General features: G+C 36.6%; 5 protein-coding genes and 2 pseudogenes across 5 annotated transcripts; 4 read left to right on the forward strand and 3 right to left on the reverse strand.

Moving 5' to 3' along the window:
* Positions 1-8,188: 8,188 nt before the first annotated feature.
* LOC113350163 (uncharacterized protein At4g15545-like) lies at positions 8,189-10,451 on the forward strand. Its single transcript, XM_026594254.1, has 8 exons — positions 8,189-8,603; positions 8,699-8,767; positions 9,034-9,084; positions 9,215-9,290; positions 9,369-9,479; positions 9,624-9,887; positions 9,967-10,088; positions 10,187-10,451. Exons 1-8 carry the CDS (start codon positions 8,325-8,327, stop codon positions 10,277-10,279), a joined length of 1,065 nt encoding a protein of 354 aa, XP_026450039.1. The 5' UTR covers positions 8,189-8,324; the 3' UTR covers positions 10,280-10,451.
* Positions 10,452-12,127: 1,676 nt separating this feature from the next.
* Positions 12,128-14,365, reverse strand: LOC113350162 (putative U-box domain-containing protein 42). The gene is made up of 2 exons (XM_026594253.1): positions 14,029-14,365; positions 12,128-13,853 (listed from the first exon to the last, which is right to left on the reverse strand). The coding sequence occupies exons 1-2, from the start codon at positions 14,333-14,335 to the stop codon at positions 12,259-12,261; spliced, it is 1,902 nt and encodes a 633-aa protein (XP_026450038.1). The 5' UTR covers positions 14,336-14,365; the 3' UTR covers positions 12,128-12,258.
* A 271-nt stretch (positions 14,366-14,636) lies between these two features.
* On the forward strand, positions 14,637-16,895 carry LOC113350164 (uncharacterized protein At4g15545-like). The gene is made up of 8 exons (XM_026594256.1): positions 14,637-15,050; positions 15,146-15,214; positions 15,479-15,529; positions 15,660-15,735; positions 15,814-15,924; positions 16,068-16,331; positions 16,411-16,532; positions 16,631-16,895. Exons 1-8 carry the CDS (start codon positions 14,775-14,777, stop codon positions 16,721-16,723), a joined length of 1,062 nt encoding a protein of 353 aa, XP_026450041.1. The 5' UTR covers positions 14,637-14,774; the 3' UTR covers positions 16,724-16,895.
* A 1,674-nt stretch (positions 16,896-18,569) lies between these two features.
* LOC113350165 lies at positions 18,570-20,801 on the reverse strand (annotated as a pseudogene).
* Positions 20,802-20,927: 126 nt separating this feature from the next.
* On the forward strand, positions 20,928-23,314 carry LOC113352564 (uncharacterized protein At4g15545-like). The gene is made up of 9 exons (XM_026596375.1): positions 20,928-20,974; positions 21,208-21,475; positions 21,570-21,638; positions 21,904-21,954; positions 22,085-22,160; positions 22,239-22,349; positions 22,492-22,755; positions 22,832-22,953; positions 23,052-23,314. Exons 1-9 carry the CDS (start codon positions 20,928-20,930, stop codon positions 23,142-23,144), a joined length of 1,101 nt encoding a protein of 366 aa, XP_026452160.1. The 3' UTR covers positions 23,145-23,314.
* Positions 23,315-25,072: 1,758 nt separating this feature from the next.
* On the reverse strand, positions 25,073-29,226 carry LOC113352565 (annotated as a pseudogene).
* Positions 29,227-46,502: 17,276 nt separating this feature from the next.
* On the forward strand, positions 46,503-46,946 carry LOC113352566. The gene has a single exon (XM_026596376.1). It carries the CDS (start codon positions 46,503-46,505, stop codon positions 46,944-46,946), a length of 444 nt encoding a protein of 147 aa, XP_026452161.1.
* The last annotated feature ends 25,143 nt before the right edge of the window (positions 46,947-72,089 follow it).

Genomic DNA, 72,089 nt, shown 5'->3' on the forward strand with positions numbered 1-72,089 from the left:
GCTTCAAGTTTTTCCCACCCAAGACAGTTTTTCGCCAAGAAAAAAAGATCTTCAAAAGAAAGAGAATCATTGAAACCCTCGAACATAACTTTTCCTTCCAAAGCCAGACCGGCATTTGCTTTGCATCATCCATAGTCATAGTCATCTCGCCGAACGGGAGTAGAAAAGTCATGGTTTCGGGCCAGAATTTTTCTCTAAAACCACAAACAGTCACAACATCATAGGTCTTCTGCAAAGCCTCGATTCCAGACCATAACCCCGAAGCTTTTACCGAATATACCACATCTGGATGCTCTCTATTCAGTGAACCTCCTTCTTGTATCTGTTTCGACCTCAATTGCTTTGCAAAGTAATTCTTATTCCTTCCTATACACATGTCAAACAACATAGTTTGCTACTTTTACGCCCATTATTGGTATGGAAAAGTGGCAAACTTATGTGGCTATGTGTTAGAAATACCACTTAGGCATATACTCCATAGAATCTCTAGCGACCGAAAAGGACTCCATCATTAGATGATCTGGACAGTGCCAAAGCCAGTCTTTCTATCATTCATTGGTTTGATCATCGATCATCAGTTCCTCATCCAACTTACAAAAATTCCCCCTATAAATACTCAACTTCAAAATCATTTCAACCCACACTAGAATTTCTCAATATTCTTCTAATCTAGAACAAGATAAACTAATCACACCTTCTCTACACTTCTTAATTTCTTGTAATATGGATTTTTAATCTCAATCTCAATTTCAATGAAAAGATAAAGGTAAAAAGAGCAACAAAATTTGGGGTCCAAACTTCACTCACTCTGAAGATGGATTTATTAGTCCTAATTATATTTTGTTTAACTAAGATTGTATCAATGGTGCACAACAACATGGTAACACCATGTGGGATATCATATTTATGGAATATCAAGAACAAACCATGAGCATCAATGATCGTGATGCGACTGGGTTTTCACAATGCTTCATTACGATCAATAAGGAAGTCGCCTCTTATGCTGCTACGATAATGCAAGCCAAAATGGGATAGAAGAGTGGTGTTGTGGATATTGATGTGGAAAAACAGTGTCGTACATATTGGCAACGCAGAAATGGAAAAGATTTCCAATTCGAAAGTGGTTATCATATTTTAAAGGTGTTGAACAAATATAATTCTGACGTATTAACAACTAATCAACAAGTACCTAAAAAGTCACCATACGGATCTTCTCCCTTAACACCAAGTCCATCAAATTATTCACCAGATACCACAAGAAACCCAAATGTCAATTTAATTCTCAATGATGATGCTAATAAAAAACTTTTGGGAAGAAACAAAACAATATTGGTTAAAAAATTAGCTCAAGAATGGAGGAGATTCGGTAATTTTAACATGGAAAAGTTTATGGAACATCAGAAGAACATTGAGAAGCAAAGAGCGGTTGACAGGAAATTTCAAAACAGGGAGACGAAAAAAAGTTGGCTTTCTCAAGAAAAATTTGTCAATGACTATGACAAGCATAACATTCTTCAAGCGGACACTTCAGTTGTGAATACCCAACAAAAACATGTGTGGAAACTCGAAATTGACAATCTACAAGCACATATTGAACAACAAGCTGGATTTTATAATAACCCAACTAGTGATGATGATGAGGATAATGAGTTCGATGTAGTAGTACCTCTAGATAATTGATGTAGTAATTTTAATTTTAATTTGATATTGATAGGCTCGAAAACCCAATAGATATGCTGCAAGTGCACAACGTCCAACTAGTAGACAATGACAAGTACAGGTCGTTCCCACGAGGAGTGTGAAATACTACTACCAACTAATATCTCTAATTTCTAACCAAAAAGATGATGTTGTAAAGAGCTTTCAGGAATTCAAACAAAATGAAATAATAATAATTCTAATAATAAACACAATGGAAGTGGGTTATTAGGGTTTTCGATTTCCACCAATTCAATCTATAAAAATCTCTGTGAATCTCTATTTATTACTCAAGACAAATTTCGAAATCAATCTCATGTCTCGGAAGATGGAATATTAAATCCTAAAACATAGTTTCTCCGTTGTAACTTCCTTCGCTTCATTGGTAGTGATTCTAAAGCATTACCTATCAATCCTAAAGCATATCACGTCAAGTAATTTAACCAAAGAACGAAATATTGAAAAGCATAAATAATCAAGAAAATCATGTAAACGGTTAAACACCAAGCTATATGAAAAGAAATTACTAGTCAATGAATCATTATTAGAAATATCATTGTAGAGTTCATATAACAAAATTAGCTTCTATCTAAACCCAAACAAACAATTTAGCAAATCATGAAAAAAATAAAATCAAAACTGCAAACCCTTCTTTTCTCTTGTTCACGGCTCTGCAGCCGCCTCCCCTCATTTTTGTATGTTCTTCCTTCTTTATACTCTGCTGCCGAGAGTCTAATCTAACCCTAGCTGATTCGCAAGGCCCAGTCCACTACGGTCCATTACTAGGTTCAGTTTCCAAACTCCAACTCCATCTTCTGTTAGCGCCAAACAGCACCAAGGACCCACAATAACAACCATGTCCAAATCCTGACCATCTCAATCTGGTCACAGCATCAGTTTCCATTTTCTGAACCTCCAAATCTCGGTTATCACTTGCCTACTTGTTCAGTAACCCAACTGAGCATCACTTTCCTAACTCGGATCGACCCAACAGTCCCATAAAAAGCCATCCAACATATTTCTTCCCTTGGTGCTGCAAATCACCAGTTTTTACTTGAAACAAACAAGTTTCAGTCCCATTAAAAACCCCACAGACAACCAGTAAAGTCAACAGCATTGCTTCAATCAATATCAGCCATCACAGCCACCACCGCTGAATTCTGAACTCCTCCTTATAGATTTCTTCACCTTTATATCTCCATTCTCCTTCCGGCCACACACCAATTTATTCCCTGAACTAAGTTTGCCTCTTCAGTTCACATCCGAGCTTCCCTTGTAAACAGGTCCATCTAGTTTGTTGATGTCGCTAGGAAATAGAAACCCCAAGCTCAAATCCTTTCGATCACCATCTCCGACTGCAACCGGCTCAATCCACAGCCATATAACGGCAGCAACAGTAGTCGTCTTCTTTACAGCTTCAGTGTTGCTGGTCCGTCTCGGCTTCAAATCTCCAGCCACGGAAGCTGTAGCTTGATCCAACAACACCTCCAAGTTCCATTAATCAAGTCTCCATCTGAACAACTGGTGCTAAGAGTAACAGCAGCTTCAACAAACCGATCTATATAAACCAAACATTTAACCACAGACCCCGATTTCAGTCCATTCAAATCTTAAAACCCTACAGACTCCATCGTTGTTCTTCCGTCAGTAGAAGTTCGATGCCATCTCCATTTTGTCCGATTAAGTCTCAGCTTTATCCTCTTCTCAATCCAGCTCATACGACTTCACCTCCATTAATCTCTCACAGCATGTACAATGGATGGAGCCATGTCTTCACTCAGCCCTAACCAACACCACGAATACCCATCGGTCAGCAGCAAAACTCAACTTCGCTGAGTCCATCTTCACTTACATCTCAAGACTGCTCGACTGCAAACTAGCAGCATTGACAGCAGCTTCTTTTATCTCCTCTACCAACGCCAAATAAGACCCATAACCTATTCAAGTCATCCACAGCAGCGAACTCTTTTTGTAGCCTTGACAGTCCGAACCAAAGCTCGCCTTCATTGCTCATTCCAGTCTCCATCGGCAAAGTAGTAGAGAAGAAGCTGGCAGCCAAAAATGTATCTCTTTCTAACTCCCTTAAAATCGATCTCGTCTTCATTCCCATATGCAAGATTCTCCACACAGCCACCAAAATACCATTTCACTTCATCTCGGTTCTCCATTCCTCGTCATAGAAAATGGTTGCAGCTGTTCTCTTTAGCTGCTGATGACTCACGTGCCTTGTTGCACAGAATTGATGTCCCTGGTCGTGATACGTATGTGTGGTGCACTAGCTTAAATGGTTAACTAGGCAGCCCACAGTTCATTAAGCTCCGTGCCTTCTTGGCACAGTGAATTGCAACATTGATGCCTTTTCTCCCAAATGCCACTGTAACTCCCAGTTTTAGCTAGTTATTTTTCCCGCGATCGAGTTCACTTGTACTTTCTATAAAAGCACTAAAAACAATATTATCAGCCAATTAACGAGTTCTAACTAGTATAAATATGGATATAATTATGTCGCACATACGTGCTTATCAGATATGTTGTTGCATTCTACATAATATTAATTTGAAATGAAAAGTTGCTTAGTTTGAAATGTTGTTGCATCCTACTTAATAAGTTTAACTTAACTGCAACACCACATTAACATCATTACTCGTGTTAAAATCCCATACAGGTTATGAGATACTCCTTGAGGATGTGAAAATGAGATTCGTATTCAAAATTCTTTCTTTTCCATCTTCTCCATTCTTATCGAGATCGCACAACAATTTCATCATAGGCTTCGGCCCTAAGTCTATATCGAATTAGAATCCGAACTAAATCTATAAAATATTATACTTGTTTTTTTATGTAAATAAATCGACAAAATAGTTGTTTACGATCCCAATTGTGTGGGTTACCCGTGTCATTGCAGAAGGTCTCATGAAGTTTATCCCAATAACTCTGACTGACTAAATCATCTTAGTGTCGTTCTTCACCCCTCTTCGGATAGTATCTTACATAGTTTCTGCAAAGAAATAAATTTTCGTCTAGAGTAAAGTAAAATTAGGAATATTGATTGAGATTAGATAATGAGAGTAGCATGTGTGGTTTTGAAATAGGATGTATTGGAAGCCGTTGGGGAAAAATAGCCGTTGGGATAGAGCGTTTATCGCTCGACCAAATGAAAAAGCGTTAAGTGTTTAAGTAACAAACTACAAATAAATTAACAATTGAATGTTTAAACTAATAGATGAAATAAAAGTTAATAATTACGCCTACTGCCTCGTACATACTCTTCCGAAAGATTCACTCTCAAATTTTCAATTAAACTATCATATAAATTCTGGTCCTGAGTGTAATTAGTCGTTTGCCCATAAAGTCTTGCCGGCAAGCCTCTTTCTGGTTGAATCTCATGCCTTCAATCTTCATCTTCATAGTTAGTCCACTCCTTATCATGACGGGTTTCCGGAATTACGATCTTATGTTATGCAAATGAGGATAGCCTTGTGAATTTCACGAGGACTTGATGACCCACAAATGATAGCAAACTTCCTTTTTAAAATTCCAAAAGCCCATTACATATCATTCCTCAATACCATTTTGCGTTCGTTAAAAAGGCCAGTATGAACGACCCATTTCGTCAGTAGGGGATGACGGTAACATTGAACCAATGTTGACCATTTTGGATAGATCTCATCCATTAGATAATTACCATGAGTGTATTGATGGACGTTGATTATGAAATGAACTTGTAAAAAAATTCCATACTTTAGATCTTCAAACAAAGATGATTTCTTCAAAACATTGATATCATTTTGTGAACTCAAAAGACCAAAAAAAAGCGTGTCATATCTAACAATCATAAAAAAAAACAAAAAATTCAAGGATAACTATTGGTTTTGGATAATGACCCTTATATTGACCGGCCCAATAAGTAGGGTATCCCTACCATACCCAATGCATACATTCAACATTACCTAGCATTCCTGGGAATCCCCTATCCTTATTCTCCCTTAATATTTCTTTTAACAACTTCCTCGGTTGGTTTTTCGTAAATACGTTGGACCAAAATTATTAATTATTACTTCGCAAAACAATGAAATATAAGTGAATGAATTTTTTTTTATATGAAGGTACTCATCGCTCGCATCCGTTGGTTTGCCATAACCTAGAATCGTTAGAGCCGAATTAACTTTTTGCTCATGGCTATAACCTTTAATATTTAGTGCATCAAGATGATAATTAAATTTAGGTTCTACTGGACTAAACTCATAATAATCTTTATCACCGGGTACTAGGGCGATGCAGAATCGACATTGAAAATCTTGATCGAGTACACACAATTGGGAAGAAAATAATCGTGCATCAGCTTCTGGTGGAACCATTCCCTACCTCAATACGTATATCTGCTTGTGAACTCTAGGTATTTGGTTCAGATATACGAGCATCAGAGTGTTGATTTCTTCATCTTCAGCTTCCTCATGATCAAGTTGTTGTAACCTCCGTTAATGCATTTCTTGCTGCAATTTAAACCTGTTGATATGAATACCCATCTCTCCATCTTTTACCCGACATTGATGATTATTGAATTTAAAATTGAGAATACAGATAAAAAATATAGGTAAAATATATGTAAAAGTAGATGTGAGCAATTTGATGAGGTAAAGGGGCATACCATTATGAATGACATAGAGGGAGATAGTCGTCACAAAAGAGCCATTGAACAATATAATGTCCACCGAACGATGAGAATTACAACGCCAACGACATTCATTAGCCAACACTATAGTGAATATCTGTCGATAGAAACACTGTCGCTCAGTTGTTTACTTGTTTTCCCATAATGACACAACTGCTTTGCCATGCAGCTTGTATGCCAATTTTGACATGGTGCATAAGAATAGGCATATGTTCCATGGAATAGCAAAAAAAAAAAAGTAATTGTAGAAAGCATTTAAAAAAACGGGCAGCTAGCTCAGCTGGTCATCCCCGTTCCTCAAAAGTTGATTGATTCTAGGAGGTTTCAGGTTCAAGTCCCCTATGGCGCAATATTACAGAATTTGACATGGAAGGTAGAGTTAGCTTGTCCCCTTTGCGATATAATCAACCCCTATCTGCTTCGGCTCCTTGGATGGTTCCTCATGAGGCTCGCCGGTAGACCAGCACGACAATCTGTTCACCTAATATAGTAGTACGTTGTTGGAGTTTAGATTGTTAGGCTTCCAAGTTATTATAAGAATATTCTTTATCTAATAATTAAAAAAAAACACGATGCAACTAATTTTCTAACGGTAGTATGACGTGGTAATTTAGTCCATTTTTGTGCCACGACTCCTTGGAATAATTTGGTGGGATATATTTCTTTCATTTTAGCATTGAGTAATGTTTGGTGTACATGGGTGTTTACTTTGATGTTCTCGAGAAGAATACCTGAGTCGAGTAGGTTCGGTAGGATTGCGACTGATTCTTTCTTAGAATTCAGTCTTCCGTTATCAATTTTTCGTGTAAACATCTCTTCAATCATGATTGGGACAATACCTGCTTCTACAAGTGTATTACTGTTTCGTTGGTAGGATGAGATTTTTGCAAGACCGTTGAATGCTACTTTTCTTGTGAGAGATTTTTCACTCTGCACCATTTTGATAAGAGTTGAGGAAGCTCTTTCAGCAACATAAGTTTCAGAGTCATGCCCGAGAACAATTACCCCAAGGTATGCCCCCATCTGCATCTGCATGTCCTCGGATCCTGTTTCACTTATTCGTTTTAGAACATCTCACGGTTATTCATGCTACTATTCTGATAACTTGCAAACGGTAGTTTGGTTATTTTAGTGTATGCATTATGGTGGACATGAGACCAAGTAAGAAAATTAATTGATAGTGAACATTTTGCAGGACTGAGGAAGTTACCAAGGACATACCGTCACTTTATGTTCCAGGAGACCATTTTCGGCCATGCACTTTATGTTCTTCGGAGATTTCTCTAAGTTCCTTAGAATTTTGTTTGCGCTCTCTGCAGTAAAAGCATCTAAGGACTGGTTAAATTTAATAGTGATCAGCATCAGAATCGCGCGGGCTATAGAACCAATTTTCTCGCAAAGTAGTTCAGAGGTGGAAAGTTCTAGCAGCAATGACAGGGATGCATGCCTCTCTGGAAGGTGATTGCTTGACAACATCGTTATTATAATCGTTATAGTTTTTTTCTTTGCAATCATATCCTGCACACATGCACCCACAACACAAGAATATTTCGTTATTTGGTGTACCGCAGCAATGCACCGTGATGTGCACCGTGATGTTTGGTATGAGAGAAAAAATAGGTGGTGGACCCCACCTTAAACCCCACCCCCTGCAAATCTCTCTCAGGACTGCTCTAATGGTCCTTGGATCTGATCACGGTGCACATCAGGGTGCACTGCTTCGGTACGTGTATCATTTCTGTTTTAGCATTATGATTCTTGTCTCTAGTCATTTCCCAGCCAATTAGGTAACAGATATAATGATCTATCAAACTCTTTCCAGACCACAAAACTATTCTCTCTATCTCCTCCTTCCCTCCCTTCTTACTACACAAAACAAAATCCTTATTCCTTCATCACTTTGTTTTTCTTCCTCTGCTTCACGAAAGAAAAAAGCATCTTAGAAAATCCAAAAATGTTAGCAAGAGAATCACCTTCGAGTTGTTTTGATATTCCAGAAGAAATTCTATCGTTATTACCATCAGATCCATTTGAACAGCTCGATATTGCGCGTAAAATCACATCGATTGCCTTGTCGGCACGTGTAGCGAAACTTGAATCGGAATCGAACCGTCTTAAAGCAAAAGTTGAAGAGAAAGATGATTTAATATCTGAATTACAGTCTCAGATTGAAACCCTTGATTCTGCTCTTTCTGAAACTGCTGATAGACTAACTCAAATTGACCAAGAAAAGGCATGATGTTTTAATTTTTTTGTATTATTCAGTTCTACTGGTTCTGGTGTTTATCCCGTTTGTTTTGAATCCGATTTTTTTGGTTGTTGATGTAGGAGAGTTTACTGAAGGAGAATGAATCTTTGTCAAACACAGTAAAAAAGCTCAATCGAGATGTTTCCAAGGTAATTACTGATCGTCATAAATTTTACCATTTGGTTATTTTCATTTTATATAGTGTTTCGTCAGTTAACCGTTAATATGAGAATGAGACAAAAAGGGTTGTTCTTGGCTAGTTGACTTCCACTCTTAGTCCGGTTGAAAAGGGTTATTTTCATTTTAAAAACAAAATTTTCGTTTTTTTTTTTTTTTTGGATAGTCTAATCAGTCTCATCTTAAATGAGAAAAAAAGTCATGCCGAGTTACTTGCTACTGTTTTGCAAACTTGCAGTTAGAGGTATTCAAGAAAACACTCATGCAGTCACTACAAGAGGAGGAGGCTGTAAGTTATCTATCACTCACTGTTATACTGATAGAAAAATTCTGCCTGCTTGTTCGAAACATTAGTGACATTTTTCGAGTGTGGCTTGTACTGCTAACAAGAACTTTACTTTTATTCCCTTTCTCTCTAGCCAAAAGGATCTTCCCAAGTAGCTAAACAGACACAAGGAAGTCCAAATAGTATTTCTTCGGGATCAAACCATGGAGGTATATTCAAACTCGTCTTATGTCAATTTCCATCACTTAGGGAGACATTTTAAATTTGTTTCTTGTGTACCATTACAGAAGATGATGCTGCGGTATTGCCGCCATCGGTATCATCTTCAATTAGCAAGAGTCAGTTTTCGGAAACTGAAAATTCACAAGAGGACAGTGGTAATTCAGTAGAGACAGAGGGTATGTTGCATTATCTTTCTCTAATTAAGTTCGAAATTCAAGATCATCTGTCTATATTAAGACCTCCCAAATTTTTTTCGTTAGTTCGTTATTTTGGTTTTGACCAATAAATGTGTCTCATCATCCTTCTGTTTTTCATATTAGTTGTGGCAGCACCAAGATATGGTTCACAAGGTCCTCTACTAGCTTCTTACAGTAACACACCAAAGCTTACTCCCCCGGGTTCCCCTCCAAGTTATCCTCCACGAAGAACACTGTCTAAACCTACATCACCAAGGCGACATTCTATTTCATTTTCCTCCACAGGGTCAGGAATGTTTGATCGATCTTCAATTTACTCTTCTATGCCAGCCAGCTATCAGAGTTCAGTATCAAGTTCTCCTGCTCCTGAAATGGCATCTCAATCTGGTTAGCTTAATTTAATAAAAACTTCTAACTCGCCTAGTTTTGTTGTTGTTGTTCTAACAGTTTTTTGTCATTGCTGAAGGTCGAACTCGTGTTGACGGAAAGGAGTTTTTCCGCCAAGTTAGGAGCCGTTTGTCTTACGAACAGTTTGGTGCATTCTTAGCCAATGTGAAGGAGTTGAACTCACACAAGCAAACCAGAGAGGTATACATAAAAAAACTTAAAGACAAGTCGCGACCAATTTCCTTTTCATTGTCATAGGTTTCGTTTAGTTTAATTGAGGACTTAATTTTGTTTTGCAGGAAACTTTAAGAAAGGCGGATGAAATATTTGGCGTGGAAAATAAAGACTTGTATACCATTTTTGAAGGATTGATAACACGAAATCTTCATTGAAGCGCAGATGTGATCCTGTAATATTGCGATATGTTTAAAGTGAATGTAGGAGCAGTTCTTAGTATATTTTACATTCTGACTCATGAATTTATCCATGTGAGAAGTTGTCGACATTGTAAAATGTCACCATGGTACATTCTGATTTGCAAGTTCATCTTCATTTGCCCACCAAGACGACCGTGTCAAAACTCAACCATATGGTCCAATTTCACTACTTTAAGCTAACACAACGGAGTAGCAAATCAAGTAATACCATCGTAGGAAGAGACAGCTGATGAAGAAACTTGGGCCTGTAAATCATATACTCACAAGTTAACGGAGCTGACTACACTGGCTTCCTAAGTTTAGTAAATGAAATGAATAAATAACACGACAGGTCTGGTCTTCTCTTTGCCGATTTTGACAGAAAAAAGAAGAAGATAATTATCCCACAGTGGGATTTTCATTTTTGGTTATTCATGTGGCACGTCAAATTTGCATTTCTGGTTATCCTCGTTGGATTTGCCCTTAGCTTCCAAATCCAAAGCATCCACTTCTCAGAAACTGGAAGCATCAACGGTGCAAGAACCCCAAAGTTTATCCAACTCTTCAAAAGCATGTTTAACTCTCATGATCACACCATCACATTACTTCGACTGAAAATTTATGATTTTTTTTCTTCTTAGTCACATAGTTTCATTGCACAAAAGAAATTTAAAGATTGCTCCAAAGGTGTTTGATGAAATCTCCATAAGTACTGTCTTAACTTTCAATACCATGATATGTGATTAGGGGGAAAGCTTAAAAAATTTCTTGATTTTGTTAGTCTAATCCGAGGATTAAAAGGTATGCACTGGGTGGTAGATCTCGCGAAGCTTTTGAGTTTTTTCAATAAACAATAGACGAGAGAAATGCTGTTGCATGGAAGAAGGCGTATATTTAAAGTGACCGACCCAAAGAGTCATTGAAGTTTTAGAGAAGGTAGAGCTTTCAACTTACCATAGCAGTTCAATAGATGGACGGTAAGCATTACTCTTTCTATTCTAAATTCTTATTTACCTGCTACGAATTAAGATTATCTATCAAATTTTGGTATGATATGGGAAGTACCTTGTGATAGAAACTTTTTAATACAAAATACAAATTTTATCTCTAAACTGATATATCATGTATGCCACAGTTGTGAATTTCTTATGCTTCAACTTATAGTTTCTTGCCTACTAGAAATCTCAGTGAGTCAACAAAGTTAGCTACCAAATACTCAAATCTATGCAGCTAAATAAAATTTGGTCTTCTTTTAAGTTATAATCAGAAGTAAAAAGAAATTGGCTTCTGTTCAACGTCACTCTTGTCCCAGTTGAAAATTATCGTGGTTCATCATTTATAACGGTTGACGATTAAACGAGTCAATTGATTAGACTAGTTTGATGGGTATATCTGCCTCTAACGATGCATTCTAGCCCCCAAAGATTCAGCCAGCAAGTCTTGTACTTTTATTTGACTTACCAATACCATGTTTGAACCCCAATTACCTTGCTACACTTGATGCACAGATTTATATGAATGTGACCAATTTTTTTCATGAACCTTTCTAGCAAATACAATCTAACCTAGAAAGGTATCTTCCAGATCAGATGTGCTTTAATTTACCTTCAAATTCTTAGAGAAGGCAAGGAATGAAATTTATGTGAAGACAGAAACCACAAACTAGTATATATTGTGTTGGATCCTTTTGAGTCAGGTGTCCCTTTGACAGTGGTAGTAGGGGGCGTAAAGCACAACTTGGTCGCAACTTTGGGATTTTGTGATGATTGATGGGTAGATATATCCATTAAGTTCTTTGTCCATACGGATATGAGTTTTGAAGAGTGTCAAGAACTAACATGCAATCACACGAAAAATGACTATTATTTTTACCAAATATAAATAGACAAATTCTTTACTTACTACCTTAAAGCTTAATCTGTGATTACATGGATCTAAAAGAGAGATTTAGAGAATTATACGAACTCGGAAGAATAATATGGAATCTTCTTCATATGTCTCAGTATCTTTTCTGCCATCTGCTTTGTTAGCTCATCTCCATGGTGAAATGCATTCACAAGCGTAGAAGGCAAAAACCTATCCTGTGATATGTCAGAATTTGACCTGTTCCCACCTTTCATTAAGAACTTCTCAATTATCAAAAATGATTTCTGCCACAACCCTTCTTGTTGTTTTTGTTCTTTCAATACACTCAGCACATGTTTTACAATATTCATCTCATTTAACATGTTTACACTCATTTCCACATCGACTTTATCATCTAACAACGTAGTAATGGCTGAAAGAGCAGCTTCAACCACCTCATCGTTTTCATGGTATAAACAAGCTAATAACCTCTCTACTGCATTCGCGTCAACCAAGCAAAAGGTGGTTTCTGAAGAACATACCCCTTTGTGAACTGAACACACCTGTATCTTTTTCTGCTTCTGCTTTGTAAGAAATAGAAGAAGCCTTGGTATGTAGAACAACTTCATGAACTTGGTTCTCTTGATTTGTGGTGGTTTTGATAGAGTTATTGATTGTACTGACAGCTTCTCTAATCCAATTGCTGATAACCTCTGAACTTCATCACTTGTTCCTCTCGTTAGTAGTCGTCTCAGTACTAATGTGAAGTTGCAACTACTTGCAAGCTGTAATATCTGTCTTTCATATAACATAGTTGTAAATCTGACAAGAATACCCACTAATCCTTCTAGGTAAAGATTTGTAAACCTGCTTGTTCTTGTTCCACTTATTTGGATTTCATTGATTATCTGTATAACTGCAGGTATTCTTCCAGTGTACAAAAGGGCTAGATTGAGTGGTAAGTTATGGTGGGGCAACAATGCTAGGAATTTTGCAGCTATCACAATCTTTTCAGTTAATTGGGCGGTTTCAGGTGGTATTTTAATCAGGTTTTCTGGTTGGCCTTTAGTGTTACATAGTCTGTCTGCAAGTGTATGGCCCATGTAGGTTGTGAGTGTGAGTAAGAGCTTAAGGGTTTCAATTCCAAGTTCCTCAGATGGAGAATCAAGAAATTCAATTAGGGTGTAGCTTGCATCTGTTTCTTTAATCGCAGATACCACAGTGGATGTTGATTTTGGATATTTGATCAAACAGTGAAAAATCTTGATGAGGTTAATGCACACTTCATCTGAGGTCGAATTTCTTAGCAATTCAATGAGATTATACACAAAATAATGTGATGTCATTGTGTGTCCATTGGTGTTTACTTTGATGTTCTCGAGAAGAATACCTGAGTCGAGTAGGTTCGGTAGGATTGCGACTGATTCTTTCTTGGAATTCAGTCTTCCGTTATCAATTTTTCGTGTAAACATCTCTTCCATCATGATTGGGACAATACCTGCTTCTACAAGTGTATTACTGTTTCGTTGGTAGGATGAGATTTTTGCAAGACCGTTGAATGCTACTTTTCTTGTGAGAGATTTTTCTCTCTGCACCATTTTGATAAGAGTTGAGGAAGCTCTTTCAGCAACATAAGTTTCAGAGTCATGCCCGAGAACAATTACCCCAAGGTATGCCCCCATCTGCATCTGCATGTCCTCGGATCCTGTTTCACTTATTCGTTTTAGAACATCTCACGGTTATTCATGCTACTATTCTGATAACTTGCAAACGGTAGTTTGGTTATTTTAGTGTATGCATTATGGTGGACATGAGACCAAGTAAGAAAATTAATTGATAGTGAACATTTTGCAGGACTGAGGAAGTTACAAAGGACATACCGTCAATAAGATGGTTTAGAAGGGGTTCCAGGAGACCATTTTCGGCCATGCACTTTATGTTCTTCGGAGATTTCTCTAAGTTCCTTAGAATTTTGTTTGCGCTCTCTGCAGTAAAAGCATCTAAGGACTGGTTAAATTTAATAGTGATCAGCATCAGAATCGCGCGGGCTATAGAACCAATTTTCTCGCAAAGTAGTTCAGAGGTGGAAAGTTCTAGCAGCAATGACTGGGATGCATGCCTCTCTGGAAGGTGATTGCTTGACAACATCGTTATTATAATCGTTATAGTTTTTTTCTTTGCAATCATATCCTGCACACATGCACCCACAACACAAGAATATTTCGTTATTTGGTGTACCGCAGCAATGCACCGTGATGTGCACCGTGATGTTTGGTATGAGAGAAAAAATAGGTGGTGGACCCCACCTTAAACCCCACCCCCTGCAAATCTCTCTCAGGACTGCTCTAATGGTCCTTGGATCTGATCACGGTGCACATCAGGGTGCACTGCTTCGGTACGTGTATCATTTCTGTTTTAGCATTATGATTCTTGTCTCTAGTCATTTCCCAGCCAATTAGGTAACAGATATAATGATCTATCAAACTCTTTCCAGACCACAAAACTATTCTCTCTATCTCCTCCTTCCCTCCCTTCTTACTACACAAAACAAAATCCTTATTCCTTCATCACTTTGTTTTTCTTCCTCTGCTTCACGAAAGAAAAAAGCATCTTAGAAAATCCAAAAATGTTAGCAAGAGAATCACCTTCGAGTTGTTTTGATATTCCAGAAGAAATTCTATCGTTATTACCATCAGATCCATTTGAACAGCTCGATATTGCGCGTAAAATCACATCGATTGCCTTGTCGGCACGTGTAGCGAAACTTGAATCGGAATCGAACCGTCTTAAAGCAAAAGTTGAAGAGAAAGATGATTTAATATCTGAATTACAGTCTCAGATTGAAACCCTTGATTCTGCTCTTTCTGAAACTGATAGACTAACTCAAATTGACCAAGAAAAGGCATGATGTTTTAATTTTTTTGTATTATTCAGTTCTACTGGTTCTGGTGTTTATCCCGTTTGTTTTGAATCCGATTTTTTTGGTTGTTGATGTAGGAGAGTTTACTGAAGGAGAATGAATCTTTGTCAAACACAGTAAAAAAGCTCAATCGAGATGTTTCCAAGGTAATTACTGATCGTCATAAATTTTACCATTTGGTTATTTTCATTTTATAGTGTTTCGTCAGTTAACCGTTAATATGAGAATGAGACAAAAAGGGTTGTTCTTGGCTAGTTGACTTCCACTCTTAGTCCGGTTGAAAAGGGTTATTTTCATTTTAAAAACAAAATTTTCGTTTTTTTTTTTTTTTTGGATAGTCTAATCAGTCTCATCTTAAATGAGAAAAAAAGTCATGCCGAGTTACTTGCTACTGTTTTGCAAACTTGCAGTTAGAGGTATTCAAGAAAACACTCATGCAGTCACTACAAGAGGAGGAGGCTGTAAGTTATCTATCACTCACTGTTATACTGATAGAAAAATTCTGCCTGCTTGTTCGAAACATTAGTGACATTTTTCGAGTGTGGCTTGTACTGCTAACAAGAACTTTACTTTTATTCCCTTTCTCTCTAGCCAAAAGGATCTTCCCAAGTAGCTAAACAGACACAAGGAAGTCCAAATAGTATTTCTTCGGGATCAAACCATGGAGGTATATTCAAACTCGTCTTATGTCAATTTCCATCACTTAGGGAGACATTTTAAATTTGTTTCTTGTGTACCATTACAGAAGATGATGCTGCGGTATTGCCGCCATCGGTATCATCTTCAATTAGCAAGAGTCAGTTTTCGGAAACTGAAAATTCACAAGAGGACAGTGGTAATTCAGTAGAGACAGAGGGTATGTTGCATTATCTTCTCTAATTAAGTTCGAAATTCAAGATCATCTGTCTATATTAAGACCTCCCAAATTTTTTTCGTTAGTTCGTTATTTTGGTTTTGACCAATAAATGTGTCTCATCATCCTTCTGTTTTTCATATTAGTTGTGGCAGCACCAAGATATGGTTCACAAGGTCCTCTACTAGCTTCTTACAGTAACACACCAAAGCTTACTCCCCCGGGTTCCCCTCCAAGTTATCCTCCACGAAGAACACTGTCTAAACCTACATCACCAAGGCGACATTCTATTTCATTTTCCTCCACAGGGTCAGGAATGTTTGATCGATCTTCAATTTACTCTTCTATGCCAGCCAGCTATCAGAGTTCAGTATCAAGTTCTCCTGCTCCTGAAATGGCATCTCAATCTGGTTAGCTTAATTTAATAAAAACTTCTAACTCGCCTAGTTTTGTTGTTGTTGTTCTAACAGTTTTTTGTCATTGCTGAAGGTCGAACTCGTGTTGACGGAAAGGAGTTTTTCCGCCAAGTTAGGAGCCGTTTGTCTTACGAACAGTTTGGTGCATTCTTAGCCAATGTGAAGGAGTTGAACTCACACAAGCAAACCAGAGAGGTATACATAAAAAAACTTAAAGACAAGTCGCGACCAATTTCCTTTTCATTGTCATAGGTTTCGTTTAGTTTAATTGAGGACTTAATTTTGTTTTGCAGGAAACTTTAAGAAAGGCGGATGAAATATTTGGCGTGGAAAATAAAGACTTGTATACCATTTTTGAAGGATTGATAACACGAAATCTTCATTGAAGCGCAGATGTGATCCTGTAATATTGCGATATGTTTAAAGTGAATGTAGGAGCAGTTCTTAGTATATTTTACATTCTGACTCATGAATTTATCCATGTGAGAAGTTGTCGACATTGTAAAATGTCACCATGGTACATTCTGATTTGCAAGTTCATCTTCATTTGCCCACCAAGACGACCGTGTCAAAACTCAACCATATGGTCCAATTTCACTACTTTAAGCTAACACAACGGAGTAGCAAATCAAGTAATACCATCGTAGGAAGAGACAGCTGATGAAGAAACTTGGGCCTGTAAATCATATACTCACAAGTTAACGGAGCTGACTACACTGGCTTCCTAAGTTTAGTAAATGAAATGAATAAATAACACGACAGGTCTGGTCTTCTCTTTGCCGATTTTGACAGAAAAAGAAGAAGATAATTATCCCACAGTGGGATTTTCATTTTTGGTTATTCATGTGGCACGTCAAATTTGCATTTCTGGTTATCCTCGTTGGATTTGCCCTTAGCTTCCAAATCCAAAGCATCCACTTCTCAGAAACTGGAAGCATCAACGGTGCAAGAACCCCAAAGTTTATCCAACTCTTCAAAAGCATGTTTAACTCTCATGATCACACCACACATTACTTCGACTGAAAATTTATGATTTTTTTTCTTCTTAGTCACATAGTTTCATTGCACAAAAGAAATTTAAAGATTGCTCCAAAGGTGTTTGATGAAATCTCCATAAGTACTGTCTTAACTTTCAATACCATGATATGTGATTAGGGGGAAAGCTTAAAAAATTTCTTGATTTTGTTAGTCTAATCCGAGGATTAAAAGGTATGCACTGGGTGGTAGATCTCGCGAAGCTTTTGAGTTTTTTCAATAAACAATAGACGAGAGAAATGCTGTTGCATGGAAGAAGGCGTATATTTAAAGTGACCGACCCAAAGAGTCATTGAAGTTTTAGAGAAGGTAGAGCTTTCAACTTACCATAGCAGTTCAATAGATGGACGGTAAGCATTACTCTTTCTATTCTAAATTCTTATTTACCTGCTACGAATTAAGATTATCTATCAAATTTTGGTATGATATGGGAAGTACCTTGTGATAGAAACTTTTTAATACAAAATACAAATTTTATCTCTAAACTGATATATCATGTATGCCACAGTTGTGAATTTCTTATGCTTCAACTTATAGTTTCTTGCCTACTAGAAATCTCAGTGAGTCAACAAAGTTAGCTACCAAATACTCAAATCTATGCAGCTAAATAAAATTTGGTCTTCTTTTAAGTTATAATCAGAAGTAAAAAGAAATTGGCTTCTGTTCAACGTCACTCTTGTCCCAGTTGAAAATTATCGTGGTTCATCATTTATAACGGTTGACGATTAAACGAGTCAATTGATTAGACTAGTTTGATGGGTATATCTGCCTCTAACGATGCATTCTAGCCCCCAAAGATTCAGCCAGCAAGTCTTGTACTTTTATTTGACTTACCAATACCATGTTTGAACCCCAATTACCTTGCTACACTTGATGCACAGATTTATATGAATGTGACCAATTTTTTTCATGAACCTTTCTAGCAAATACAATCTAACCTAGAAAGGTATCTTCCAGATCAGATGTGCTTTAATTTACCTTCAAATTCTTAGAGAAGGCAAGGAATGAAATTTATGTGAAGACAGAAACCACAAACTAGTATATATTGTGTTGGATCCTTTTGAGTCAGGTGTCCCTTTGACAGTGGTAGTAGGGGGCGTAAAGCACAACTTGGTCGCAACTTTGGGATTTTGTGATGATTGATGGGTAGATATATCCATTAAGTTCTTTGTCCATACGGATATGAGTTTTGAAGAGTGTCAAGAACTAACATGCAATCACACGAAAAATGACTATTATTTTTACCAAATATAAATAGACAAATTCTTTACTTACTACCTTAAAGCTTAATCTGTGATTACATGGATCTAAAAGAGAGATTTAGAGAATTATACGAACTCGGAAGAATAATATGGAATCTTCTTCATATGTCTCAGTATCTTTTCTGCCATCTGCTTTGTTAGCTCATCTCCATGGTGAAATGCATTCACAAGCGTAGAAGGCAAAAACCTATCCTGTGATATGTCAGAATTTGACCTGTTCCCACCTTTCATTAAGAACTTCTCAATTATCAAAAATGATTTCTGCCACAACCCCTTGTTGTTTTTGTTCTTTCAATACACTCAGCACATGTTTTACAATATTCATCTCATTTAACATGTTTACACTCATTTCCACATCGACTTTATCATCTAACAACGTAGTAATGGCTGATGAAGAGCAGCTTCAACCACCTCATCGTTTTCATGGTATAAACAAGCTAATAACCTCTCTACTGCATTCGCGTCAACCAAGCAAAAGGTGGTTTCTGAAGAACATACCCCTTTGTGAACTGAACACACCTGTATCTTTTTCTGCTTCTGCTTTGTAAGAAATAGAAGAAGCCTTGGTATGTAGAACAACTTCATGAACTTGGTTCTCTTGATTTGTGGTGGTTTTGATAGAGTTATTGATTGTACTGACAGCTTCTCTAATCCAATTGCTGATAACCTCTGAACTTCATCACTTGTTCCTCTCGTTAGTAGTCGTCTCAGTACTAATGTGAAGTTGCAACTACTTGCAAGCTGTAATATCTGTCTTTCATATAACATAGTTGTAAATCTGACAAGAATACCCACTAATCCTTCTAGGTAAAGATTTGTAAACCTGCTTGTTCTTGTTCCACTTATTTGGATTTCATTGATTATCTGTATAACTGCAGGTATTCTTCCAGTGTACAAAAGGGCTAGATTGAGTGGTAAGTTATGGTGGGGCAACAATGCTAGGAATTTTGCAGCTATCACAATCTTTTCAGTTAATTGGGCGGTTTCAGGTGGTATTTTAATCAGGTTTTCTGGTTGGCCTTTAGTGTTACATAGTCTGTCTGCAAGTGTATGGCCCATGTAGGTTGTGAGTGTGAGTAAGAGCTTAAGGGTTTCAATTCCAAGTTCCTCAGATGGAGAATCAAGAAATTCAATTAGGGTGTAGCTTGCATCTGTTTCTTTAATCGCAGATACCACAGTGGATGTTGATTTTGGATATTTGATAAACAGTGAAAATCTTGATGAGGTTAATGCCACTTCATCTGGGTCGAATTTCTTAGCAATTCAATGAGATTATACACAAATAATGTGATGTCATTGTGTGTCCATTGGTGTTTACTTTGATGTTCTCGAGAAGAATACCTGAGTCGAGTAGGTTCGGTAGGATTGCGACTGATTCTTTCTTGGAATTCAGTCTTCCGTTATCAATTTTTCGTGTAAACATCTCTTCAATCATGATTGGGACAATACCTGCTTCTACAAGTGTATTACTGTTTCGTTGGTAGGATGAGATTTTTGCAAGACCGTTGAATGCTACTTTTCTTGTGAGAGATTTTTCTCTCTGCACCATTTTGATAAGAGTTGAGGAAGCTTTCAGCAACATAAGTTTCAGAGTCATGCCCGAGAACAATTACCCCAAGGTATGCCCCCATCTGCATCTGCATGTCCTCGGATCCTGTTTCACTTATTCGTTTTAGAACATCTCACGGTTATTCATGCTACTATTCTGATAACTTGCAAACGGTAGTTTGGTTATTTTAGTGTATGCATTATGGTGGACATGAGACCAAGTAAGAAAATTAATTGATAGTGAACATTTTGCAGGACTGAGGAAGTTACAAAGGACATACCGTCAATAAGATGGTTTAGAAGGGGTTCCAGGAGACCATTTTCGGCCATGCACTTTATGTTCTTCGGAGATTTCTCTAAGTTCCTTAGAATTTTGTTTGCGCTCTCTGCAGTAAAAGCATCTAAGGACTGGTTAAATTTAATAGTGATCAGCATCAGAATCGCGGGCTATAGAACCAATTTTCTCGCAAAGTAGTTCAGAGGTGGAAAGTTCTAGCAGCAATGACTGGGATGCATGCCTCTCTGGAAGGTGATTGCTTGACAACATCGTTATTATAATCGTTATAGTTTTTTTCTTTGCAATCATATCCTGCACACATGCACCCACAACACAAGAATATTTCGTTATTTGGTGTACCGCAGCAATGCACCGTGATGTGCACCGTGATGTTGGTATGAGAGAAAAAATAGGTGGTGGACCCCACCTTAAACCCCACCCCCTGCAATCTCTCTCAGGACTGCTCTAATGGTCCTTGGATCTGATCACGGTGCACATCAGGGTGCACTGCTTCGGTACGTGTATCATTTCTGTTTTAGCATTATGATTCTTGTTCTAGTCATTTCCCAGCCAATTAGGTAACAGATATAATGATCTATCAAACTCTTTCCAGACCACAAAACTATTCTCTCTATCTCCTCCTTCCCTCCCTTCTTACTACAAAACAAAATCCTTATTCCTTCATCACTTTGTTTTTCTTCCTCTGCTTCACGAAGAAAAAAGCATCTTAGAAATCCAAAAATGTTAGCAAGAGATCACCTTCGAGTTGTTTTGATATTCCAGAAGAAATTCTATTATTACCATCAGATCCATTTGAACAGCTCGATATTGCGCGTAAAATCACATCGATTGCCTTGTCGGCACGTGTAGCGAAACTTGAATCGGAATCGAACCGTCTTAAAGCAAAAGTTGAAGAGAAAGATGATTTAATATCTGAATTACAGTCTCAGATTGAAACCCTTGATTCTGCTCTTTCTGAAACTGCTGATAGACTAACTCAAATTGACCAAGAAAAGGCATGATGTTTTAATTTTTTTGTATTATTCAGTTCTACTGGTTCTGGTGTTTATCCCGTTTGTTTTGAATCCGATTTTTTGGTTGTTGATGTAGGAGAGTTTACTGAAGGAGAATGAATCTTTGTCAAACACAGTAAAAAAGCTCAATCGAGATGTTTCCAAGGTAATTACTGATCGTCATAAATTTTACCATTTGGTTATTTTCATTTTATATAGTGTTTCGTCAGTTAACCGTTAATATGAGAATGAGACAAAAAGGGTTGTTCTTGGCTAGTTGACTTCCACTCTTAGTCCGGTTGAAAAGGGTTATTTTCATTTTAAAAACAAAATTTTCGTTTTTTTTTTTTTTTGGATAGTCTAATCAGTCTCATCTTAAATGAGAAAAAAAGTCATGCCGAGTTACTTGCTACTGTTTTGCAAACTTGCAGTTAGAGGTATTCAAGAAAACACTCATGCAGTCACTACAAGAGGAGGAGGCTGTAAGTTATCTATCACTCACTGTTATACTGATAGAAAAATTCTGCCTGCTTGTTCGAAACATTAGTGACATTTTTCGAGTGTGGCTTGTACTGCTAACAAGAACTTTACTTTTATTCCCTTTCTCTCTAGCCAAAAGGATCTTCCCAAGTAGCTAAACAGACACAAGGAAGTCCAAATAGTATTTCTTCGGGATCAAACCATGGAGGTATATTCAAACTCGTCTTATGTCAATTTCCATCACTTAGGGAGACATTTTAAATTTGTTTCTTGTGTACCATTACAGAAGATGATGCTGCGGTATTGCCGCCATCGGTATCATCTTCAATTAGCAAGAGTCAGTTTTCGGAAACTGAAAATTCACAAGAGGACAGTGGTAATTCAGTAGAGACAGAGGGTATGTTGCATTATCTTTCTCTAATTAAGTTCGAAATTCAAGATCATCTGTCTATATTAAGACCTCCCAAATTTTTTTCGTTAGTTCGTTTTTGGTTTTGACCAATAAATGTGTCTCATCATCCTTCTGTTTTTCATATTAGTTGTGGCAGCACCAAGATATGGTTCACAAGGTCCTCTACTAGCTTCTTACAGTAACACACCAAAGCTTACTCCCCCGGGTTCCCCTCCAAGTTATCCTCCACGAAGAACACTGTCTAAACCTACATCACCAAGGCGACATTCTATTTCATTTTCCTCCACAGGGTCAGGAATGTTTGATCGATCTTCAATTTACTCTTCTATGCCAGCCAGCTATCAGAGTTCAGTATCAAGTTCTCCTGCTCCTGAAATGGCATCTCAATCTGGTTAGCTTAATTTAATAAAAACTTCTAACTCGCCTAGTTTTGTTGTTGTTCTAACAGTTTTTTGTCATTGCTGAAGGTCGAACTCGTGTTGACGGAAAGGAGTTTTTCCGCCAAGTTAGGAGCCGTTTGTCTTACGAACAGTTTGGTGCATTCTTAGCCAATGTGAAGGAGTTGAACTCACACAAGCAAACCAGAGAGGTATACATAAAAAAACTTAAAGACAAGTCGCGACCAATTTCCTTTTCATTGTCATAGGTTTCGTTTAGTTTAATTGAGGACTTAATTTTGTTTTGCAGGAAACTTTAAGAAAGGCGGATGAAATATTTGGCGTGGAAAATAAAGACTTGTATACCATTTTTGAAGGATTGATAACACGAAATCTTCATTGAAGCGCAGATGTGATCCTGTAATATTGCGATATGTTTAAAGTGAATGTAGGAGCAGTTCTTAGTATTTTACATTCTGACTCATGAATTTATCCATGTGAGAAGTTGTCGACATTGTAAAATGTCACCATGGTACATTCTGATTTGCAAGTTCATCTTCATTTGCCCACCAAGACGACCGTGTCAAAACTCAACCATATGGTCCAATTTCACTACTTTAAGCTAACACAACGGAGTAGCAAATCAAGTAATACCATCGTAGGAAGAGACAGCTGATGAAGAAAACTTGGGCCTGTAAATCATATACTCACAAGTTAACGGAGCTGACTACACTGGCTTCCTAAGTTTAGTAAATGAAATGAATAAATAACACGACAGGTCTGGTCTTCTCTTTGCCGATTTTGACAGAAAAAAGAAGAAGATAATTATCCCACAGTGGGATTTTCATTTTGGTTATTCATGTGGCACGTCAAATTTGCATTTCTGGTTATCCTCGTTGGATTTGCCCTTAGCTTCCAAATCCAAAGCATCCACTTCTCAGAAACTGGAAGCATCAACGGTGCAAGAACCCCAAAGTTTATCCAACTCTTCAAAAGCATGTTTAACTCTCATGATCACACCATCACATTACTTCGACTGAAAATTTATGATTTTTTTCTTCTTAGTCACATAGTTTCATTGCACAAAAGAAATTTAAAGATTGCTCCAAAGGTGTTTGATGAAATCTCCATAAGTCTGTAACTTTCAATACCATGATGTGATTAGGGGGAAAGCTTAAAAAATTTCTTGATTTTGTTAGTCTAATCCGAGGATTAAAAGGTATGCACTGGGTGGTAGATCTCGCGAAGCTTTTGAGTTTTTTCAATAAACAATAGACGAGAGAAATGCTGTTGCATGGAAGAAGGCGTATATTTAAAGTGACCGACCCAAAGAGTCATTGAAGTTTTAGAGAAGGTAGAGCTTTCAACTTACCATAGCAGTTCAATAGATGGACGGTAAGCATTACTCTTTCTATTCTAAATTCTTATTTACCTGCTACGAATTAAGATTATCTATCAAATTTTGGTATGATATGGGAAGTACCATTGATAAAACTTTTTAATACAAAATACAAATTTTATCTCTAAACTGATATCATGTATGCCACAGTTGTGAATTTCTTATGCTTCAACTTATAGTTTCTTGCCTACTAGAAATCTCAGTGAGTCAACAAAGTTAGCTACCAAATACTCAAATCTATGCAGCTAAATAAAATTTGGTCTTCTTTTAAGTTATAATCAGAAGTAAAAGAAATTGGCTTCTGTTCAACGTCACTCTTGTCCCAGTTGAAAATTATCGTGGTTCATCATTTATAACGGTTGACGATTAAACGAGTCAATTGATTAGACTAGTTTGATGGGTATATCTGCCTCTAACGATGCATTCTAGCCCCCAAAGATTCAGCCAGCAAGTCTTGTACTTATTTGACTTACCAATACCATGTTTGAACCCCAATTACCTTGCTACACTTGATGCACAGATTTATATGAATGTGACCAATTTTTTCATGAACCTTTCTAGCAAATACAATCTAACCTAGAAAGGTATCTTCCAGATCAGATGTGCTTAATTTACCTTCAAATTCTTAGAGAAGGCAAGGAATGAAATTTATGTGAAGACAGAAACCACAAACTAGTATATTGTGTTGGATCCTTTTGAGTCAGGTGTCCCTTTGACAGTGGTAGTAGGGGGCGTAAAGCACAACTTGGTCGCAACTTTGGGATTTTGTGATGATTGATGGGTAGATATATCCATTAAGTTCTTTGTCCATACGGATATGAGTTTTGAAGAGTGTCAAGAACTAACATGCAATCACACGAAAAATGACTATTATTTTTACCAAATATAAATAGACAAATTCTTTACTTACTACCTTAAAGCTTAATCTGTGATTACATGGATCTAAAAGAGAGATTTAGAGAATATACGAACTCGGAAGAATAATATGGAATCTTCTTCATATGTCTCAGTATCTTTTCTGCCATCTGCTTTGTTAGCTCATCTCCATGGTGAAATGCATTCACAAGCGTAGAAGGCAAAAACCTATCCTGTGATATGTCAGAATTTGACCTGTTCCCACCTTTCATTAAGAACTTCTCATTATCAAAAATGATTTCTGCCACAACCCTTCTTGTTGTTTTTGTTCTTTCAATACACTCAGCACATGTTTACAATATTCATCTCATTTAACATGTTTACACTCATTTCCACATCGACTTTATCATCTAACAACGTAGTAATGGCTGAAAGAGCAGCTTCAACCACCTCATCGTTTTCATGGTATAAACAAGCTAATAACCTCTCTACTGCATTCGCGTCACCAAGCAAAAGGTGGTTTCTGAAGAACATACCCCTTTGTGAACTGAACACACCTGTATCTTTTTCTGCTTCTGCTTTGTAAGAAATAGAAGAAGCCTTGGTATGTAGAACAACTTCATGAACTTGGTTCTCTTGATTTGTGGTGGTTTTGATAGAGTTATTGATTGTACTGACAGCTTCTCTAATCCAATTGCTGATAACCTCTGAACTTCATCACTTGTTCCTCTCGTTAGTAGTCGTCTCAGTACTAATGTGAAGTTGCAACTACTTGCAAGCTGTAATATCTGTCTTTCATATAACATAGTTGTAAATCTGACAAGAATACCCACTAATCCTTCTAGGTAAAGATTTGTAAACCTGCTTGTTCTTGTTCCACTTATTTGGATTTCATTGATTATCTGTATAACTGCAGGTATTCTTCCAGTGTACAAAAGGGCTAGATTGAGTGGTAAGTTATGGTGGGGCAACAATGCTAGGAATTTTGCAGCTATCACAATCTTTTCAGTTAATTGGGCGGTTTCAGGTGGTATTTTAATCAGGTTTTCTGGTTGGCCTTTAGTGTTACATAGTCTGTCTGCAAGTGTATGGCCCATGTAGGTTGTGAGTGTGAGTAAGAGCTTAAGGGTTTCAATTCCAAGTTCCTCAGATGGAGAATCAAGAAATTCAATTAGGGTGTAGCTTGCATCTGTTTCTTTAATCGCAGATACCACAGTGGATGTTGATTTTGGATATTTGATCAAACAGTGAAAAATCTTGATGAGGTTAATGCACACTTCATCTGAGGTCGAATTTCTTAGCAATTCAATGAGATTATACACAAAATAATGTGATGTCATTGTGTGTCCATTGGTGTTTACTTTGATGTTCTCGAGAAGAATACCTGAGTCGAGTAGGTTCGGTAGGATTGCGACTGATTCTTTCTTGGAATTCAGTCTTCCGTTATCAATTTTTCGTGTAAACATCTCTTCCATCATGATTGGGACAATACCTGCTTCTACAAGTGTATTACTGTTTCGTTGGTAGGATGAGATTTTTGCAAGACCGTTGAATGCTACTTTTCTTGTGAGAGATTTTTCTCTCTGCACCATTTTGATAAGAGTTGAGGAAGCTCTTTCAGCAACATAAGTTTCAGAGTCATGCCCGAGAACAATTACCCCAAGGTATGCCCCCATCTGCATCTGCATGTCCTCGGATCCTGTTTCACTTATTCGTTTTAGAACATCTCACGGTTATTCATGCTACTATTCTGATAACTTGCAAACGGTAGTTTGGTTATTTTAGTGTATGCATTATGGTGGACATGAGACCAAGTAAGAAAATTAATTGATAGTGAACATTTTGCAGGACTGAGGAAGTTACAAAGGACATACCGTCAATAAGATGGTTTAGAAGGGGTTCCAGGAGACCATTTTCGGCCATGCACTTTATGTTCTTCGGAGATTTCTCTAAGTTCCTTAGAATTTTGTTTGCGCTCTCTGCAGTAAAAACATCTAAGGACTGGTTAAATTTAATAGTGATCAGCATCAGAATCGCCCCGGCTATAGAACCAATTTTCTCGCAAAGTAGTTCAGAGGTGGAAAGTTCTAGCAGCAATGACAGGGATGCATGCCTCTCTGGAAGGTGATTGCTTGACAACATCGTTATTATAATCGTTATAGTTTTTTTCTTTGCAATCATATCCTGCACACATGCACCCACAACACAAGAATATTTCTTTAGACTAACAAGACGAACAATGTTGGTGTCATGCACACGCTGTGGTATTAGACTTAACAGGAGAAATGTTGATCGGTAAACCAATGGCTAACTTCCAAGTTTATGCTCATAACAGCCATCTTATAGAGTGTATTATGTAAGTTATATTATGTAAAGTGAAAAGCTCAGAAGAATATATGTAAACCTTGGCCTCGTCATCGTTTTCTATCAATAGCTGTAGTGTTGCAAGTGTCATGCACCTCACTTTCTTGTCCTTGTGAATTATTAACTGAGAAAGTAATGGTAAAACTCCAATTTTACGCACTTGAACCTTGGTATATGGCTTCTTCCGGCAGAGATACTGCAAATCTTTTAGTGCTTCAATTATCATAATGTCCGAGCTGCACAATGACAAAGCTGCCCAGGTAACTTTGATTCTCGCTGCTTCATTTCTCTCCGTCCACTCTTGAATTGTAGTCTTTAAAGCTATGTTGGTATTCAAGTCCGTAGTCACTAGTTTCTCCCCTGTGGTTGGACAGACAACATCCTCTGCAGTATCGCCTAGCTTTTTGAACCACTCTGTTATCGCCCTCCTCTCATAGGTCACTCCATTTGCTACAGTAACTGGGTCGTTCATGATGTCTTTAGTTAATGGGCAGAAAAATGTCTCGTATAAGGGTTCCATATACTCGGCCAGTCGTGGAATTGTCTTTGATGACTCTGAACTACTACTGTCATGGTTACGTTGCCCCGAGTAATCTCTTCCACTAAGAAAATTGATTGTATTTGGCATGTCAAATGATTGAGAAACCTCTGTTGAGACTTGATCCACTGTGTAAAGATCTGTTCCTGTCGATTCTAATTTTAATACAGCTAACTCAAATGGTGGAAACTGTAATTGTGACTTTTTGACTTCTGATACTTGAATTTGATTGTGGCTAATCTCAAAATGAGCATCTTTCATCTCACGTGATATAGACCGAACAGCAATTTCTGCATATTCTTGGTCGTCAAAAACCGAGGATGGTATTAAGTTTAAGCTCTCTCCTATATTTCGTATGACACCAGTTAACTGTTCTATGATGCTACTGACTTCAGGATCAGGAACTGATGAGACCTGATTACTGCATTTTCCTATCAGGAACTTTGCATGAACTACTTTTTCAGAGAGAGATTTTAGAATCTGTGTTGCATTTGGTGGTGAATAATCTGATGTCAGCAACTCCATTATAACGGGATTAGTTCGTTGAAAGTAGCATCCAATATCCATGAAGGTCTCGTTTTCTATTTTCACACACACAACTAATTCTGCAATCTCTGAAATAGATGCCAACAGGGACTGAGCAAGAATTGTATTACAGTTTGGATCATCCTCCAGCTGCAGAACAGAAGGAGCTCCATGTTATTCATGATCAAGTTCATAATCGATAAAAGTGATTATGTACACAGCGGTTAGTCTTCTTTCTAATATCTGATAAATTCACATTTAAATTAATAAAATAGGTTTCAGCTACATTTGTAGTGGAGTATTTGAGTCATTATTGGAGATTCTAACCTTAATTTTTTTTTTGTTACATGATCACAGGTAAACTGAGTAATACTGAAGTCTGACGCAGAATCCCAAAGAATGTAATGTTTCAGTACTTTAATGTCTACTATAAAGAACAAAATCAAAAGGTAACTTAACTTTTTCCATTAAATCTGCAAATTTAGCTGAATGAAAAAATAGAAACACAGGTTTTAGCGCTACTTATGTGATTCAATGAGAGTGTGAAGGTTTGAACAAATATTTGAATACTGAAAGCTAAGGAGTACTTACTGCTGATATCTTTTCTATGATCCTGTCTGAACTGGCTTCTGTATCCGAGCTTTCCTGAGTAATGTTAGAGCAAAAAATAATTTGTTGAAAACACATGAAACTAGAAAGAATGAAAATGTCGTTGAAGTGTTCACATAACTAGCAAACTGTCTTTATTGTATTCATTGTAAAACTAAGAAAGCTACGTGTGATTTAATATAAACTCACAGTGACAGTTATTTGTCTCGTTATATTAGAATCTCACAAAGAATCAGCTCTTAGACCGATGCTGATTCATATTATATGAATATGGATGTGCATATTATAGTGGATTCATACGGACAATCTAGTAAAGCATGGCAAAGTAACCATGGACCTGGTCAAACTGAATTCGACATATAGCTTGGTCTCAAACGCTTATTTTCAGTTTTGGCAAGTCATCCCCAATCCCACCAATCTTGTAATCTATTTTACTCTATTTTATTTTTGTGTATCGTTGTACAAGTTTCTCGAATGAAAAAGACTGGAAACCACCATTATTTAATTTCATGGGTTAGGTAAATGTTGAGTTGATTGGGTAAAATGATGACGTGCCCATAAGTAACATAATACTGTTAGACATATAACAACCGTGACTGAATAAGTCACGATGTTTTGTATCTTTCCTATTATACGGATATATATCCTACTAATTGAATATCTAGGAAATCTGTGTAATCTAGAAAAGCTTTGTATATCCTATATCCTACTAATTGAATATCTAGGAAATCTGTGTAATCTAGGAAATCTTTGTATATCCTATATTCTGTGTATCCTTTGTAATATTGATAATATAAATACATAATCCTCTTTGTGTTTCTCATTATCATTGAGAACACGTTAATTATCAGTTCCAACTTGGTATCACCTTGGTTAATCCAAGGGCCTGTATTTTTTTTTTCTTTTCTTTTTGATCATCTTTTTTAATCACTAGTCATCATGACACCAAATCCGACTACAACTACTAAAACCACTATTTCTGTTGATGACTCCTCATCTTGGACTGATATTCCTTTTGCTAGACTTCATGGAGCTATCTCGAAAAAACTTAATGGCAACAACTTTCTCCTGTGGAAAGCTCAGTTCTTACCGTACTTGCAAGGTTATGGTCTTGACAGTTTTGTCAATGGTTCCATCAAGTGCCCCCCTGCTCAAACTGATAACTCTACTACAAACCCTAAGTTTCTCTCTTGGACTCGCACCGACAAGCTTCTCCTTGGATGGATTTTATCATCACTGACATCTCCTATTTTGGCTAAGGTCAAATCCTGTCAGACATCTTCTCAGGTTTGGACTAAACTTGAGGAATTTTTTGCCTCTAAAACTGATGCTACGCTTGTCCACCTAAAGTCTTCTCTTCAAACCATTACCAAAGGTAACTTATCTATGGCCGACTACATCCAATCAGTTCGTAACATCGTTGATTCTCTTGCGGCTAGTGGTCATGAGATTTCTAGTACTGAGTTTTGCCATTATGTTCTCAAAGGACTTGATTCAGCCTATGAGAGTATTGTCAGTTCTCTGATTACAACTATGAGTTTGATTACTACTGATCAGTTTGAATCCATACTTTTGTCTTATGATCTTCGTGTTACTGCTCAAAACAAACTGCTTTCTGCACCACATGAGGCGAATATTGTGCGTACTCATCGTCCCAGTGATGTGCCTCTCACGAAGAACGGCACGCCAGCTATTATCTGTCAGATCTGCTTACAACCCTATCATGATGGACGGAACTGTTGGAAGCGTTACGATCAGAACTATTATCCTCCGCGCCGCCCACCACCAAAGCATGGCTCCACAAGAGGTGGTAAAAGTCACTCCTCATCGTCTGGACATCGTGCTGCATATACTGCCACCCACACTCCTATCAACATTCATGATTGGCTTCCTGACAATGGTGCCACCAATCACATGACAAATAATCTCGGTAATCTTCAAACTCATTATGAGTATACAGGTCCTGATCAGATCAAGACTGCTAGTGGTGCAAATCTCTCTATTTCTCATACCGGTAATGCTGTTCTACAAACACCTACTCGTAAGTTTGTATTGTCTAATGTACTACATGTTCCGCATTTGTCCCACAATCTTCTCTCGGTATCTCAATTCTGTCGTGACAATGATGTAGTTTTTGAATTTTGTGATGATTTTTGCTTTGTTAAGGATCGACTTACGAGGGAGGTAGCACTTCGGGGTCAGCTTCGTGATGGTTTATACACTTTTCAGCATGTTTCTCCTAAAGCTCTCGTTGGTGAGCGTGCTTCCATTCAAACCTGGCATCACCGTTTGGGCCATCCAATGCTCCGTACCGTTCAATCCGTTGTTCGTCATCATTGTCTTCCAGTTTCCAATTCTAAATTTTCATTTTGTTCTTCTTGTTTAGAGAATAAGAGTCATAAATTACCTTTTCAATCCAGTACTATGGTTTATGATCATCCTTTAGATTTGATTGTGTCAGATGTTTGGGGACCTGCCCCTATTTTATCCAATGAAGGTTATCGTTATTATATATTGTTTGTTGATGCTTTTAGTCGATACACTTGGATATTCCCCATGCATGCTAAATCTGATGCGTTGCAAATCTTTATTACATTCTCTAAACATGTCGAAAATATATTTAACACTAAGATCAAAGTTTTTCAGTCTGATAATGGTGGTGAATATCAAAAATTCACTAAAGTTTTACAAGCTAATGGCAGTCATCATCGTTTCTCTTGCCCTCACACTTCCGCGCAAAATGGCTTAGTAGAACGTCGACATCGTCATGTTGTTGAAAGTGGACTCACTCTCTTGTCTCTAGCGTCTGTTCCATCATCTTTCTGGTATGATGCTTTCTTTACAACTACTTTTCTTATGAACCGAGTGTCTTCTACTCCAACCGCTCCCTATGAACTTCTGTTTAATCGTGCACCTGACTACCTCTCATTACGCACCTTTGGATGTCTTTGCTTTCCACATCTTCGACCCTATGGTAGAACAAAATTGGATTCTCGTTCCTCTCCTTGTGTTTTTCTTGGTTACAGCGATCATCGCAAAGGGTATAAGTTCCTTCATTTACCTACTACTCGTATTTACTGGTCTCGTGATGTTGTCTTTGTTGAAGACAAGTTTCCCTTTGCTGCTGCCCCTGATAAGCTGCCTCAGTCACCGTCGTCCTTACAGGTATTTTCTTCACCATCTTCTTCCTCTACTTTTCCTACAATACTGTCTCAGTTGAACTCTACTGCTAATATGTGGATTAATGGAACTGAGTTACCTAGCGAATCCACTCCAGCTGCGACTATTACGTCTGCTCAGCAACATTCCACTGTTACAGTTTCAGAACCTGACACTGTCGTTCCTCAGCAAACGTCACTGCAAGTTCCTGCATCAGCACCTTCGTTACAAGCTGACGATACCATCTCTACACTACCACAAACACCGATCATTCCTCAGTCTGTTGCTTCCATTCTACCTGCCGTTGCCTCTCCTGTTCAGTCCCCAGTTGTGAATGCACCAACTGCTACGCCTGCAGCAACTGATTCCCATACAGTACATGTTACGCCTGCAGCTTCACCTGATAGTCCTGGCACTCATCATAACTCGTCGTCGCCAGCAGCTGTACCGCTTTCTCATACTGTTTCTGTCAACGATCCACTGCAGCCGGCTGTTACTAATTCTCACCCAATGGTAACACGAGGAAAAGATGGTATTTTCAGGAAGAAAGTTCTTCTCGCTTCTGTGCACACTAAGCTCACTGATGACTGACCCCAAATGGATTCCTCCGATGGACTTAGAAATTGATGCACTTCGGAAGAATGGGACTTGGTCCCTGGTTCGGCCTCCTCTGAACCAGAACATTATTGGTTGCAAATGGGTGTATCGTGTTAAGAGGAAACCTGATGGCACTATTGAACGTCGCAAAGCTCGGTTAGTTGCCAAGGGGTTTAATCAACAAGAAGGTATTGATTACGGTGAGACTTTTAGTCTGGTTATTAAACCATGTACTATTCGTATTATCTTGACGTTGGCTTTGTCTTATCATTGGCCTATTCGCCAACTTGATGTTCAAAATGCTTTTCTTAATGGCATTCTACATGAAGAGGTTTACATGAAACAGCCCCCTGGATATAAAGATCCTCAGTTTCCTGATTATGTTTGCAAGCTCCATCGATCCATTTATGGCCTCAAACAGGCTCCTCGTGCATGGTATACTCGTCTCAGCTCTTTTCTTCAAAAACTTGGTTTTGTTACTTCGGTCTCTGATACCTCTTTGTTCATTCGTCGTTCTGCTGAGAGTGTGATATTTCTTTTGGTATACGTTGATGATATCATTTTAACGGGGTCTTCTATGAAGTGTATTCAATCTCTTATGAATGATCTTCATAACGAATTTGCTCTTAAGGATCTAGGCTCGTTGTCATACTTTCTTGGCATAGAAGTCACACAACTCTCTAATGGATTGTTTCTTTCGTAACGTCGTTACATTGAGGATCTTCTTGTTCGTGCCAATATGCAAGGAGCTAAACCAGTAACCACTCCCTTCAGCAAGTCAACTGATTTGCATCCGGTTGATGGTCCCTTGCTGTCTGATGTTACTATGTACAGGAGTTTGGTTGGTGGTCTTCAGTATCTCTCCATGACAAGACCGGATATTTCCTTTGCAGTTAATAAGGTATGTCAGTTTATGCATAAACCCACGGAAGCTCATTTGATTCTCGTCAAGCGTATCCTTCGCTATTTGCAACATACATCTACCTTTGGTCTTTTTCTGCGTCCCGAACGAGATTTGCAGCTTAGTTTCTCAGCATATACTGATGCTGATTGGGCGGGTGACCATCTTGATCGTCGTTCTACAAGTGGATATTATGTTTATCTTGGTTCCAATCTTATTTCTTGGAGTTCTCGTAAACAGCGGACAGTTTCCAGATCCAGTACTGATTCTGAGTATCGTGGTTTAGCCATTGCAACTGCTGAATTGATGTGGGTTGAATCTCTTCTTCGTGAACTACAGGCTTCTATTCGTTTTCCTCCTACTCTTTGGTTTGACAATTTGGGAGCTACTTATCTCACAATGAATCCGATATTTCATGGTCGAACGAAACATATAGAAATTGATTATCATTTCGTCCGTGAGCGAGTTCAGGAAGGACAACTTATTGTTCGTTTTGTTTCATCTACGGGTCAAATTGCAGATATCTTTACTAAAGCTACTCCAAAGGATCATTTTTGCAGACTCCGCTCTAAGCTCAATGTCATTGACAACCCGCTTAGATCGAGGGGGAGTGTTAGACATATAACAACCGTGACTGAATAAGTCACGATGTTTTGTATCTTTCCTATTAAACGGATATATATCATACTAATTGAATATCTAGGAAATCTGTGTAATCTAGGAAAACTTTGTATATCCTATATCCTACTAATTGAATATCTAGGAAATCTGTGTAATCTAGGAAATCTTTGTATATCCTATATTCTGTGTATCCTTTGTAATATTGATAATATAAATACATAATCCTCTTTGTGTTTCTCATTATCATTGAGAACACGTTAATTATCAGTTCCAACTAATACGACTGTATTTATTTTGCAAAATAAATTTTTTCTTATCGGCTGAGGTGGTAATGTGTACATAAGATCAGGGTACACGGCCATGGAAGCATCATGTACTAGTAATGGGGATGGATTTCTTTGGTAGAGGTCTTCAACCATGTCGTTTCTCTGTATGGCTAGATGCTCTTCCACATGAGTGCTGGCTCACCGGAAAAAAACAAGTTACATGTGCTGTCTTGGCAGGTGTCCAACAGTTAAATTTGGTCCACACTTAATCCTACTTATATATATCAGGGACAGCACCGGGGATTGCTTTAATTTCGTATTGACCTAGGCTGATATTAGTAATGATAATTAACAGGGGGAAAGTCACTTTTACTCTGGGGAGAGCTGAATCTGGGGTGAATTAAAAAAAAAAAATCTCCTAGTTGGTTTCCCTATTTGAAATCCAACATATGTTGGGAAGACTTTGCATGAATCACCAGAATTACATTAACAAACAAATGATCCAACATAAGTGTGGCTTGCGTTTCAATCGTAACATCGATTAATATTTATCTAGAATGATGTATTTTGGATAGTCGGACATTCATTTTATTAGTGGCAATGACACCCGAACAATAGAGGACAAGAGGTATGATACTTAAATTTGGTAGTTTATTTAGCCAATACGAATCATGTTCCATCTATATGCATTTCACCGGTTCGAAAGCTTTTTTATCTTTTGTCATGGCAAATAATTCATTTTATAGCGAACAACAATAATGATTACATTTTATAAATTAGGATGCAAAAGTGTCCAATGGAAAAGGGAAAATGACGCACTTTAACTTTTGGGTTGCTCAAATATAGATACGATTGATCAAAATATATCAAAAGTTATAATTAAAAAGCCAAGAACAAGAGATTTTTTTTTTGTTTTTTTTGTTTTCATCAAAAAGAACAAGAGTTCATTAATGGGTGGTGTTTTAAGTCTTTTCTAATTCCACCCCATATTCAGCTTTCCCCTTAGTAAAAATAGCTTTCCCTCTATTAATTATATTAATTTATAGTTTCCAATCTAACCATAGCTAACTAAATCGAAAGATTTTCATCATCAGGTGAAGTAACTATATTTCAAACGTAATTTAAAGGAAAATCTTCATCTTACTTTATTGTTTGGTACAGTTTTTTATTATGACTTCATTGACGGTTTTAGAAGAAAATGAATAAAAATGTATTTCAATTTATAGTTCCCAATCTAACCAGAGTTAATTAAACCGAAAAATTTTCATCATTATGTGAGGAAACTCAATGTCACATTTTTCTTCACTGTAATGAGACTAGGAAGATGTAGAACTATCTTTTGGACAGTTTTGTAGTAAACTAGGTCTTTTTTGAAAGTGTGAAGACAAACATTTGGGAATGGAAAAACAAAAATAGTAGTGCATTGATGAAGAAAATTTGGGGAATTCTCCCTTTTGCAATTTGATGTAACATTTGGAAAGAGAGGAATTGCAGGTTGTATAACAACAAGAAGAGAAGACTAGAACATCTAATTGTCTCTGTTAAATGTACAACGTATAATTGGTCACTGCATACTAAGCTTTTTGACGGTTACTCTCTTAGTACTTTAATCTGTAATTGGAATGTTGTTACAGGAAACAACTAACTTTTTTTTTTCTCTTCATTCATTCTTTTGATGGGTGAAGATTTTTTAAGTAATTTATCCTTTTTATGTCAAGAAAAAATATTATTATTATAGTCGGGGTCCTGCTTTTGACTACACTTAAAGTTTCAATTGCCATGTATATATTTTGTGAGGTTATTTAGTTAACTGGTTCATATCTGGACTTAAAGGAATTTTTTTGTAATAAAGTATTAACCTATTGTGGATAGTTATGACTGGGACAACGTTTGCCAGCCATGTCTGGTGTTGAATGGGTTTGATGAATCCAGCAGCTAGTAGTTTCTGAACTTCAATTTTAATTTGTTCCTCAACTTTATACCTGAACTGCCTGGGCGGTTGTTTGACATGTTTGGAGTCGGGGGTTATGTATAAGTGATGCGTGACCAATTTGTCATCCAGACCGGGCATTTCCTTGTACGTCCAAGAAAAGATTCTTGATATTCCTTTAGTAGGCTTATCAATCTTATTCGTTCCTATGATGACAGTGCAGAACTGATCAAGATTGGCCTTGGATTTTCCTTTGTTTCGGTGTTGATTGTTTCAAGATCATCAGTAGTGGAGTCAGTTCCATCTTACAATTGTCGTGGAGCATCCTGAATTTCTTCCTCAAGCGATTGTTCGTTCTGACATGCTTCTCCGGGGCGGGGAGACTTTTCATCGACCTCCCCTGTTAATTTCTAATCTCCGTGTCGGAGGTAAATGATCCTTCCTTCCGCATCATAGCTGGTTATAAAGTGATATCTCTTCGTAGCGTGATCATGAGTTAAGCCCTGATCCTGGTGGCGCTTAACCGGTGTAGCAGGCGACTTGGAGGATCTTACTTTAGCCGTTGAAGATGATGGTTTTTCAGATTTCTCGATGGATTTCCATCTTGGGAGCGGAGCGCAGTATATCTTTCTTGGAGGCTCGGGGATGTTTTTTTAAGGTTCGAGGAACTTAGCATCATAAACTGGAGCATAAGGAGATGATGAAGCTGCAATGGGAACAATCTTGTTGTTGAGGAGAGCCTTCATACATTCATGGTACGTTAAGATAACAAGCTTGTTATCATGGAGGCACGGTCTTCCGAGTATCATATTGAAAAAGCGGGGGTCTAACAACCACATCCAATATTTTTCTTAGCAATCTGTATGGACTAACTCTAATATACTTTCAAGAGAATCATCTAGACAGTCAGACTCAATCTTAAGAAAAGTATATCATAGAGTTATATCTCAATTTCTCAATTTAATCTGCAATCACACAAATAGGAGTTTGCGAGCCCGATTGAATATAAGAAATAACTTGGACAGTATCAAAAACCAATATCCAAGTGTCAATCAATTTAATCAACAACCAAAGATTGGATTCACAGTTTATTGAACTTACACACAACTCGTGATATTTCAATTATATAGAAAATATAATGTGGAAAAGAAATAACACACACACTAGAAGTTTTGTTAACGAGGAAACCAAAAATGCAGAAAAACCCCGGGACCTAGTCCAGATTTGAACACCACATTGTATTAAGCAGCTACAGAACAAGCCTACTCCAAGTTAACTTCGGACCGGAATGTAGTTGATCCCTAACCAATCTCAAACTGATCAAGGCACTGTTGGCTCATTACGTCTCTGAATCCCGTCATGACTTAATACACTTGATTCCCTTAGATGATCTCACCCACAACTAAGAGTTTCTACGACCCAAAGTTGAAGATTTGATAAACCAATATGTCTCACACAGAAAAGTCTATTGAATAGATAAGTCTGTCTCTCACAGATATACCTATGAGTGTTGTTTCGTCTTTTGATAAATCAAGGTGAATAGGAACCAATTGATATACCATACTTATATTCCCGAAGAACAACCTAGAAATATCAATCACCTCACAATAATCTTAATCGTATGGCAGCGAAACAAGATATTGTGGAATCACAAACGATGAGACGAAGATGTTTGTGACTACTTTTTATGTTTCCTATCGGAGATTAAATCTCGAGCCAATCTTAGAGAAGATAGTACTCAATCATGATAGAAAACAACAAGATCAGAACACGCAACTACAGAGAAAATAGTTGGGTATGGATTCACAATCCCAATGAAGTCTTCAAGTCGTTAACCTACAGGGTTTTGGAAAAACCTAAGGTTAAAGGAGAATCGAATCTAGTCGCAACTAGTATCACACATGAGGTGTGGGGATTACGTTTTCCAATTGCTAGAGTTCTCCTTTATATAGTCTTCAAATCAAGGTTTGCAATCAATGTTACCTTGGTAGCAAAGCATTCTAGATTCATCGTTAGATGAAATCCTGATTAGACTCAAGCTAATATCTTTTAACCGTTAGATCGAACTTAGTTTTTTACACACAAATGAAAAGTGACTTTATTTAGATATGAGTAACTATACCTAGACGTGTACACCTTTGTTGGCTCAACAATAGTTAACAGAAGTTAGCCATATGAACACTTTCATATCAAACACATTCATCTTAACCATGACTAGTTCAAATGACTCAAATGAAACTAGTTCTAGAGTTGTTCAATTTTTTTATATTCTCATAGAAGTATATAAGACATAAATGAAGCAAAATCGATTTTGATTCACTCGAATCAATTCATCAACATTATAGCCACGGTTTGCAAAAGATTGCATTCCTTATTATATAAATGTATTAGTTCAACCGGACCGAGTCGATCTCTGCAACTCGGCGATTGAACCAGAGATTTTCTCAAAAATATTTTTCGTTTTCTAAACTTCATCGTCATCAATTCTGGTGATATTCTCGATTCAGGTGTTCGTTAGTGTTAATTCTTAACTGTTTTCTTCAGGTGTTTCATTAAATATGTCTTAAAAATTGAAAATCGATGGAGGAAAACTCAAATGCTCGATCGGAGTCTGAGATTTCAAAAAACTTTAGATCTGAATTTTTTTTTGTTCCAATGAATCTTAGTCCATCAGTGTTCATTACTGATGAGGTTATTGATGAAAGTGTTAATGAATGGAGGTTTAGTTTGATCGGAAGATTAGATTTGGTGAATTTGAGGCTTTCAGTTGCAGAACCAATTTTGAGAAAGCAATGGACTCTTACAGGTAAATGTCAATTCATTCCTATTGGTAAAGGATTCTTTATTATCAAATTAGAGAATAAGGTGGATATGAATTTTGTGTATGAGGGTTTATGGGAAGTAGAATCTCAATATTTGAAGCTTCGTTTCTGGGAACGTGATTTTAAACCAGGGAAACAAGTGCTTTTGTATGGATGTTATTTCCTGGACTTACTATTGAGTATTAGCGAGAAGACATTCTAATGTCTATGGGTAGTGCAATTGGTAGACCAATTCGTATTGATTCTACAACTCTGAAGAAACAAATTGGTTATTATGCCAGTATTTTGGTTGAAATTGATCCTTATAAAGATATTCCAAATAAGTTTGTAGTTGAATCAAAGTACTGCAAATTTGAGCAAGAAATTAGGTTGTCTAAACTTCCTAAATTTTGTAATAAATGCAAAGTTGTGGGTCACTTGATAACTGAGTGCCGAGTTGCCATAAAAGAACAGAATCAAGGAGTGAAGAATGTTAAATTCCAAAAGCCTCAATGGAGATACACCCAAAAAAAAGTTACAACTCAATAGTCTGGTGGTTTTGATATATGTTTCCCCTCTAGTTCCAACTTGGAGACTGGAACAAATTGTGAAGAAGAAGAAGTTGATGTAATTTTTCCTCCAATTCAGAATATTACTCCTATACTTAACAAGGAAAAATGATTTACTGGTCTTCTGGAGTCCCCTAATGATTTTCCTTCATTATCTGTGGGTACACTTATTGATGTGGGTGCAAGTGTGCACAATGTGCTTTCAGTTATTGAAACACCATCTAGTGTTTTTGAGCAAGTTAATAGTAGAGTTGTTGAATCTGAGACAGTGGTCAACAATGTCTCATTTGAGATCTTAACAGCTAATATTCCCTCAAATACCAATACAGAAGCAACAATTTCAGATGGCTGGAAATAAGTAACTGGTTCTAATGCTAATTTCAAGAATACAACTAAGAAATGCTATTTCAGGTAATGATTCTGCTTCTCCCAGTAAATTTCAAGTTCTTGTTGAGGTTGCTGAAAAACAGGATCAATTTTTTTCTAAAGTAATTAGTAAACCTGTTAAATGGAAAAAGGCTAAAGGTATTCCTAATGTGATCACTAGAAAACAAGCAAATATTTCAGTTAAATTTAATGTTGATATAGGAGATACTAGTACTTCTCAGTCAACTCTTTCTCAATGAAAGTAATATACTGAAATATCAGAGGCTTGAAAAGAATTCAAGCCAAAGATAAACCGATAAATTTAGTTAAGAATTTTAGTCCTTCATTATTATGGATAGCAGAGCCACAAATAAAAGTTTCTAGTAGTACAATTAGAAGTTTGAATTTAGCTAGAATGAGTAAAATGGTAATACACAATTCTAGTGATACCACAAAAGGAAATATTTGGCTTTTTTGGAATTCATCTTTATCAAGACCAGTAGTGATTTCATCTACAAGTCAAGCCATTACTGTTCAAGTTAGTAATGTTCTGGTAATTGGAATTCATGTTGCATGCCTCAAAGTGGACAAAATAGAATTATGGAAAGAATTGATTAATATTAGTCAAGTGTATTTCCCATGGATGATAATTGGGGACTTCAATATAGTGTTGAGTTATGATGTAAAATTTGGAGGTAGAAGTGATGAGCACGCAAGTGTGACGCATTTTCACCCATAACTACATTAGCTATGACTAATTTAATCACTAATAATCTTGTTTTAAGTCTTTTCAAGGAAATAAGCTCTTTTGGAAAAATAGCTCGAAAAAGTGTTAAAGGCAACTAGAGGAACTGATAAAGGCACCCATTATTTCAGATACGGGCACCCAACTTGTTAAAGGCACCCAACAAATGGATAGAGGCACCATCTTCTTCTTCATTTGAAACAGACTCACATAATTATGGGAGATCTCAAAGATTTAAGGAAAAGATATCTTCTTGCCTATTATACAGGAAGTTTTCGTATCTTGAAGTTAAAAGAGATAATATATTGATGAGTTTGTTTTTATTGAAAAGAAGAAAGAAAATCTGTGGTTTTATTTATAAATAAAAAAAAGATAATATCCGTAGGATTTTATTCTAGCAAATAGAGGAAGATGTGTGATAAATGGAGAAAGAGATTATTCCTGAGATATCTTTCATTAAAGAGAAGATCTGGTGGAGTTATGGAAGAATATTTTGAAAATATGTTTGAGTAATGGGTTGTTGTGTATAAATATGGTGCTAATAGGAGCAAACAGGCATCCGGAGAGGGGAGAGCAAAATAGTTGCGTTTAATTTTTCTTCATTTTCACCATTGTAAACACTTTTCGAGCAATAAAATAATCTTTTAAGAGTGTCTACAACATGAGAAGCTAAACCCCGTCACTGGGACGACGGAGGAAGCCGAATTTCATACATGGTAAAATTATTTTATTCTCTATTTGAATTTTGCACTTATTTTAAATTGATTTATGATTTGAATTAATTAGTTTTTTTATTTATTTGATGGGTCATGCTTGCTTAAATGTTTGATGTCCCATGCTTACGATTTATAACTAATATTTTGAGAATTTACCTTGGCAAAAATAAGAGTCAGTATATTTTATATATTGAGCTATAATTGCCGAAGAATAAATAATTGAACCTTATGATATGAATTCGGTGAACTCCTAGTCCCAGTAACTCTCTCTTTTATTATTTTCATTAAACCTTTGAATTTAATCTTCACAAGTCTTAGAGTTCGAATCTTTATTACTACAACAACAATTAAAAATCTCATCATTAAAAAATATATATATGACCAGATGTGTAGCGGGTCTCTTTCTTTCTATCTTATTATATGACCAGCTGTGTAGCGGGTCAATTTTCTTTTTGCTCGAGGACTAGCAAAATGTAAGTGTGGGGGAATTTGATGAGCACGCAAGTGTGACGCGTTTTTTCCCCCATAACTACATTAGCTATGACTAATTTAATCACTAATAATCTTGTTTTAAGTCTTTTCAAGGAAATAAGCTCTTTTAGAAAAATAGCTCGAAAAAGTGTTAAAGGCAACCAGAGGAACTGACAAAAGGCACCCATCATTTCAGATATGGGCACTCAACTTGTTAAAGACACCCAACAAATGGATAGAGGCACCCTCTTCTTCTTCATTTGAAACAAATTCACATAATTATGGGAGATCTCAAAGATTTAAGGAAAAGATATCTTCTTACCTATTATACAGGAAGTTTTCATATCTTGAAGTTAAAAGAGATAATATATTGATGAGTTTGTTTTTATTGAAAAAAATAAAGAAAATCTGTGGTTTTATTTATAAATAAAAAAGATAATATCCCTAAGATTTTATTCTAGCAAATAGAGGAAGATGTGTGATAAATGGAGAAAGAAATTATTCCTGGGATATCTTTCATTAAAGAGAAGATCTGGTGAAGTTATGGAAGAATATTTTGAAAAGATGTTTGAGTAATGGGTTGTTGTGTATAAACAGGGTGCTAATAGGACCAAACAGGCATCCAGAGAGAGGGTTTTTGGGAGAGAAAAGAAAATCACTGCTTTAATAATTTTCTCACATTTTCATCATTTGTAAACCACTTTTTGAGCCATGAATAAATATTTTAAGTGTTTTCGACGTGATGAGCCAACACTGGGACAACGGAGGAAGACGAGTGTCATACACGGGTAAAATTATTTAATTATTTTTAAGACTTTTGCATTAATTTTAATTGAAATATGATTTGAATTAATTGTTGTCATTTAATTTGATGAAGTATCCTTAGCTTAAATGTTTTAATATATCATGCTTAGGATTTACAACTAATCTTTTGAGAATCTACCTTGGCAAAGTCAGTGTCCATGTTAATTTTATTTATTGAGCTTTAATTGTTGAGAATAAATAAATCGAACCCTATGTTATGAATTCGACGAAACCCTAGTCCCAGTAACTCTCTTCATCTTGTGACAATATTTTGTATATATTTTTCTTTTATTTTAGTTTATTAATTCTTAAAATCAATCTCATCAAGTCCGAGTGAACGACAACCTTCTTACTATTATATAAAATTCGATCAAGAAGACCACTTAGAATTTCAATGCAAGACTTCAGAAATTGTCTAGAGTCATGCAATCTAATTCAAGCTATAAGAACTGGAATCAAATATTCATGGTGCAATAATAGAGCTGGTAAAAAAAGAATTTTATGTGATATTGATAAAGATTTTTATAATCTTAAATTGATGGAAAAGTTTGATGGTTGGTCATATAAAGTAGGTGTCATAGGTACATCAGATTGTGATCCATTATTTGGTTCTGTTGTAAGTACTTGTAAACCAGTAAATGCTCCTTTCAGATATCAACACATTTGGACTTCTCATCCTGGTTTTCTTGAAGTAATTAAATATGCATGGAATGAAGAAATATCAGGCAATCCAGCTTTTTCTTTCATGAACAAATTAAAAAGATTAAAACAAATTTTGAAGAAGTGGAACTGGGAGGTTTTTGGTGATCTCAGAATCAAAGTAAAGACTACAGAAGATGAAGTACTTGCAGCTTCCTTGTTGTCAGATGTTGATCCTGAAAATACTGAGTTACTAAATAAATTGGTTACAGCAAGGGGCGGACATGAAGTTGTTTCTCAGCAATATAATGAGCTAATGAGGGCCAGAGCTAGAGTTAAATGTATTAAAGAAGGTGGTGCTAATGCAGAATTCTTTCATGCATCTATAAAAATAAGACAATCTCAAAATAATATTACAGAATTGGAAAATACGGAGGGTAATATAGTTACAGAACAAGCTCAAATAGCAAATATTATGGTGGACCATTATACAAAGAAATTTGAATATCAGAATATCACACTTCATGAGGAGATATTGGAAACAATTCCTAAGATTCTAAATAATGAAGACAATAAATTCCTTGATGTTGTTCCCACTGCAATGGAAATCAAAGAAGCAGTATTTAGCATGAATACAAACAGTGCTCCAGGGCCAGATGGATTTCCTGGCAGTTTTTATAAATTTTCCTGGGACATAATTGGTGCAGAATTAATTGAGGCAATTCAATATTGTTGGTCTCACAGGTTCATTCTTAAAGGATTAAACTCCAATTTTTTATTCCTTCTTCCTAAGGTTCAAGGTGCAAGAAGAGCAAAACAGTTTAGGCCCATTGGCCTAGCAAATTTCATTTTCAAGATCTTCACAAGAATCATTACTACTAGAATAAGTACTTTGATAGAGAGGTTGATCTCTTCTCAACAAAGTGCATTTATTAAGGGGAGGAACATACATGATAAAATTGCGTTAGCTTCTGAGATGATTAATGAACTGAACATAAAAAGAAGGGGGGGGGGGGGGGGAATGTTCGACTTAAACTGGACATAACTCAAGCTTTTGACTCCTTAAGTTGGGAATTCTTGTTTGAAGTACTTCGAAGGTTTGGATTCTCTGAAGTTGGCATTAATTGGATCAGGAAATTTTTTGAGTCTGCAATGATCTCTGTACTTGTCAATGGTGGTCCATGTGGTTTTTTTTGTGTTGGAAGGGGTCTCAGACAAGGTGATCCATTGTCACCCATATTATTCATTCTTGCAGAGGAATCCCTTAGCAGAAATATTTCAAAATTGGTACAAGAAGGCAAGATACAAACAATGGTGACAAGAGGTAATTGTCAGCCTTCACACTTGATGTTTGCAGATGACATTTTCATATTCTGCAATCGCCACAAAAAATCATTGGATAATCTGATGAACTTATTAAACAAGTATCAACTTTCATCTGGACAAGTTGTTAATAGAAACAAAAGCAAATGCTTTGTAGGAGGAATTTCTGATGCAAGAAGAAACAGAATTGCTGATTATTTACAAATGAGATTTTCAGAGCTACCTGATACTTGCTTGGGGGTTATTTTAAATCTAGGTAGCATCAAAACTTATCAAGTCTGGGGGATGATGGAATTAATGCAGAATATGCTAGATGGATGGATGGGTAAGTTGGTATTTTTCTCAGCAAGACTAGCTTTGGTAAAGCATGTTCTCTGCAGTATACCCATATATAATATGGCAGTTTACAAGTGGCCCACGACAGTTATTAAGGAATGTGAAAAAAAAATATCAGGAATTTCCTATGGTCTGGAGATCCAGCAGTTAAAAATTTAATCACGGTCAAACGGGATGAAGTTAATGCTCCAATAATTGAAGGTGGCTTGGGATTAAGGATATTGGAAGTGATGAATAAATCATTTCTAATGAAACTTTTTTGGAAGATTAAAACATAGGAGGTTGAGTGGACTCAGTTTATGAAAGCAAAGTACAAGAACAAGAACAATGAATGGATTACTTCTTACAGATAATCATCTATTTGGCCAGGAATTAAATGGTTCATTACTGAGATAAATGAAAGAAAAAGATGGATTGTGGGTGATGGAAAATCAATTTTTGTGTGGCATGATAAATGGATCAAATACTATGCTCTTATTGAGAGACATGCAGAGGACCAATATGTTCAGAGGATTATGAATTTAAAAGTTGCTGACTTAATTGTGGATGATGTATGGCAAATTCCAACATAAATGTTCAATTTTTTTGAGAAGAATGAAGTAACAGCTATTGGTGGTGGCCCTGACAAGCTGATATGGGAGAAATATTTAAATAGCAAATTTTCTGTTGCCAGTGCAGCTCCGCAAATAAGAAACAAATATCCAGTATTGTCTTGGACAAAGCAAGTATGGGGTCCAAGTGTACATCCATATATATCTACCAACTTATGGAAGATTTTAAGAGGTGCTTGTGCCACTGAGGAAACATTAAGGAAGAAAGGTTTTCTAATAGTATCAAAATGCTACTTGTGTGGAAATGCACATGATACAATGAATCATATATTATGGGAATGTACATCTAGCACAAAAAAAAATATGGCATTGGCTGGGAGGAATCTTCTGCTTTCTTAATCCTTCATCATTTGAAGAAGTAATGAAATTTTCTAAAGGGAAAAGTAAAGCAATTCAAGAAATATGGTATAATTGTGCTTTAAAGGTGATGGTGGAACTTTGGCATACAAGAAATAAGAATATCTATGAGAATGAAGAACCTAAATTTGAAAAATTCAAACATAGTATCTTATTTTACACAAAGGAATGTGGAATAAGAATGAAATGATCAAAATGGGGAAATATGTATGATTTACAAATCTTACTTCACTTTGGAATCACATGAATTGCTACACACATGACAAATGTAAAGCAATGTTTCTTCAAGTTTCCTGCAAGAGGACAAGTACTGATATGTTGTGATGGTGCATCAAAGGGTAACCCTGGTAATGCAGGACTGGGATTTGTGGCAAGGAATGACAATGGTGTATGCCTGAGAGCAGCTTCTGGAGAATTGGGGATAGCAACAAATTATCTGGCAGAAGTAATGGCTTTAATAGTTGCTGGTGCACGGGTTGTGCAGAAAAAGTATAAAAAGGTATGCTTCATTCTTGATTCTAAAGAAATTTTACTAGCTTTTAGCAATGACAAAATACCCTGGATTGTTGTGAATAGATGGAACAACATTAGAAAACATATCTCAGAAATTACTTTCATCCACTCATATAGAGAGATAAACTTTTTTGCTGACAAAATGGCTAAAAAGGGTGCTTCTTGCAAGAGGAACAATTATAAACTATGAAGACAAGCCAAGTTTTCTGAATCGGTTGGAGGAGGAAGATGTTATATAATTCAGATTCAGTTCTTAAATAGATATACCAGGACAAAGTACTCTTGTTGTGTGTTACATTTTTTTGGTTGGGCTTAACTTGATGGCTGTATTTTAGTTGAGTATGTGCCTTGAATATTTCTTGGCCTTATTGTAAGTTGTAATTTTGATCCTTTTGGTAATAAAATTTCATGATTTAGAAAAAAAAAATATATAAATGTATTAGTTCATGAACAAACCAATTTTAAAACATAACCTACTCAAGTATGCAAACAGGTACGCATACCTAAGTGACCACACTAAGTTTGGGTTCGCCAGTACGCGAACGGGTACGCATACCACCAAATTCAGTAAAGTACGGGAACTTGAACCTCACGCCTCCACGTTTCTATGCGTACTTAGTTCCCGGACCTCTACTAAACCAATTAGTACGCATACGGGTATGCATACCATGGTTCTCGGACTTGGAATAAATTGCAATAGTTAGCATACAAGTACGCATACTATGCTATATCCAATCATGGTTATTGTTCTAAACTCCCAATTCAATCGTTGAAACATTCTCGGAAGACGGGAATAGCTGTCTCACACAAACTATTAACTTCAAAGCAATTTTCAAGTGATTGAATGATCAACACGAAACATTCCGAATATACATCAAATGACTTTCTCACACAAATCATGTAAGGTATTACCAGGTGATTTTCACATGATCATCTTTTGACTTTCGTCAAGAATATAAGATGAACTTGTTTAAAGAGAAAGCTTACCAACACATATTTCGAGAAATATGTAAGCGAGTTAAACTAAGCTCGAAATATCAAATGTGTCTAATCGAAGTCTATATAGCTATACGACTTTTGTCTCAAATAGAAGATAGAGTAGATAGACTTTTGAGTGACAGATGAGTTCAAGTCTCCACATACCTTTTGTTTATGAAGTTCCAAAAGCTCCCCTTAGTAGTTCTTCGTCTTCAATCGATGAACGATGTGAAGTATATTGCTCAACTGCACTTACTCTCCTAATCCGAGACTTAGCTATAAGTAGACTAGAAATCAAGAGTTATAGTTTTGGAAACTAAACTTGAAAAACAAGCTTGAGATAGAAACGCTTGCGAGTTCGACCGAGCAGTGCTCTAACAATCTCCCCCTTTGTAAATTTTAGTGACAAAACTATCAATACATATGGATTACAAAATAAATAAACTGTATAGCTTCTCATACAAATGTTTGATCTCCTTGGGTCTTCAACATTACTTGAAATATTCGTCACTTCCAAGTACTCCAGTGATTCTGAATGTGTTCAACTCAATATCATAGTTGTTGAAGATCCGTAGCTATAACAATGAGAAAACAGGCTCTCAATCATTGTTATACAGTGTCATAGTATTATTACACAACATCAAAGTCCAATTATATCACAAATTTGACAATAATACTATGGTGATATGTATCACTTCCTCTTAGTCAATACTTCATCTCACATGAAAACCACTCCTCCTTACATAATTATCCGCAAATCATATGTATTTGTAGTGTGAACTACACATTAATTCTCCCCCTTTTTGTCAATAAAAATTGGCAATGGTACGCAAACTAGTAGGATAATAATGAAATTCTCATGGAGATACTGCATGACCAAAAGAAAACATATCAACTTTATTTAGATGCAATCATATAGTCGAAACTAAATGCATTCATCAAGGTGTTAATATAGATACAAGAAAACCCTTACAATATTTCACAGCTGCACTCCCCACAAATATTTGGCAATTAAGTACAAGTTCAATTAAGAACTCTTCCCCATAAAATGCCATTCCCGAAAGAACAACAAGAGCGACCTTACTTTCACAAGAAAATAAGGATTTCTTTGGACATTAACATATCATATGAAACATGAATTTGTATCCAAAAAACTCAATTAAATTAACCACAAGAAAACCCATGATTAATTTAATCGTAAATGCTCGACATAAAAGAACTTACGGAGCCGCATAGTACTTTCACATAGAAGTGGATCAGGGAAAGATCGATACTTTAGAATATTCACTCATTCATTCTATTAGAGTGTAGATCGGTTTAACACACCAAGCGTTGGTATGTCAAGTTTGTTTGTCATATTTTAGTGGACCAAAACTCATTTAAAGAGCCGCTTGATTATATGTTAGAGTCAACTTCGTATAGGTTAGCTTGAAAGTATTATGATATGAGACATTACAAGTATTATGTGAAGACTTGAAGAATGTGAAGAAGCAAGGAGCTACAACGACGACATCATCCTTCCACTTGAGGTTAGTAATATTTGACTTGAACTGTTTCATTCCCTAACGTATCTTTCAAGTCGTGCATATTGAAAACATAACTGCGAAGCTATGAATGATTATACTCTAGTTAGACGTAGTATTAAGGAATACAATATGAAGTATAATGCTTATCTTTTGAACTTCGTATATAAAACATTGACATAGTCGTTTGAATTTTATTGTGATTATGTGAATGGGTAAAGGTGAAGATTTCATCCTAGGAAACAATGTTTTACATTCGTTTAAAGGAAGTAAGTTCATAAACTTGTTTTGTGAATCGAAAGGGAAATCGTTAGGCTTATTGGTATTTGTTATTCATTGCAAATCTTTGGATTACCAATATGTGTGATTAGTATAACCGCTCATGACTTGTTTATATTCTTAAGTAATCACCTGCGATGACTTGTTTATGCTCATAACCGCTCATGACTTGGTCAAACTATTCACAAGTCCTGACTTTTGTATTAGTATGACTTTTATTAGTGAAACCGATCTTAAGTAATCACCTGCGATGGTATAATCGATTTGTTGTAATTGGTATGACCAACTCTAAACATTGGGGAATCGATCCTATGAAGAGGTGCAACCAATCACAAAAGGGGAATCGATCCTTACAAGAGGTGCAACGAGTTTTTAGTAATTGGGGAACCGATCCTATGGACATGTGCACCAAATACAAGTTAGATACCATATATATGTGGGAACCGATCCTAGTACCTAGTCAACCGAATTTTGGAAAGCTAGTGTGACTAGTTATAGTACCCACGTGGAGGTAGAACCGAAACTTGTTTTGGTAGAACCGTGAAACCCATGATTTGTGATTGAGTGTGACTAAATCAGATGAACCAATTCTAAACTTGTTTGGAAGTGTGGCAAATCGGTTCCAAGATTTTAAATATGAAAGTGTATTTACAAAGTAAGGATGTCGACATACTTTGAACATGTGCAATAACACTTATCTTTTATTGTTCAAAGATATTCCTTAATAGCTAAAGGAAAATCCCGGATCGAAATAAATTGAGAATCTTTTAGTTAAGATTTTTAGTTTTATATGCTTTTAATTTCCAGCAATTAAATGCATATCTTTAGAAAGTTAAAAATGTGTAATGTGCATTTACTAATTGAATATTTTCTACTGAGATTTTGGTCATTAATTGGACAGAGCATTTCCAGGAATTATGAAAATCGATTTGGTGTTTATTACATATCTTTGAGAATCTTCGGTTTTGGAAATTCCTTGGTGTCCAAAATTTCTTGGTCTATAAATATTGAAGTTTGCATTTCGAGCAAACTAATCCTTAGAGCTAGAAAAACTACCTAGTTGTGTTGTTACTGGTGGAGCCGCCTATTCAGAGAGGAAAGTAACCTAATTAGGCGAAATCTCTTATGGTCGCTCGGTTTAAAGACTTCTTTGAGATTGAGAAGCTCTATTAGTACCATTGGTGGGAAACTAGATAATTGCAGTTTATTATTAGTTTTCGATTGACTTGATTGACTAACGGTTGTTGAACTTTGATTGCACCTGGTTTGTTTATGCTTGACAATCTTCTCTTCTGATATAAGATTCACTCAAACTAGATCGAAGTTTCGACGGGGATCTTTAGACTGTTTGTAGATATAAAGATGTCTTGTGATAATACAACGTTAACAGACTCCGTTCTGTATGTGATTGATCACAAGAGATTCAAGTTGATTGTGTGCAGGTATTTATTGAAGAACTAAGAAGATTTGAAGACAAAGAAGACATTGAAGATATCTTATTTGAGTTCATAATCTTTGGTGTGCACAAAACTTGTTTCGGCTGGAAAAGGATCCAACTCTAATTGGTTTATCCTTGTGATAGATTTGATTAATTAATTGAGTAGATCGGCATCAATACAATTCTTTTTGATTCAAAGTATTGATTGCAAAATCTTGACAATTACTTTGGTGATTGTTATTGGATAGATATAAGGACCTGACAAAGGAGTTTATTGGGATAAACGAAAAAGCCTTTTGTCAAACTCATATCACATTGATTGTTAAGAGTTGTTACCGAACAAATTTGTTGTTCCTTTACTGTTTGGAATACGAACCAAAGGAATTATTCCAAGTGCGTGACTTATTGCTAGTTGGAGGCACAGGGATACAGACGAAACTAAGTAAACTATATGTTTAGTTACTTGGCCTCAAATATACGAAGTTGGTTTAGATTTTGTATAGAAGCTTAATCCTGGGAGTATTCAACTATGGACAAGGTCCCAAAGTTTTTTTTCATTTGCGGTTTCCTCGTTAACAAATTCTTGTTGTGTCTTTTACTCTTCTATTTCCGCAATTATAATTGTTTTATTATAATTAGAATTAAAATACACAAACGTTAATTCCTATTTACTTGATAGCAATCATGTTGTGTTTGGTTAAGTCCGAACCTTTTATCAAGTAAACATACTTCATTGTTGTATTGTCTCGATCTTGAATCCATAGTCAATCACAAAATTTATCTTGTTGTTGTATTGTTTCGATCTCGTATCCATAGACGGTCACAAGAAGTGTGAACTGATTAGTTGTATTGTCTTGACTCAGTCCATAGACAATCATTTTCAGAGAAAGTACTTATAGGTGGAAAAGTTTTAGATTGAGGTATATTTGGGTACCCTCGTCTTTTCACATTCCATTTTTCATCAATATTTGCATAAAGACATGTAATAGACTTAATTTTTGCAAACAAAAGTTCATCCTATCTTCATCAATATTTGCATAATGACCTAATGGGCTTAACTTTTGTTGTCAAAAGTTCATTCTATCTTTTATCAGTATTTTCATGGAGATAAATGATAGACTTAACTTTTGAGCATGTTCATATGTACTTCTTATGGATTTGACACACTTAGAAAATTAATTTAAAGAAAGACTCATTCAAGGCTAAAGTATCATAAAAGATATTACAACCATTAAAAATAACAGTTTTAATGAGATCAACATAAGAAGTTCAACAAAAATAACATAAGAAATAGTTTGAACAAAATGAAGAGAAAGACACTAATCCAGATCGCAATAAAAATCCTCAACAATCTTATATATTGGTTCAGCTAAGTCAGAATGAACTGTCACAGCATGAGCCAACTGTCTCTCCAAGCACTCATTCCTTTGAAGAAGACGAGCAACTTCAGGATTGGAAGGTTTCTTCATTTTGTTAATGTATGTCTGGATCAAGAGAGATGGAGTACCAACACAAGTTCCAAGATGAGCAATATTAAATTTACTACAGATTCGGCTGATGATGCATGGAAAACCAGGGTTTTTCTTTAATGAAACCATGTGAATCATTTGAGGAAATCCACAAAAATCAACCTCTTTACAAGAAACAAGATGGTAAACCAACTCAGCCAGAGTTCTGCTCCAGAGATTTTTATCGAGCGTACTTGGGATTAAATTAGCCACAACCAGCTTACCAAAAATCTTCAAATGAAATATTATATTATCCACAGGAAGTTTGCTTTCAATCCATGGAACATTCTTTCCTAGGAGAAGTTCAGACAACTGATTCTTATTCGGTATTTGACCTTCTGGTTGAGAAACATCAAAGGAATGATGTTAAGGCAAGTTAAGTAACTCAGCTATGACACAACGGTTAACCTTAATCATTGCTCCTTTGACCAAAGTCTTGAAATAGCAGTTGGTATTGTTGGGTGCATGAAGATTAGCATAAAATTCACAGGTCATCTCAGGGTATGATTCCCCTAAACCCTTATGAATATAACCCCACACAAACTGGTCCATGAACATGTTAAAATCTGGTTCCTGAACTGACCGATCATATACTCTTTCCATGACAAAATGACCACTAGAGAGTTTATTATATTTGTCCCTGGCAGAAGTGTTCATAAAACTAATTCGAAAACTAGTATCAAAGTACGGTTGTTGACCGTCTACACCAAAATCATCATCAACAAATTCATCATCACTGTCAATGAACCTCCTATTTGAACTAGAATTAGTAACCGGACTCTTACCATGATTCAACCTTTTCCTAGGACCCATAGAAACCAAAGAAATATGAAGTACTTACTAAGTACGTGAACAGTCGTAATGGTGAAGCTCCGGAACTAGAGAATTTTAAGAATTAAGGAAAACCCTGTCAAAATATTTCATGTTGCCAACACAAAGGAACAAAGAACACTTAAAAAGATTAAGGTCTGAGAGTTTACACACTCTAGGGTTTTCTTTTTCGAACTCGAACTTGTAGAGAAGAAGAGGTGAAAACAATGAAGTGAGTTCTTCCTCTTTTATATGTCACGTGGTGGTATATGAACCGTCACAACACGTTATGGAACACGGTTCATACACGTAATGGTTACAAGACCAGGGTACTTCAACCATACATGTGTGACAATGACTCGTTTGTTTTTTGAGTCATGATATTTTTATTAAACAAATATGAAAAAGAGAGTTGGAGCAAAGATCAACAACCCTTTAACGAGAAACTCATTGTGAACATAAGAGAAAAACATCCTTGCACACCATGATACCAAGATAGAGTTTCTTTCCAACAACTCTTACAACTTCCAGTATTGAGAAAAACCCAAATGACTGTTTTTACAAGTTTTTCAAAGAACTTAAAAAGAGCACAAGATAATTTGTGTTTATGATTTCTTCGTTTACACTTTATAACACACAGTATCTGCAGATAATGTTCCGTACTGCTTAGGAAAACCTTTTTTAAAAAAAAGACATCCTGACTTCCTCATACTATTATCTTGAGAAGGTGTATCAGGGTTTGACTGATGACAGAGTCAAATCATAGAAGAGACTGACTGATAGATGAGGTTTATATGCTTCCTGAATTACTTCAAGTTTGTTAGAGATACAGGAAGGAGAAGGAATATCCTTACTCATAAGAAGATCAATATCAAACTCAACATGAGAATTATTCATCATAACTTGATTTAGCTTATCAAGAGACTCTTGATCTTTCTGGAGAAATAAGTCAACATCAAAATATAAGCTTTCAAGCCTTTTTTCAAGCCCTGAAAACACTTCTAGGGATTTTAAACTTGGTGGAGGTTTAGACAGAATTTCTTCTACAGATTTTACTAAATCAGTAATGGGAGAGAATTCTGAAATCCATGGATCTGGTGTTGTATTTATAGAGATAGCACTTTTGTCCATAGAGTCAGATCGCTACAAACACAGACTTATAAGGTCTTAAAGGTGTTTTCCTGCTCTGATACCAATTGAAAAAGTGGGGGTCTAATAACCACACCAAATATTTTCCTTAGCAATCTGTATGGACTAAATCCAATATATTTTCAAGAGAATCAACTGGACAGTCAGTCTCAATCTTAAGAAAAGCATATCAAAGAGTTATATTTCAATTTCTCAATTCAATCTACAATCAAACAAATAGGAATTTGCGAGCCCGATTGAATATAAGAAATAACTTGGACGGTACCAAAAACAAATATCCAAGTGTCAATCAATTTAATCAACAAAAAAAGGTCGGATTCATAATTGATTGAACTTAGGCACAACATGTGATATTTCAATTATATAGAAAATATAACGTGGAAAAGAAATAACACAGACACTAGAAGTTTTGTTAACGAGGAAACTGAAAATACAGAAAAACCCCGGGACCTAGTCTATATTTGAACACCACACTGTATTAAGCCACTACAGACACTGTCCTACTCCAAGTTAACTTCGGACTGGAATGTAGTTGAGCGCTAACTAATCTCACACTGATCAAGGTAAAGTTGCGCTCCTTACGTCTCTGAATCCCAACAGGACTCTACGCACTTGATTCCCTTAGCTGATGTCACCCATAACTAAGAGTTGCTACGGTCCAAAGTCGAAGACTTGATAAACCAATATATCTCACACAGAAAAGTCTATTGAATAGATAAATCGGTCTCCCACAAATATACTTATGAGTTTTGTTTCGTCTTTTGATAAATCAAGGTGAACAGGAACAAATTGATGTACCAGACTTACATTCCCGATAAACATCCTAGAAATATCAATCACCTCACAATAATCTTAATCGTATGGTAGCGAAACAAGATATTGTGGAATCACAAGCGCTGAGACGAAGATGTTTGTGACTACTTTTTATCTTGCCTATCGGAGATTAAATCTCGAGTCAATCTTAGAGAAGATAATACTCAATCACGATAGAAAACAGCAAGATCAGATCACACAACTACAGAGAAAATAGTTAGGTCTGGCTTCACAATCCCAATGAAGTCTTCAAGTCGTTAACCTACAGGGTTTTGGAAAAACCTAAAGTTAAAGGAGAATCGACTATAGTCGCAACTAGTATCATACAGGAGGTGTGGGGATTAGGTTTCCCAGTTTCTAGAGTTCTCCGTTATATATTCTTCAAATCAGGGTTTGTAATCAATACTGTCCATGGATGGTCACCCCGGGACCAAGTCCAGAATTGAATACTCTCAGAATTAAGTCGTATACTAAATCTAAACCAAAACTTCTAATAATTGAGACCAAGCAACTAAACCTAGTTCACTTATTTTCTTCAGTATCCATGCGCATCCGACAATAGATAAGTGCACGCACTGGAACAATTCCTTTGGATCGTATTACAAACAGTAAAGAAACAACAAATCTGTTTGGTAACAACTCTCCTGATTCTTTCAGATGAAAATATCTCAAGTCATATGCAAAGGCTCTTCCGTTTAAACTAATAAACTCATTTGCATGGTTAGATCAATCTATCCAGCAACTACCAAAGATTTGCAATCAATCAATACGGAACCCAACAAGGAACTATAAGGAAATGCCGATCTCATGCAACTAATCAATCGAATAAATCCGATTATAGTTGGATCCCAACCGATCAAGGTTTGTGCTACACAAAGATATGAGAAACCAATCAGAAATCTTATTCATCTTCAAATCTTTTTTTAATCTTTAATTAAACCCGCACAACACCACTTTAATCTCTTGTGATCAATCACGCACAGAACGGGGTCTGTTAACAATGGATTATCACAAGATGTCTTTAGATCTACAAACAATTATAAAGATCCCATTGACACTTCGATCTAGTTCGAATAAATCATATATATCAGAAGAGAAGATTCTCAAGGATAAACAAACTAGGTGCAATCAAAGCTCAACAACTGTTAGTCAATCAAATCAATCAAAAAATAATAAACTGCAATTATCTAGTTTCCCACCAATGGTACTCGTAGAGATTCTTGATCCCACACAAGTATTTAAACGAGCAATCATAAGAGATTTCGCCTAATTTGTAGACCAAGGATAGACGGCTCCACCAGAAACAACAAAAAGATGAATTTTACCTGGCTCTTAGGATAATTTGCTAGAAATGTAAACTTTGGAATTTGTATACCAAGGATGTTTGGACACCAAGGAATTTCCAAAATCGAATATTCTCAAGATATGCAATAAATTCCCAGATCGGTTTTCATAATTCCTGGAAATGCTTTGTCCAATATTTTCTGAAATCTCTCAATAGAAAATTTCCAGTTAGTAAATGCACATTACTAATTTTTGTTCTTGAGAGATATGCATTTAATTGCTGGTAATTAAAGCATATAAAACTAACAACCTTAATTAATCGACTCTTAATTTATTTCGGACAGGGATCTCCTTGAGTAATTAAGGAATATCTTTGAACAATAAAAGATAAGAGTTATTGTTCATGTTTAAAGTATGTTGGCATCTTTTCTTTGTAAATCCTCTTTCATATTTACAATCTTGGAATCAATTATACCACAGTTCCAAACAAGTTTAGAATTGGTTCATCTGTATTCTAAGGCAACTATGTGATTGATCAATTATTAAATCACAATCATGGGTTCAATCGTTTCTACCAATCACAAAGATCGGTTCTACTTCAATATGGATTACTTTTGATCGAACACACAAGTTACCAGGACCGGTTACGTCAGTTACCAGGATCGGTTACGTCAATTACCAAGACCGGTTACCATGTACTCATGGTATTGATTGTGATTGGTTACACAAGTCACTTCGGTTACACCAATTACTAGGACCGGTTATACCAATTACAAGGATCGATTACACGATTCTTTTGTGATCAGTCACACCAATTACTAGGATCTGTCACACCCAATTAAAAATATCGATCATACCATCTCAGGTGATTACTTAGGATCGGTTACACTAATTAATAAAAACCAGTCATACCAAATCATAAGTCAGGTACTATGATTTGTTTTACCATGATATATAACAAGTTACGATCGGTTCTACTAACTCACACATATTGGTAATCCAAAGATATGCAATGAACAACAATACCAATAAGCCTAGCGATTTCCCTTTCGATTCATAAAACAAGTTCATGAATGTACTTCCTTTAAAAAAAATGTAAACATTGTTTCCTAGGATAAAATCTTCACCTTTATCCATACACATAATCATAATAAAATTCATACGATTATGTCGATGTCATATATATGAAGTTCAAAAGATAAGCGTTATACTTCGTATCTTAATTCCTTAACACTATGATCATGTGATCATATCTCACTACTAGAGTATAACCATTCACAGCTTCACAGTTATGTTTTCAATATAGCACAACTTGAAATATATGTTAGTAATGAAACGGTTCAAGTCAATATTACTAACCTCAAGAGGAAGGATGATGTCGTTGTTGTATCTTGTTACTTCTTCACATTCTTCAGGTCTTTGAGTAATACTTGTATGTATCATAACCCTAGAATTTCTAGTCTAACATATACAAGTTTTTCTCTAGTACATAATCAAGCGAGTCTGAGTTTTGATTCACAAAAATATAACAACCAAACTTGACATACCAACGTTTGGTGAGTTCAACCGAGCTATGCTCTAACAGTTGGCTCAACAATAGTTAACCGAAGTTAGCCATATGAACTCTTTCATATCAACCATATTCATCTTAAGAATAACTAGTTCAAATGACTGAAATGAAACTAGTTCTTGATTTGTTCAATTTTTTATATTCTCATAGATTGTATAGAAGACACAATTGAAGCAAAATCGATTTTGATTCACTCGAATAAATTCATGAACATTATAGCCACTGTTTACAAAAGATTGTGTTCCTTATTATATAAATTTATTAGTTCATGAACAACCCGATTTTAGAACATAACCTACTCAAGTATGCGAACATGTATGTATACCTAAATGGTCGGACTAAGTTTGGGTTCGCTAATACGCGAACAGGTACGCATACCACCAAACTCAGTAAAGTCCCGGAACTTGAACCTCACTCCAGTACGTGTACCGGTATGCCTATTAGTTCCCAGACCTCTACTAAACCAATCAGTGCGCATATGGGTATGCATACCATGGCTCCCAGACTTGGAATAACTAGCAACATTTAGCACACAAGTATGCATATTGTGCTATGATTATGGCATTTTTCGTGGTTGTAGTAGTGAAGGTTCGAACTCTAAGACTTGTGAAGGTGAAGGATTTTTAGATTTATAAAATTATATACAAAATTATTAACAATGGGTGCGAGAGGTAACCAAGACACTATATTGCACTATTATGCAAAATTGAATGATAAATATTTCAAAACTCTATTCAATTCTTAAGTCCTCTTTTATCTTTAATTCACTATCAATCATACAGATTCTCAAACATTACTTGTAAACCTTAAGCATAGATTATCAAGAGATTAAACCAAGCATAACCTATCAAACTGAATAACAAATAATTAAGACAATCATTCAAATAATTTAAAACTCTGGAAAAGCAGCGATTAGGTGAATTATATAATTAAATGAAATAGTTACCCATTTATGTTGTGTGAATAGCTTCCTCCATTGCCTTGGTTACGAGGGATTTAGCTCATCATAGTAAAAATGCTCTCAAAATAATTTATTATGACTCAAAAATGGTTTATAAATGATGAGAATATGAGAAATACAATAAAACCAGAGAACTACGACCCTCAGTGACACAATAAGACTGCTGCAACTGTGTCGCAAACGCTGTGGAAAATAAGACTGCCTAATGTACGACCCACAAGCGTGAGTCGTTATTACTGTAGAAAAACGATTGTTGTTGCAGGTCCTTTCTTCGTGTTCTTCATGTTCATCAGCAGCAGCAACAGCAGAAACCGAGTTTGGGAAAACTCGAATTTCTTCTTCTATGGCTCTCCTCAGCCCCCCAGACTCTCGACACCTTTCCCAAACTGTTTTGCCTTGTATTTATAGTGAATTGGAGCCAAAAATCCGACCATTGATTGCATATATTCTCCATTTAATCCAAATATTCTCGGCTGCCAATAATAACGAAAATTTCCATTTTTAATCTCATGCACGCGTTAACTTTGATCCTGCACGCTCCCATTCTACTTATTCACGCCTCAACACGCTTCCAATGCCAGCAGAACTCCCCCATGCACACAAGAACTTCAATTTTGCTCGTGTTACAGTACACGTGCTCTGTTTTGGGTGTGTGAATCATGCCGAAAATTCCATCCAAATTTGATCGATCATGTCACCCATACTATGTTCCTTAACCTATATCACATCTCTATACCAAATTTCAGCCATTGAATCGACCCATAACCCCTTCATTTTGACGATCGAAATTCTGCCAGAACTGTTTAGAAATTTCCCGCCAAAATCGTTTCAAATGGGGAAGAAACTGGTAGCCCCCTATCCAGAGTAGGGGTGCGAATATCAGCTGCCTTGTGGGTGACCTGGGGGTGCCCCTTAGTAATTAGGTTACCCCTTATCCAAAAGAGAGAGTCCGAATAACACTTGTCCTCCGGGTGCTAAAATCAACTTTTCGAGCCGAATTTTCCAAAAATGTTTATTTCCTAAAAATACATAAAAACACGATATTAGTACAAAAATAGAGTTCCAACAATACGGACATTGAGGACAAATTAGACACAAAAATGTGTCTATCAAATACCCCCAAACTTATTATTTGCTAGTCCTCGAGCAAATTTATTCTAGAAAGGAAAATCATTTGAACCCCTAGGTGGCCCTAGTGGCGGAGTGTTGTCTCCGGAGGGTTTACCAGAGGTGTACCCACAAAACCTTTACTCCAGACCCTAGCTATCTACGCAGAACCTTGGAAGGAACTAAAGAATCTCCTTGGTTGGAATACTTATTGACTACAAGAGGAAGTACCCTGATGCGAAATTCCAATTGATGTACACGAGTTTGCACTCAAGCATACTAAAATTCATATATAAGTGACAGAGCTCTACTCAGATAGTTGCACTATGGACATCATATTCGGAGTCAAACTAATCACATGGAAAGATTAAGAGATGAATATAGAAAAACATAGATGGTTTTGATGTTTACTAAGTGAACGGCGTTTCCCATATCTGTCTGAAGGCCTCCGCCAAAATGAACCTATCCTAATGGATTGAGATACTAGTCTGACTAATATCAACACACTGGCATATACAAGGGAACCAGTGGTCGATAACCTAACTCTAGGTCAACACAATTGGCATATACAAGGGTACCAGTGGTCGACTTTATTGAATTTATTCCTTTTGGTCAAATGGTCTGGTCTCAATATATATTTTTTTTTCAACTTTTTGGTAACTACCATTTTTTTTTCATGGTATCTCAATCACTCTAATTCACCCTAGCATTGGTAACAACTTGAATCGTGGGCCCCACCTAATCACTTAGAGTACATAGTTTAAAAACAAAATAAAAATAGAAGTGAAAAGGACTCAACGAGATATGGTGCAACTATCATGTTATTTCTAACACCTGAGATCTGTGCTTTTATGAATAGACTCTTTAGATGTTTCCATCTATTCAGATTGGTTCCTCAACTCCTACAACCAAAATGCTTCCATCCACTTAGATTGGTTAGTGCCATCCTAAATACGCATAAATTTCTAGGCTCTGGAGTTTATTTATTGTAACTAAAAAGTTTCTCCCATACCCCCAAACTTAAATGTAACATTGTCCTCAATGTTCTAAAGATGAAACTAAAAGCATGAACAAGGATAAACTGTTACCATTTGAAGAAAAAAGAGTTAAGGAAGGATATTACCGTGTTGCATGAGATTGGGTTACCTCCCAAGAAGTGCTAAGTTTAAAGTCTTCAGCTAGACGTAGGAAAGGTTTAGTCAACTCGAACCGTATAACAGTAGCCGGAATAACTGTGGGTCTTTAAAACCAAAAAGAGCAGACAAAAGGAAACTGCAGTGAACCAACAAATGAACAACACTAGCATGCCCTTACCTAGTTTCCTGATAACTATTGCTAATTGTGGTTCAGGTTCAGGTTCTATGAAAGGGTCTAAATAGAATATTTTCATTGGCTGTGTTTCTTCATAGGTTGGATCCAAATTATTAGGTCCTAGAGTCTGGAAAAAATCAAATATGATCTTAGAAGCGCACAATAATAACCTAAATAAATGAGGATCCTCTAAGTCAATAAGATTTGACTTACATAATTGACCAAAATGAGAGTAGTGGTCATTCTTAAGCAAATGTGTCGATTCTAATTTCCTAAAGAATTTAGGTTTAGTCTCACAACTTAATATTCGACACAATTGGAATATAAACGTTCCCACATTTGGAAGAAAACTATTTGGTGGGAAAACAAAGTCAATCTGGGGATCATAGCCTGGGCAAACCACATCAACCAGAGGATGGGTTTCTAACGACTGAACTCCTTCATGGACATCATTAGGCTCGGGAAAACGAGTATGAAGGTAATCTTGTAAAATGGTCGAGGCACAGATATCAAGTCCTAAGTGTGGGGACTTTCTGAGAGTTAAAGGTAAGGCACTATGGAAGTGATAATCACCCCCAAACTTAGAGTTTTCAGTGTCTCTAGATAGACCTCTAATTATTTCTTGAATTTCCGTATCTTCAGAGTCCTTAAAATGTTCAAGATATTCTTCTAAGTTATTATCAGGTAGTGCATCTTTACTCATCTCTACGGGTCTACCTTCTTCTTCCAAGACTATTGTTTCTAAGTCGCTAGACTCTAAAACAGTATTTTCGAAATGAACCCGTTCCTCTAAACCACTATCGCCTTCGTTATCAAAAGGAAAAACTACACCGTCTAAAACGGTGGTATCCCTAATCAAATCCTCGTCCTTTTGAATAGGTGAATAATCATAAAAATTATTTGGATTTGAACTAGAAATAATATAATCATTATAAAGCTCAATTGGATTAATAGATTCCTGATCACTATGCCTACATATTTCAGATTCTTCATTACTACTATCCTCATCATCATAATAGTACAAAGATGATTGAACCTTATCTAAATAAGTAGTGTCTTTTATTCTAACCTCGTCCTCTAGATTGGGCAAATATTCACTATTGATATCAAGGGTAGAATTGGAAACACTATTTTGGAAATTTAGATTATTTCGAGCAGCATTAGCTAACTGTTCATTTTCTTCCTCTAAACGTGCTTGAATCACTGAGCGTAACACTTATATGTTCACAAGTCTCATTGAATATCTTAAACCGTTGTGTACTCTCTTCTCTTGAACTAACTGCACGTTCATACTCCCTTCGAATTTGTTGGTAGGTTTCTTCTAGAGATTGAACAGGTTTAGAAATGTCATAATCAGGACTAGTTTTTAAGTAATTTTCCAAAAACGCATGACTAGTACTATAATATTCCTGATTTTCTTGCTCGTAAGACCAATTCGTGTGTGGATAGTAATTGGGCTCACTATGGTATGAACCATAACCTTGAAAAGGTTGGCGTTCCCAACTACTATTCCCACCATGGTCATAAAACTGATGATGTCCATATTCAAATTCAGGTCGATACTCATTGTATTGGCTTCTATCATACCAGTTCGACATTCTTAATTGCAAGGGAATTCTACACAACCACAAACAAGGATGACTCGACCAAATCAAACCTATAAAATCTAGCAAACAACAAGCATGATGGCTCCACTTAGATTGTTTCTAGACTTGCTTCTATCTCTCGAAGGGGAATTCGTTACAATTTAAGCAAACCCCTCTGGAATCAATCCGAGTCAAAGTAAGTTGAATTGAGGCGAGGGAAGCTCAGTGGAGCTTTGATACCCAAGGCCTCACCGCTATCACAAGGCGGCGCAGTCACGCATACAACTCACAGAAACCATCATGAACTTCGAGGTGTGCTTAAGAAAGTAGCCAATATCCTTCCAAAATTTTTCCTAATAAGCGCGTTACCCTATCGGTCTCGTTCTAATCAAAATTTAAGCTTGGGTTCGCGTTAGGTTTCGTTTTCCTAAGGCGGGCAAGAAGGGAGCGGTGATGAAATACGAACCCTTATCTTGTATTGGCCAGGCCTTTCCCTTTACTGGGAATTTAAAAACAGTCCAAATTCGTCCTCAATCAATGAATCACCTTAAGGAATACATTAACTCGCTTACAGGAGATTCACGAGTGTTTCGATGGACTTACCTCCCGTACCAGACGGGGGATGAACCGTTGAAGTCGACTCGGGCCACGACTCCTATGTCATGTACGAACCCGAGGGGCCGAGACGATATAGTAATCGTCGTCCTTCCCTGCACACAGTTTATATAAATTTTTTCTTTTTTAATAATACCCTTCCGTAGGGTTAAAAAATTAAAGTCCAAATGTCCAGTCCAATTAAAAAGTCCAAAAATTACAAAAATTATGAAAAATAAAGCCTATTTACAAATTCTAAAAATAAATAAATAAAAGCTATATACAAAAAAAATAATTAAATCCTAAAAAAAAATTATGTCTTTTTTTTCTTCTCTTTTAGATTTAAGCTTTTTGTTCCCAAGTCCTTAGTATTCCACTTCGAACCTGTAAATCAAAGACACAAAAAGAAACGTAAAAAGGAACAAATAATAGTAAAAAAAAAACCTAAAAATTCTACCTAAGCACAAATCCGCGTCGGCGGCGCCAAAATGATTATGGCATTTTTCGTGGTTGTAGTAGTGAAGGTTCAAACTCTAAGACTTGTGAAGGTGAAGGATTTTTAGATTTATAAAATGATATACAAAATTATTAACAACGGGTGCGAAAGGTAACCAAGACACTAGATTCCACTATTATGCAAAATTGAATGATAAATATTTCAAAACTCTATTCAATTCTTAAGTCCTCTTTTATCTTTAATTCACTATCAATCATACAGATTCTCAAACATTATTTGTAAACCTTAAGCATAGATTATCAAGAGATTAAACCAAGCATAACCTATCAAACTGAATAACAAATAATTAAGACAATCATTCAAATAATTTAAAACTCTGCAAAAGCAGCGATTAGGTGAATTATATAATTAAATGAAATAGTTACCCATTTATGTTGCGTGAATAGCTTCCTCCATTGCCTTGGTTACGATGGATTTAGCTCATCATAGTAAAAATGCTCTCAAAATAATTTATTATGACTCAAAAATGGTTTACAAATGATGAGAATATGAGAAATACAATAAAACCAGAGAACTACGACCCTCAATGACACAATAAGACTGCTGCAACTGTGTCGCAAACGTTGTGGAAAATAATACTGCCTAATGTACGACCCACAAGCGTGAGTCGTTATTACTGTAGAAAAACGACTGTTGTTCAAGGTCCGTTCTTCGTGTTCTTCATGTTCATCAGCAGCATCAACAGCAGAAACCGAGTTTGGGAAAACTCGAATTTCTTCTTCTCTGGCTCTCCTCAGCCCCCCAGACTCTCGACACCTTTCCCAAACTGTTTTGCCTTGTATTTATAGTGAATTGGAGCCAAAAATCCGACCATTGATTGCATATATTCTCCATTTAATCCAAATATTCTCGGCTGCCAATAATAACGAAAATTTCCATTTTTAATCTCATGCACGCGTTAACTTTGATCCTGCACGCTCCCATTCTACTTATTCACGCCTCAACACGCTTCCAACGCCAGCAGAACTCCCCCATGCACACAAGAACTTCAATTTTGCTCGTGTTACAGTACACGTGCTCTGTTTTGGGTGTGTGAATCATACCGAATATTCCAGCCAAATTTGATCGATCATGTCACCCATACTATGTTCCTTAACCTATATCACATCTCTATACCAAATTTCAGCCATTGAATCGACCAATAACCCCTTCATTTTGACGATCGAAATTCTGCCAGAACTGTTTAGAAATTTCCCGCCAAAATCGTTTCAAATGGGGAAGAAACTGGTAGCCCCCTATCCAGAGTAGGGGTGCGAATAGCAGCTGCCTTGGGGGTGACCTGGGGGTGCCCCTTAGTAATTAGGTTACCCCTTATCCAAAAGCGAGAGTCCGAATAACACTTGTCCTCCGGGTGCCAAAATCAACTTTTTGAGCCGAATTTTCCAAAATTTTTTATTTCCTAAAAATACATAAAAACACAATATTAGTACAAAAATAGAGTTCCAACAATACGGACATTGTGGACAAATTAGACACAAAAATATGTCTATCATGCTATACCCAATCATGGTTATTTTTTCTAAAATCCCAATTCAATCATTGAAACATTCTCGGAAGGCGGGAATAGCTGTCTCACACAAACTATTAGTTTCAAAGCAATTTTCAAGTGATTGAATGATCAATACGAAACATTCTAAGTTTATATCAATGACTTCCTCACACAAATCATGTAAGATGTTACCAGGTGATTTTCACATGATCATCTTTTGACTTTCGTCAATAATAAAAGATGAACTTGGTTAAAACGAAAGCTTACCAACACATATTTCGAGAAATATGTAAGCGATTTAAACTCATCTCGAAATATCAAATGTGTATAATCGAAGTCTATATAGCTATATGACTTTTGTCTCAAATAGGAGATAGAGTAGATAGACTTTTGTGTGATAGATGAGTTCAAGTCTCCACATACCTTTTGTTAATGAAGTTCCGCAAGCTCCCCTTAGTAGTTCTTCGTCTTCAATCGATGAACGTCGTGAAGTCTAGTTCCCAACTGCACTTACTATCCTAATCCGATAATTAGCTATAAGTAGACTAGAAATCAAGACTTATAGTTTTGGAAACTAAACTTGACAAACAAGCTTGATATAACAACACTTGCGAGTTCGACCGAGCAGTGCTCTAACACATATGATAGTCAGGTTCTTTCTCAATTACGTGAAATTTGAATGATTGAATTGGTCCCACTTTCAGGTCTACATATGCATTCCCGTATGTACGACTCTGGATTCCTTCTAAACCCATCATCAATATGGGATGACGAACAATCTTGCTTTGTGGAACCTTGGCTGTTCTGAGAGTCTTAAGAGAAATAAGGTTGGTATAAGCCCCTGTATCAACGAGATCTCTTCTGAATTCAGAGTCATTTATAAAAGAAGTTACATACAAGTGATGTTTCTTATCCAATGTTCAGACACCATGGATGTTTCCTCGATAGCTAGAGATGACGGAGTTAGTTGCACATTATATGATATTTGGTTGAGTGCAACAAACGTGCTTGTATGTTGATCTCTGGAGAAGTGCATGAGTTCACAGAGATTCTCGATCAGGTGTGTGACTTCTTGATCCATCGACTTCTCATAAGTAGTGAAACTGTTAGTTTTCTCATTCGTTAGCAATCTCAATTTTCAAATCCACCATGTAGGTGAATATGTTATCGATTGCTCCTTTCAATCGATTTACATTTCTTTCCAAAATTCCTTGCCTCCATGCTAGTTCATCCAATGATGGAATTTGTCTGAATACATCAATAGAGGGGAATAGAGTAGTAAAATAGGAATGATGAATATTACCAGAGTCGTTCGAACGAACATGAGGGGTGCCACCGTTCGAAAGGCTCTGACCAGAATCTTGGGTTGCCGAATCAGACCTAAGATCGACCATTTCTGTGAAAATTGAGATTGCTAACGATAGATTAATCTCCCATTGTGGTTTCCAATCTGTTGATAGGGAAAACCGATTTACTGGTTTTTTTTAGGAAGTGAAGAGACGACCGTGCGGACGGGGACTCCTCTACCAAGCAATCTTCTTAACCTCAAACAGATGCACTGCATGTGAGTGCTTTGAGTTCGAGAGATCAATCTATAGGACTCCGGCCTAAACCAAGAAGTGGTCGTTCCAGAGTCAATTCGGTCATAGATAGGGAAGTGGGTCGATCTGTAGGAGAGAAACTGATAAGTATGTGAGATCAATGGTGACCAAGGATCGTGAATGTGTTGTGTGTTTCTGCAAATGAACTGCTGGTTTCGATTAAGTTTGAATTCTGCTCAATTGAGAGTGATTGTTCAGACGAGAATTCTAGCAGCAATTCCCGTATATCTGAGATTGTTAGGTGATGCATGTCGTAGGTGCTCAAATTAATTCACTTATATTCTACTTTACTAATGAATAATATAGCAGTAAATAAGGTTCGTTCCCACAAAGAGCAGGGAGTTTTAGTTGTCGAAAGTGTCACAATGGGGAATTGTTTTAGATTTTAAAGCTAAATAAATAATAAAGCAATGAAACGTAATTAAGATTGCAAACAATGGAGAGAAATATGATCAGGGAATCCTTCTTCGTTACTAAACCGTCATCAAGTTATTATATTCATCCATTAATACAATTAATCACAGATTATTACCAACCGTGGAATAACAGCTAGCTCAGTGTTATCCCCTAAATTCCTTATATCACTGAGTACGGAAGCTCTCCAATACCAGATTTTATTCGTCTAAACCACCTAGTAGTAGCCCACTCAAGGTATAATTTTTCTGAAAGCTTTATCTTTTTTGAATTATAGATTGATCCTAGTAGTTAGACTCTTAGCTCAAGGTCCACTTTCTAGTGTTGTTTATACACACAATCGCTACACATAATCCCTCTGCAAGGTCTTATGTTCTCTACTTTTATATGAATTATTCGAATATTCCTTATCTCCTAACTCAATACTAGCATTTGATTGAATCAACAAATTAATTCAGTTGTCCACCTAAACAATCTATCAAGCAATCGTAAATATTCTAATTAATATAAACAATCAATAACCATGTGAAGAACTTCAAAATAGATTAATATAATAACTCAAATCATGTTTAGAACTTAGAACTCATCCCCAATCACTAAGAAATTTAGCTACTCATGGTACTAACAAAACCCATGAGTTTCATATGTAAAATGGTAAAGAAATAGTTACGGTGGTGGAAATAGCTCCAAATCCTAGCTTTTCTTCACTTGAGTTCTTCTCTCCAATGGCTTGATAAAAGATTATAAGATAGCTTTCAAGAATATTAGAAGAGTCTCTTATATAGGTGTCCAAGCATAGGCGCGCCCGTGCCCCAAATCCCGTGTCAAATAGTTGCCAAAACTCACCAAAATTCCAAGAACAGGTCCAAGTCTGGCCGTGTCAAAACTAACCCAAACAACTATTGGGCTTTCGCATGGCTGTTGTAGAAGTCCAGCCCATTTCAGTTTTAATTGTTGTTGGCCTGTCAGTTCCACGGAACTGATAGTATAAACTGTCATTCTATAGAAGTTGGCCTGTCAGCTCCAGCAGACTGACAATCTATCTTTCTTGTACTCCCGCGGATAGTCACATGGCCGTGAAATATTTTTCTCCATGGATTCTGGTTTTCTCCCGTCAGAACCACGGACAGATGAGTCTCCGTGAGTTTTCAAAGTTACGGGAATTTTATGTTTTTCGGCCAACTTCCACAGATACTCTAGTAATCGTGAGTTTCCGAAACATCTGAGTTTGCAGCTCTGGAAAATAACTTCACGTATACCAGGCTCTCCGTAAAATCCATCTTTTGCATCACCCCAATGATAACAGCAAAGCCAACTCGAGTTATTCATCTCTGCCAGCATAAATCGATCTCGTTTTATCTTGAGCTCTTCTCCATTAATCTTCTATCACGACCGATAATATGAAGATCAGCATTACCATCGATGGCAGTAGCTTAGATTCAACACCGTAACAGCCTTCATCAACTGCCATACTCCATATCTCTCTGTCTCATCTCTCTCGAGATCTCCATTCAATATCCGCAACATCAACTTCTATGTTATACTCGAGTTTCTCTGAATTTCCTTTACAGAATCGGCCTCCACTTCTTTGTCTGTTCAAACTCCAGTTCTACCATGGAAGCAACTCACCGAAATAACAACACACCCAACAGGGACGGACCCAGGAAGGATAATTTTCCTTTTAAGGCCCGGGCTAGAAGTCTTGGTCGAGTAGTAATCTTTTTTTTTTTGGCTTGTGGACTGAAAAAACTACCTGGGCTAAAGCCCCCTTTAGCCCAGCTGTTGGTCCGTCCCTGTCACCCAAAATCCCATCCCATGTCACAGCAACATCTCGTAAACAAGACATCAATGGTAGCACGTCCATACTCGAGTTTTGTCACCGCTAAACCTTATCGATACTCTTCTCGACTTCTATGTATGCCATCATCTTTACTGCCAATAGCAGCAACCCGTCTCACCTGCTAACTCGAGCTCTTCCAGTCTCTCGCCATTGCTTCCATCAAGTACTAGCATCATAACTCCAACCCGATCACCACAACATCAACTCCTCTTCTTCTAAACTCCATCTCGATCATCAGGGTTCAGTTGCATCACCACTACACCGAGAATCACTATCAACTTGATTGGATCCTCTCTGCCAAACTCGAGTTCTCCATCAATCACACATCGGTATACATAACTCGAGCCATCTTTCCTGCATCATTCTCTGTTTATGCTCAATCTCTGATGATCTACAGATACCAACAGCAGCTACAGGTGATCCATGTCTCCGTTTCACGTACTCCATTAACAGCAACATCATTTCTTCAATCACCGATAACCACCAGACCTCCTCCATCTGTTGGAGTCTTGCAACAATAGAAGAAACGTCAGATGTATCAAACAATAAATATAAAGAACCGTATCAAACAACTCTACCACGAACAAATTGATGAGGGCAGAATCACAGGTTCAACAAGCTTTCCTTAACACATTAGTTCGCGGGTATACTCTAAAGTAATGCTAAACCCCAACGTGCGAAGATGTGTCCAGGATAAGACTGCCCGATATAACTTGTATTAGCACAATACAAGTTACCCACTCTTAAATTCAGCAACGGGGATGGAAGTAAAACGCCGCACGAAAATAAAAGCAAGAAGATGAATAAAAGACCTAGAGATGATCGCTGCTTGTGTGTTTTGAAAAGAGATTTTCGAGTTGTATTTATAGGAAATTAACTTGCAAATCAAGTTAGGTTTAGGTTTTTTCTTATAAAACGAGTTTTGTTTCTTGTAAAACAACTAAACACAAAAAATGAATTTTTCCATAAATAAAACTCTTAAATAAATTATTTATCAAGTTAAAAACTTGCAAAAAATAATTTCAAGTAGACACGGACTTGGTGCTTGGTACACGCGCATGGGCATGGGTCGAAACATGTATTTTTCGCCCCACCCGCTCCACCCACATTGTTTTACAACATATCCATGAGAACATGGTAATATAGTGGAGCACCTCTTTAGTTTTCCACAATGTGGGACTAAAGGTTCCATTTCATTCACTCAAAAATGAGTGAGTATCCTTAGACCCTTAGGTCATGAGATCAAACCACACCAAGACCAAAAAATCATTTATTAAATAACTCATTTTCTCCAACACCATCTTCATTGATACAACAAAGCAACCACTATCGTCATCAAAATTCATCATCCTCCATTCTGATCACTAGCAACAGCTCATTCCATCACTGCCAAACCTTCAACTCATTTCCCATTCACTCCATATAACAACATCACTTTCATCTTAGTCTGCAAGAAGATTAACTTCAAGACTCAACCATCAGACCGTAGCAATTCCCATCTCTTCTCTCGAGATATCATCACCATCGCTACTGCCGGCGACTTGTTGACCACAATAACTATCAAAATCATACTGCCAGACCTTCTCACGCTGGAAGCACCTGAACTCAGTCTTCATCGAGATTATTGGCAACAACCAGTTATCTCATCCATCATTATGTCTTTGTCATCTTCAAACTCGAGAATTACTTCTTTATTCTTCTGCTCTGACTTCGTCTAGCCATTATCTGCAGCTCTGCCTTAAACATCCTCATCATCGACAGTACCCAAATCTATCAGATTACCTCCTCGTCACTGCCAAAAGCTAATGGAACCAGTTCAACTGTCAGTCCTAGAAGACTGACAGTTCAGTTCTCGAACTGCGGTTTCCCCTAGTAATGTAATCAGTTGCCTTTATAAATTCCATGCTTTTACAAAATTCAACAACTTTGACTCGCTTCAAAAGCTTGTAATTAGAATGCCTTCATTTTTTCGCCGTTCGCTTCGTCTTTTCGTCCTCTTCGAGATGATATCAAGGACTCCTAGATATGAACGAGCTCTACTTGGACTTTGTCCCTTCTCCGCTTGCGGCTAACTTCTGTTATTGCACAATTAAGTGCCAATTCACTTCTTTTGGATGATTCACCGAACAAAGCATAAGTAAAAGAAAACAAGAGTAATATACAATAATTCACAAGAATATATAGCAATTACTAGCATGGATTCAACACTAAACATATGCAAAATATGCACTTAACAAATTCCCCCACACTTGGCTTTTGCTAGTCCTCGAGCAAACTATCTAAAATACAACAACTCCATGTCGTTGAGGATACGGTTGCACTTAGCATGTGCAACATGCCTTTAAACCCCTAGGTGTCCCTAGTGGACGAGTTGCAGTCTCGTGAGGGCTTACCAGAGGTATACCCACAAAACCTACTCCAACTTCAAAGCGTTCCAGCTTCCCAAGCATCCAAATATCTATGAGGACATAGAGTTTCTGCATGCTAGTAATAAGAAGTTAGAAATACCAAAGAACATATTCATTCTTAAATCTTGAGTGAGAAATAACCACACCATAATG

This window comes from Papaver somniferum, chromosome 2, assembly GCF_003573695.1.
Source record: "Papaver somniferum cultivar HN1 chromosome 2, ASM357369v1, whole genome shotgun sequence".
Taxonomy (NCBI): domain Eukaryota; kingdom Viridiplantae; phylum Streptophyta; class Magnoliopsida; order Ranunculales; family Papaveraceae; genus Papaver; species Papaver somniferum.

Coding starts and splice junctions, on each gene's coding strand:
- LOC113352566 (XM_026596376.1), top strand. CDS start 46,503: ATGACAAATGTAAAGCAATGTTTCTTCAAGTTTCCTGCAAGAGGACAA.
- LOC113350164 (XM_026594256.1), top strand. CDS start 14,775: ATGTTAGCAAGAGAATCACCTTCGAGTTGTTTTGATATTCCAGAAGAA. Junction 15,530..15,659: donor CACTACAAGAGGAGGAGGCT/GTAAGTTATCTA, acceptor CTTTCTCTCTAG/CCAAAAGGATCTTCCCAAGT. Junction 16,332..16,410: donor TGAAATGGCATCTCAATCTG/GTTAGCTTAATT, acceptor TCATTGCTGAAG/GTCGAACTCGTGTTGACGGA.
- LOC113350162 (XM_026594253.1), bottom strand. CDS start 14,335: ATGATTGCAAAGAAAAAAACTATAACGATTATAATAACGATGTTGTCA. Junction 13,854..14,028: donor TCTAAACCATCTTATTGACG/GTATGTCCTTTG, acceptor TAAGTGAAACAG/GATCCGAGGACATGCAGATG.
- LOC113350163 (XM_026594254.1), top strand. CDS start 8,325: ATGTTAGCAAGAGAATCACCTTCGAGTTGTTTTGATATTCCAGAAGAA. Junction 9,291..9,368: donor TTCGGGATCAAACCATGGAG/GTATATTCAAAC, acceptor GTACCATTACAG/AAGATGATGCTGCGGTATTG. Junction 9,888..9,966: donor TGAAATGGCATCTCAATCTG/GTTAGCTTAATT, acceptor TCATTGCTGAAG/GTCGAACTCGTGTTGACGGA.
- LOC113352564 (XM_026596375.1), top strand. CDS start 20,928: ATGGTCCTTGGATCTGATCACGGTGCACATCAGGGTGCACTGCTTCG. Junction 21,639..21,903: donor TCAATCGAGATGTTTCCAAG/GTAATTACTGAT, acceptor GCAAACTTGCAG/TTAGAGGTATTCAAGAAAAC. Junction 21,955..22,084: donor CACTACAAGAGGAGGAGGCT/GTAAGTTATCTA, acceptor CTTTCTCTCTAG/CCAAAAGGATCTTCCCAAGT.